Here is a 53,228-nt window from a genome sequence, read left to right on the forward strand (position 1 = left end):
TTGTTATGTCCTGTCTACCCATTGTACAGCGCTACGGAATTTGATGGCGCTATATAAAACAATAAATAATAATAATAATATATTCAAGGGCATGAAAACAGCTGTCTGGGGACCTTTTAACCCCCAGAACTTCAAGGCGTTCTCCACGGCTAGAGGAAAATAAATTAAAAGTAAAAGTCAGAGCAGTAAACGTGTGGAATGCACTGCCAAGTCAAGTGGTTTTGGGAGATTTAGTTAATACTCAAAAATGTTGGGTGCCTTTCTAGGTGCATTCAGGGTTATATTTATTTCTATCTCAGTATAGGTACTGTTGAGTCGGGGGAAAGTCTAATGGAGTCGAAGATTAATTTTTAAAACTTTGGGACAATATTAGATAAAAGTCATTTTATTTTGCGTTCGTTTGGATCAACAAATTTAGGGACATGGAATGTTTGAACTTGATGGACTTTATGCCTTAGTAACCATATAACTATTAGGGATCTTGAATACTAAGCGATTTACAGATACAAAAGCGACTTCAGCCAAGATGAGAACAATAATGCTTCGAGTTGGGTAGGTGGATGAGGGTCGGAGAAGCATCAACACTTCCTTCCCAAAGCTTTGTGATCCCTTCCGGAAGGGCATGAATGAGACTTGTGCCGCTCCACGGCTCCAACCTGCCCTCCTTTTATCATGCAAGGACCAGAATTTTCTTTTCTTATGGTTCATAATATTTTCTATTATTTATTTATATTCTTGTTTCTAGAGTTTCGTTCACGTTCATTCAAACACCTATAGATATAGACGCGTCTCTCTCTGACGTTGAAATCCAAATGGGTGCCCACTGGAAGATTTATATCATTATATATATAGTAACGTAATGTCCAGGAATTGTTTTGTGTAGCGTCATTTATAATAAAGAGGAATTCCTAAGACGTAGGAAACCCTGCTAGGGGTCAAATTAAAAGTAGAACGCGCGTTCCTTATTAAAACACGTTTCTGGATACATGACTTTTGTCTATGGATTTAAAGTGACTCGGATATCCCAAAACGAAGCTATAATACAGGCTTTTACAAAGTTTCATGGGTACCAAAGGTCTCCCTAATAACACTAACTTTCCATAGTTATTATATAAACATAATTACAGATTCCCGTGCTAGAGCACCCATTAAATACGCTAAAGGTTCTATATTCAAAAGGAAAGGTTTCTATTGGTATCGTTAGTGCATTAACTATTTAAAGGCTGGAGAAGAACAGAACTGAATGCATTCCTGGACCCGCTCACCTTCGCATGAAAGATCAAAGAAAAAGAAAAAAAACATATTTTGTATGTATTTCCTGCATTACAAAAATAATCTTAATGAAGTTTACCCATAACAAAGTTTTGCCCAGCGGGCAATCAGAGTCTCTGCCAGTTTGAATCAGGGGTCCAAGATAAGTAGGAAAGACGCTTCCAGGCTTTACGGAGTTAGTGCAAACTGGTCCTGCTCTGGGGGCTTCTTCACCCATGTGCCCAAGCCCGATTTCTGGATGGCTTTGAAAAGCTGCTGCTTGGCAGACTGATACGATGAATCCAATAGCTTCGCCTCACAGTACCCGGCGGGCATTGCCCCCTGACCCGAGATCCTTGCGCTAAGCTGTAGGAAAGAAGAGAAAAGTAAGTGACGGTCGTTTTTAAGAATTGGATACCAAAACCGACATCATGAGGATTTATGTATAAACCATAGCAACCAAAATGATAAAAAAAAAAAAAAGTAGCACCTTCCACCCAATGGAAATTCACATTAGCGCATGTACCTAATAAGAAGCCTACTGCCAGGCATGTACAGGAATATAAACTTTTAATTTTGACTTATATATACGTAAATATGTTTTTTAAACGAAATCTTGAAAACCTGGATTTAGAATATCTAGGTTTGCAAATTACTTTGCCAGCAAAAAAAAAAAAATGGACCTTTCAGCCATTTATAGTTCTTTCGCCTACTTATCACTTATAAAATACTTTGTATCCACTCTATCCGTCAGCAACCGTCATAATTAGAAGATTAAGTGACATAAAGAAGAAAGGGATGTTTGCCCACAAAACATCTCTTTATTGCGCAATGTGCTTATTTGCAGATAAAACTTACTGTTACGTCTAATTTTCTGCCAACAGTTTAGAATTCTGCATATATTTCATAGCATTTGGTAATATAATCACTTAAGCGCTGATTTCATGATTTAGGACCATGGTTTACATATTTTGCGTTAAGCATAACCGAGATCTAAGTTTAAAGGGACAGTAAAGAAGACCTCAGAATTTCTATAACTTGGAAAACATTTTTTAAATGACGTAATCTGTTTGTTTTAAGTGTAAATATAACCGAACACCTCTGTCTATTTAGAAAGCTGGGAGCCTGAAAGATTAGTTTCCATGATTTTGGTACAAGCTTTTCAGAATGATTCTGCAACTTGGACTTAACAATTGTTTCCTTTATTTTACATTCTTAAGAATATTCAGTTGAATGAACGTTTGGATGCATATGATAGCTGAGTGGTCTCTTTACATTTTCATGGTGTTTTTTCATTCTGTAGACCCTCCCCCCCAATATACGTTTGCCCCTTTCCCTGCCTTTCAATTATTTGCCATGCAGGAGATATGTTCTCCTGCCACGTGATCAGCATACCTGGGAACTTCTGAGCTCCGGCCCTTCCCTTGCGGTGCCACTAACGTCGGGGGGGCAGGCTCGCTGACTAGGGGGGGCGTTCTCGCTGATGTACGGGGGAGCTCCCGCTGACATCACAGGAAACACCCTCATTTAAAGGGGAAATTGGCGGAGAGTGGGTGTCAAGACCCTGCGACTCGGAGGATCCCAGGTATGGTTACAGAGCTGGCTTGGCACTGGTTGGCTCTAATGAGACCCCCTTGAGATGATGAAATCTGTCCGATTTCCATGAGAGCACTTTCCTGCCACTGAGTGGCTGCTTCGAGCACCCAATTATTGGCACAAAACCTCAGACCATGGGGTAAACATTATGTTGCAGCTCTGGAGCTGCAGCTTCCCCCTCCCCTCCAAGGTAAGTTATTTATCTTGTATTCAATTTTTCAGCTTTAATGAACGTATGTTCAGGAGCCTGTCTAGGACCCTTGCCTCCTCTCTTTCTAAGGCTAACACAGTACAACTCTATACCTATAAGGCAAAAATACACCAGAAGCTCACCGACTCCTTGAAAAGAGGTTATCTATGTCTTTTATTAATATTAAATGGTATTGGCCGCTCTCTATTGTTAGATGACTGTATGACCTTCAACTATATTTTTGGGCTAAAACTTCCACGTTCGGTGCTTTTAGCCGAATGCAGCGTTTCTCCACCCCGCGACTCTAGTATTCGAATTCTCTCTGCACTAGAATTTCATTAACCAGCCCTGGAAATGATATATTATTCCTTGTAACAAGCGGCAGAATCACGAGTGTCAATAAATCCTTTTTAGCCGAAACAAAATGATTTTGTCAATATTGATAGAAATAACTCAACGCCGCTGTAAGGAGCGGAGAAAGAGCTTTTATTTCGAAAATTCAATTAGTGCTTTCAGTGAGTAGTATCTAATTGTCAAGCTTACAATCATCATAAATATTGTAATAAAGGGCCCGTTAAAGATTCTTGCAGCTAATAGACTGTGTAAAATGAGTGTGCCGGTATAGAACATTACTATTTATTTATTAGTCTCTGCAATAAGGACCTGCAGGACTGGGATGGAAAAATATTTTATTATTATTATCAGCTACAATAAATAAAAAAGGCAATTCCTTGGGATGGAAATGTATTTTATTATCAAAGTAAAATTAATAAACCAAGCCGGTTCCTGAACCCCACAGAAGCTTTAATATTTGTATACACCATGTACATCTAGAACAGACCTGGGCAAAGCACGGCCCGCGGGCCACATCCGGCCCGCTGAATAGCTCGGACCGGCCCGCAAAGAGTGTCCTGGTGACTCACCAATGAGTCCGGTGTCCCCCCCCGCCCCGGTCACTTACCTTAAACTCCTGTGTTGGAAGCGTTTGTCTCGGGTGCCGGCGCTTTACGCTGGGCGCCGGCATATGACGTCAGACGCCGGCGATCAGCAGTGAAGCGCCGGCACCCGAGACAAACGCCTCACGCTTCCAACACAGGAGTTTAAGGTAAGTGACCGGGGCGGGGGGGGAGATCCTGAGAAGGGGGGTTAGGGAGTTAGAGGGGAGATACTGAGAAGGGGGGGTTAGGGAGTTAGAGGGGAGATACTGAGAAGGGGGGTTAGGGAGGGAGGTCTTACTGTGTGTGTGTGTCTTACTGTGTTTGTGTGTGTGTGTCTTACTGTGTGTGTGTGTATCTTACTGTGTCTGTGTGTGTCTCACTGTGTCTGTGTGTGTCTTACTGTGTCTGTGTGTGTCTTACTGTGTCTGTGTGTGTCTCACTGTGTCTGTGTGTGTCTTACTGTGTCTGTGTGTGTCTTACTGTGTCTGTGTGTGTCTCACTGTGTCTGTGTGTGTCTTACTGTGTCTGTGTGTGTCTCACTGTGTCTGTGTGTGTCTTACTGTGTCTGTGTGTGTCTTACTGTGTCTGTGTGTGTCTTACTGCGTGTGTCTTACTGTGTTCATAGCTTATTCAGTTATTGTAATAAATATTTTAGCCCATTTTTTAGCTCAAAATATTTTTTCCTTTTTTTTCTCCTCTAAAATCTAGGTGCGTCTTATCAGCAGGTGCGTCTTATAGAGCGAAAAATACGGTATGCACTCCGAAGCCTTGTTCATTTTGTTCACTTCTGTGCTGTGCTAATAGTTATTCAGGCCTTACTTATTCAAGCACCTCTACCAATGACGTAGGCTTGAATAACTTTATTAAACAGCACATAAGTTAACAAAATGGACAAGGCTTCGGAGTTTGTAGTTTGTAGAGGTCTGGCCCTCTAAAACCATTCCAATTTCTCATGTGGCCCCATGGGAAAATTAATTGCCCACCCCTGATCTAGAAGAACAAGGAGCAATATACTGAGTCTAGGGGTGTGGAAGGCGTGTGGAAGGCGTGTGGAAGGCGTGTGGAAGGCGTATGGAAGGCAGCAAGATTTGTGCTATTTTTCTCCAGTTTAGCACCATTAACCCTTGTGTGGCTTCACCGCGCATCTAAATCATGGCGCTCCACAAAAAGTGCGACCACAGAGGGTCAGGGATCGCTTCTGCCTTCAACTCATTACCAGGGGTTAACTCATACCTCCCATAGGCTGAAATGGGGCAGTGGCTCTTTGGCCCCATGCTTAACAGTACCCCACAATAGCAAACTGGAAAAATAGCGCGTTTTAGTGTTTCCTAGAACCGAACCGCGTCCATGCACCCTGCTAAGGATGTCTCTGCCTCCCAAGATGTCCCTCTTTAGAAGGTTCAGTCTCGGTGTCCTGCTTTTCCACCAGCTCAGAATAATTAAGTGCACAGCCACGGGTGCCAATTAACTCCTAATTATGACAACTGGCCCATCAGAAGATTATACTGTACCTTTCCGTAAAGCTTCGCCCACCGCGTATAAAGCATGTACTTGCAGAGCCTCGAGGAGGAACCGTTGCTCTTCTTTCCCGTCGTAGCGTCAACGACCTCGAGTTCCGGGCTGCCTAGAATCCAGTTCGCGCTAAAGTTTGGAGATTTCCCCGGCTTGCGGGCTTCAGCGTTACTAACCCCTGCCAACGACAAAGAGAGAAGCCAGAATATGGCATTTATCGTAAAAAAAAGCCAAGATTCAAGCATTTAGACATTTAGTATTTTATCAGTAACGGATGGGGAAGTTTGGTTCCGGTTTGGCTAGTAAACGGTTTCTTCTGGCTTCCAGATCTCTCGTATACTTTTGGTATTGATTCATCACAAACACTGCAAACGGGCATTGGAAAGTTTTCATCACTTGGTAATACCATAACTTATTATTAACGCCATCAGATAATGTACTTATTACATTAAACAATCTGTAAAAATATTTATCCGAGATCGATTTGCACAGGCTAAAGGAATTTAACCCTTGGATTCCCAGAAGTACCATAAACAATACTTTTCAGGAGCCTTTAGCTCCCACATGGGTTTATTATTAAAATCTGTGACTCTCCTATTCATTACGAGAAACCAACCCCAGGGAGCTTTTGTATCAAGAAGGTTCGAGTTGGCCCTGAGTTATGGATAACTAACATCATGTTCCTGAAAGTAATGTCACCAATATAACTATGCCGAAGTCAGGACCACCATAAAGTATTTAAAGGGGACTTCCACAATTTTCTTATAACTAGTATCAGAATAGAAAAGAATAAAAAACATAGTGCCGTTTTCTTTCTAGTTTTTGCATAAAATAATGTTTTCAGACAGCTGCCTATTGGACATTTGTTCTATCTCTGACTTCTTTTAATACTGCCTATGGTAAACACTAGAATAACTCAGTCTTAATCACTCAGCCAGACATGCTGGCTAATGAATAGTCAATGGAGGAACGGACTTCATTAGCATTGCCATAAAGCATCAGCTCAGTGTGGTGATCGCGCATCAAAAGCAATCCAAATATCACATGACTGACAACAATGGCCGCCTCCAGGTCTGCAGATAAAGGGCGTTGATGTTTCTGATAGAGATAACAAACATGGGCATTTTAACCCTATTGGCTCCAGAGAGTTGGTCGAAGCTTCTGGGAGTTTTAATTAAAACTCAGCGTCTTTTAACTTGTCTTCTTCTCTATGAAAAGTCTTCCAAGTGCCGAAGACATCCGCTGTAGACGTTGCTGTGGACTCTGAGCTCCGTGAAGATGCGTTCAGACTGAATTCCAGCACAGAATATCAATTATCATGTTAAAACAAATGATTTTTTTTCTGAGGTGGGCAGTTTAATTGAAGATACAAACTTATCTTGCGGGAAGTTAAACAATTGCTGTCAGATGTTACATTTTGAAACAGATAAGATCTGAGCTTCATCATAAATGGCGTCTGGAAGTTCTTCTTTGCTTAGCGGTTCCGTGACATTTCTGATCACTTCATTACTTAATGAACAGCAATGTCCGACACTCACTGCCTGCTTTGTTGGCATTTTGCAGAAACGTAAAAAAAAAATCCTGTTTAATGATCGCGGTACAAATGTTCCCAGCTCCGTCTTCCAGCGAGGCTTATGGAAGCATCGCGTGTGCAGTTTCCATGGCACTCTATTTGCCGCAGGGTTTAATACAATTCAGAAAATCATTAATTTCCAGAAACTAAAGGTTTGAACACGGCTTATTCTAAGCATTCTAGGAGGACTCTGAGTACCGGGATTTATGAAAGAAATAACTAGAATGCTTATTTTCTTATAGACGGCCTAATTTATTGTAAAGCCTTCGCATTGATTGTATTCATAATGTATCAGGAACTCACAAGAACGTTGCAAATGCCGTCCAACCAGCCCCAGGAGTAACACGGACGCCGAGCTTCATAGGAAAGACATGAGGAATATGCGGAAGAATGAGGTTCATTCTATACCCCGGAAGCCTTTTGGGTTGTTTTAGGAAATTGATGGAAACTATCGGTACGGCAGGAAATTAAATGAGTATTTCAAAGAAATGAGGGCAGTTAAAGGACCTTATCATACGAATCGCTTCTCCTGTTGTGTTCTTACCGAGGTTGAAAGCTCCGACTTTGTGAAATTGTTACAGGAATCCCATGTGAATTAACCACTTTTTGATTTGCGTTCCAGAAATGAATAAACACCAGGCCTTTTAATATTAAAGAATACAGAAACTTCCAAAGGAGTTTCCGGAGCTGTTGTGGGAGGACAGCCATCATTTCCCCAGGTCGGCTGAGGATGCCATCTACAGGGCTACTCTTATTATAGGATCGGGGGTAGGCAGCAGGAGATATGGTGGTCCAATGCTGAGATATGCCGAGATATGGTGGTCCAATGCTGTATGTAGAACATTAAATACTTTGATTCCAATATCCTACCTTTTACACAATTTAAGACATAATGGCGTGGATCATGTAGCTATTATGGGGGTGTTCCCTTGAGTGCCAAAGTAGGGGTATATCCAACATTTTTTTTTAATAAAAAGTAATACATATAAACATCAATATATGGCAGTTTGCAGAAACTGGGCTTACACACAAATCAGGAGTTGGCAATAGCTTGCTCGCTGTAAAAGTGCAATTCCATTGGCACATTTCGGGTGGTGGCTGAGCGTCATATGAGTGGTATACCCACAACAGCTACACAGTTACCCTGCTGCTAACACCTGACCAGCCATTTTCCACAAATGAAGAACCAATATTTCAGGTGGCGGCTCCTTAAAAGTCCTTTAACCGATGTGCAACGGCTATGAATAAAGTACGGACCCTCCAGCGTTCTGATCCAGACCTAGTACCGGAGGACACAAAGCTGGCATAACAGCTGCTATTTTGTGACTCCCGGTAATTTATGCAGCAAACATCTTACAGGGGATTTATCAGAGCTTTCCTCGTGTTCTGCAAAATTAATCTGGTTTTGCAATGACATTTTTAAGATGGAAATACTTCCGCGGATAAATCCCTTGGCCACGCGGCAGTATTTTTCAGCTGTCGAAAGGCAGGTGCACATCAGTAAAAGGCTCTCCAAACCCTAATTGTTCGTATGATTTGTGAATATTCCGAATTATCTCTAAGAAAGTATCCTGAGCCTCGTTACGAAGTTATGGAGTCTGCCGTGTGCACCAGCAGGTAAACATACACAGAACAGTTTTTCTTCCTATGGAACTCTTGCGTCAATCAAAGCTACCCGTACGTTTTGTTAATATTCAACGTTTAGTATTTTTTGAGCCTTTCATTATTAGGGCGCTGGAAGACACACAAGCTCACGCTCGCCTTCAGATGGAGAGTTCGGCAAACTCGGTATGAGTTTTTCGAAGGTTTTTGTGAATTGAGTTACAGTTGGAGAAATGTTCTCTCTAATCTAAAACTAGAGGGTCAGAGATTTATATGTAATGTAAGGAAATGTTACCTTAGCGAGAGGAGGGTAGATAAGAGGAACAGCCTTCCATCATAAATGGTAGAGGGTAATACAGTGAGGGTATTAAACATGCATGGGACGGACATATGGCTCCTGAATCTAAGATGAGACCGAAGGCTGATTGAGTCTCTACATTAGGAAAAGACTAGTTGTGTCGGTTTGTATCTGCCGTTAAATTCTATGTCTGACTTCAGGCACTCAAGAATACTCGCAGACCTTAGGTTAGGGATCATGTCTCTAGTCAACTAGTATGGAAGATCTAGTTATATCCAACCAACTTCACCAAGCCCAGCAGATGCCCACAAGGGGTTTGAAACTTGTCTCTAGATGGTTTCACATCATATATCCCTAGGAGTCAAGTTCAATGCGGGGCTCATTGACGGCCAGAGGTCTAGATGTAATGTTAGAAAGGATTTTTTTCATCAAAGTAGATAACTGGGCATAGTTTTCTGGGCAGAAACGGTACATGTTACTTAAACACGTCTCACATAGGCATGAATGCATAGGATGGACCTAAAGCTATCCAGACCATAAGAAAATGCCAAGGACTAAGTACGAGTTAAGATCTTTCAGCATGAAGAAGAAACTATTTTGGCCAATTTGCTCTCGTCTGACTTCAGAGGGTTATACTTGCTGATATTTTTATTTTTATTTTCTTTTTGTCACCCAAATATTTCGTGGCCGCAGAAGATCCTCTGTGCTTTATTTCAAACCCGGCTAAAAGCTGCAAACGGTCTTGAAACGAGCTGATGATAAATAATATCTACGGGGAAATAGGGATTCCTAGACACTATTATGCAGATGACTGGAATGAAGTGTTTATGCGGATTTTAATCTCCCCTCCGGAGCGGGCTAATTATGAGGAAGAGACAGCGAGTGACACGTTATTAAGCCTGTTATGATAGCAGCCAAATCTAGAAACACTGCTCACCAGAATCAAATGAAGCAATCGAGACAGGGCCACCGTTGCTAAACAAGGATCCTAACTCCATTTAGCAATGGTCTTGCCTTATATTCAGGAGCCGTACGCCTATCCCATGCATGTTTAAATCCCTACCTCTACCACTTCTGCTGGGAGGCCATTCTACTTATCTACCACCCTCTCAGTAAAGTAAAACTGGCTTGCATTAGATTTAATGCATCTATTTTCTCTTTTAACTCTTTCCTGCGGGTTAGTAGCTCTAGGAGATCAGGGTTTACGTGAGGTGACCAGCTTTAAGGGACCAAAAATGTATTAAACCAAAAATACCCCCCATTCTTTTGCTGTTAAATGCACCGTAAACACTTTGAATTTAATGATCACAAGTAATTTTGTCGCATTGTGGGTTGGCGGACTGCGATAATAGGTGGGGAATTTTCGGCCACATTTTGTGTCAGTTTCCTCGCATAGAAATAGGAAGATAAATAGTGATTTTTGAGAATGGCTCCTTTTTTGTATTTGCTTTTATTATTTTAAATGTCGTTACCATTGTGAATTGTGTTAAGCCCTTCGTGACTAGGGGTATTTCATACTGCTCTCATTAAAGAAAAGCATATGGAAGGTACATCACATATATATATATATATATAATGTTTTTTGACTAGGGAGATGGGAGGCAAAACCTGCAAAGGTAATTACTGCCCCTGCTCTTAGCTGTGAACCTGCCCCATCGGCAGCCACCGTGCTATAGGCTGCTCCATAAAACTGCCACCTCTACCCCGAAATGCCCATTAAACATTTCACTACAAGCCCATTTATTTATCCAAAGTTTGGGAAATGGCCATGTCTATGTTTAATGACATGATAGTAAAATGTTACAGCGATCAATAAGTGTTCCCTAAAAAGGCTGGAATCATTCAATGGGCGAACACTTTCTCCTCTCCCACGGGCAGTTGTCGGATGATCTTATGAGCTGAAAGTTTTCTTTACATCCAGTTTTGCTGAATGAATCCTATGTGGGGTGACTTTATACTATCTCCGCAGGGATATCTTCACATATGAAACACCTGGGCCAAGTGGCATGGCCGTGTCTGCAGCTGGCTTCGCAGGAACGACTCTGGGGTGAGATTTTTTGATGTAAGGGAGCCTCTTGAGGTGTTCCAGCTCATTTAAGAGGTCTCCATTGTCATGCCATTGTTGAGTGCACTTGGAATGGTAGCCACGTATGCAGAGTATGGATTTAGGTGCAAACCATGACGGTACAATCCCTTTGCCTGCAGTAAAATACCCTTTCTTATATAATACAGTTTTATATTTTTGAGCACATATTTCAGCCTCTCTAAATGTGCCTTTACATAAACCAAATGGGTGCTACGGCATCGCTATACTGTAACTGTATAGCCAACAACATCATGTAATTTGCGCTGTTAGCTTGGAGGTAAAGTGTGGATTCCATAATAAAATAAATTAAAAGCTATAATAAATAAAGAAGAGCTATAATAAATAAAAGCTATAAAAAGCTGGAATGGGAAAAGTCAAAATGTTTTATTTCACTCATAGCTCGAAGCATAAAGCCCTGTGAATTCTAAGCATAAAATCAACAGGAAGAAGCTAAATATAAAAACACCCCATTATGTTAAAATATGAAGCCTCCACCACAACAGGGATCGTCTTAGTGCCAAAAGAGATCGGTGCAATGGATGCCACCACTATACAACTGGTCAATACTATACTGGCGTTCTAAATGTTTAGACAAAGACATGGCGCGTGGGGGTGACAAAAGGACATCTTGTCTGGGGTACTAGGTGGTCAAGGACTGCCTTTGCTCAATAGCTGCAGTTTTGCTTCACCACGTAATGTCCTAAGAGCTTTTAATGGGGTCTATAACCATTGCCTATCGGACCTACATTGATTGCTTGGATTGCGCAACATGTTATCCAGCTTTTTGATGCCCAAAGTTATACATTTGCTTTTAGCGCGTTCTCAGGGTAGAGAATGTGCCGAGTTCCACGCAGATTAATTGCTACGTCCATCCTGCCGAGACCCTGCTTCAAAGACCCTGGCGCTGAGACGCCCTGACGGCCTGTATTAGTTCTCATTATTTACCGTCTCTGCAGCCGGCCTGACATTTCGCATTTAAGTGCGGATAGTCCGTTACACGAGTCTATCCTGTATTATTTCTACAGGATTTTTTATAACCGAGAGAATAAAGGTGACTCGGCGAGTAAATCTATCGTTATTGCTCTAAATTACTCTACAAACCTCCTGCTAACAAGCCTGGAAGCAGCCATACAAAACAGCGCACAATGCTAACAGATTGAAGCTGAAAGTGTATTATTGTGTCTTAAATTGCCTTGGACACCTTCCTAGTTAATCTAAGAGGTAGGGGGCACCGAAGAGTTAATGACGCATTCAACTCTATTCAAGAAAACAGAATTCCTTTAAAGAAAATCTGCCATATTCAAGATAATCCCCACTCCTAATTCTTAATCCTGTATACAACATACTTCTCTTATCTTAATTCTTTTCATTCAAGTTATCCAATAAAGTCTACAGCTGTTTTTCCAGTAGGGCTGCATGTGAGAGCTGCCATCTTGCCGCTGTTATCACATGGTTTCAATTCCTGCTTTACCCTTAGATAGTCCGATGGACAGATCTACAGAATCGTAAGGCTGTAAGAAATCTAAAGCCTATGGGCACAGCTGCCAACGCTCCCAAATTTGTCAGGTGAGTCTTCACAGCCGGGGTTATGGCTTGTTGTGCATGCACAATGACCAGCGACGTATTTTGGCCAAAGCCAGCAGGTCCAGGACACAACAACCAATCTGTCCCATAATTGGCCATTTGCCTTAATGATGGGCTGGATCCCTTCTATGCTTCTTTTATTAATTCCCCTGCAATCTCAAATGTGTATCGGGCTTTAATAGTTCATTGGCATGGTGCGTGTTGTTTTTAAGATGCTATAATTACCGGGCCATTGGGTTAGGCTTGACCCTGGACTTCCAAGTTGCCACCCTGGCAGCACAGAGGCAAGTTACTGGAACATGCCCCAGCCTAAACACCATATAGTGTTTACGGACAGCAGAACACCCTGCGATATATATACTTTGTGTGTTTTCGGCTTTTGTGACCTGCAAGTCTGCGTTCAACGACCCATGAAAAGAATCAGCCGTACACAAAATGGACCAGCGTATTCTGCGATTAGGCACCCGCTGCTGGAGAAAGTTCATACTAGGATAAGTGTTACAATGTGACAGCCTGTATCGTCAAAGTTCCTCTATTTAAAAAAAAATGGAACTTTAGCCAAAGGACAGAGATCACATAGAGATGCGGAGAAACCCATCAGTTATTGGGAACGCAGATCTGAAGTGAATTAACAGACACGTTGCACGCACGCACACACAAATACATGAAACAAAGCAGATTACAGAACATCTTCTCCCTGTAGACTTCTGTCACGGGGAATTCACACTGTATAAAGTGATGAATATACCCCACAGTTATGAAGTCACATGCATTAAAGAAGTTCATGGAAACACCAGAAAATATATTATCAGGATTTACAAATTCTTATAGGCTGAATGTATTAAGCAGATTAGCATCAGTTTAGATTTCATTAATATGTTAATACTCTCCTGCAACGACTCAGGTGGAATTTATCACTGTGCACCATGTTACAAAATATTCCCGATATTTTAATAGTTAAATTGGTTTTTATGGAGCTGCGGGACTCATCAGAAATATAGAGCGATGATAAAATGAAATGTTTTTATGTTTAAAAGTCACAGAGGAACATTGTACCCATTAATAGTTATTAATATTATAAATATTATTTATTAATATGTGAGAAACAAACAAACATGTCATTTTCTCCTGCTCTACAAACCTCAACCTTCACTCTGTCCTGGTTCTCATCATAGATTCAAGATATCCGTATACCTATCCCATCCCTCACTGTATTAATATCTTGAGTTGGAAGGCTGCCTATACCCGGGGCAGGTTTTCCGCAAGGATAATGCCACCTCAACAACCCCCGTTCCTTTTACACCCAACCTTGTTCCTACCAGGGGTAACCTAGCAACGGTGTTTGGCCATGCCTAGTCCCTGTCCACTTCCCTTCTTATTCCATGCCCACTCAAGACTATTTGGGGGCTTACCTCACCAACACATAGCTAGCCTGGCCCCCTTGAAACACGACTCTCAAAGGAGAGGGAAAACTCCAGGTAGCTCACCCCTGGGAAGCTCCAAGCTATCCGCAGCGGCCTAGCGGAGACCTAAACCTTCCCAATTCTGCGTTACATTGTATTCGGCCCTTCTAATACCTGCCTTCATACAAAGAGCTCTTTGCGACATTCTCAAGAACAATTAGTCCAGAGAAGGACAATTACTTAAAAAGAGGACATTTTAAATATTTTGGCACTTATACATTTAATAGCATTAGTGTACGAGAGGCGTCAGGAGACAATAAATTAACAGTCATAGGAAGCCTCCGACTCATTGTACGTTAAACTAGATTCTATATTTAGTAAACATCTCCCTGCTATGATTAAATCTGCCTGTTCTCAGACAGTACGCTGGCTCCGGTAATATATTCTGACATTACAGACATACTAATTCTCCACATTAATTGGAAGAGCATGCTTGGAATTAAGCACAGATAGGGAATACAAAAGGGCAATAACATTACAAGAAAGGGAGGGAAAAAAAAAAGCTGAGAGGAGCTTTTCTGTAAATAAAGCATAATGTACGACGTGATCGTGAAGTGGTTTTAAGCTGCTTGACCTTGATTAACTTTCATGCAGGCGTACGGTCCAATTACTTGGTTTCAAAGGCCTGATAGAAAGATGATAATTTGTCTGGGAGGAAGGTATTTGCTTACCACTGAGCAGCGGATGATTATGCCGATACGGAGACGGCAAACTACCAATATCTTCTATTCTTTGGCTCATTACCCTGGAAAGGTGACCAGTGTGGTGTAGGCTTCCCACTATAATGCTGTTCAAGTAGACAGGTTCGATGAAGTGGCTGAGAAGAGCTCCTTGTAACCCGAGAACGTTCCATCTATGCGAAAAACAAGAGGAACATTGTGCAGGTCAGAAGAATGTGATACTCGCTGATCGCAAGACATTCCTGTATTCAGATTCAAAACGTATCATATTTTCATTTAATAAATTCTACATTTAAAATGACACGCACCTACCGATCACTTTCATCAAAATATTTGCTCCTGGTCATAAAGGACAAACAAGCAAACCAAAAAGTGTAACAAAACAAGGAAATGCACCCAAAAACACCTGTATTGCATTGGGGAGTAAAGGGGACACACAATGGATCGGATCACTATAATGCTGTGTATAGGCGCAGGGACCTGTTGGGGCTACTGGTGGATCTCTAAGGTGGTAGTACCAGTACGATATACATACCTGGGAACTTTCCTAACGAGCTGACCCTGAGACTCATATATTATTAACCATTTACTAGCTCATAGTGGTGATTCTATGTAGTGACTCTCCAAAAGTGTAAACCAAATGGAAACCTTGACTTTTACCATAACATACGGGTAGCAACATCATCAATTGGGATATACATTATCACAGTAGGGTAGAATAGGAAGGTGTCAGTTCCAGATCCTGATAATCTGCCTCTTCACCCAGAGATTGGGGGCAAAAACCCTGAGACTAAGGGTCAAAGCCTGAGAGTCTCAGAGACAATATAGGGTTGACTTGCTCGCTAGTAATTAGAAACACAACATTTAATGGCAGATAAGAACCGTTCGGCCCGTCTGGTCTTCCTATTTTTCCTGGATGTAGGATAGCTAAACGCCTATCCCATGGATGTTAAAATTCCCACACTGTATTAACCCTACCAGGCTGTTCCACCTATCTGCCACCATCTCAGTCAGTCATCGTGAACAGAACATGAGTAGCAACGTGAATGGCGTTGTCCTCTCATTTAGTATATTCTAGAACTCTAGCGTCCTGGTTCACCTTATCCATCCCGCTCTTTCGAAACTTCCATTAATTCCATTTTAAGGGTACAGAAATATTTCCATAAAAAAAATATATTTTAACTGATCCGCCTACGAAGCCGAAAAACCCATCTGTGCTGTGCCGGCTTTACTTTGGGGGAACGCTTTCCAATTTCTATTCTACATATAGATACGCAATCACTACATTCAAATGAGTGGTTTTCAAATAAATAAATAAAACCTACAATCTACAAAGCACAAGGAATTGTACCCAAAACTCCGGTAAATACATCTGGACCGAACCATTTTATGGGGGGGGGGGTGCCTAGCCATTTTATTCCTAAAATATTATTGAAGCCCATAATAAATTCTAGCTTTATTTGAACTTTACTACCAACGCTCTAACCTTGGGTCATGTAAACCTTGACAAACGTCAACATTTCACCTGTTCAAAGCCTTCTGGAGACTTCCAATAATGAAACGTGACATTGGGTTATTAAAAATGTCGGGTGTTTTAATAAAGAAAACCAAAAAAAACAGGGTTTCTTTGTGACCCCAAGTCTCCTATATACAGACTTGATAATATTTTTTTTATTATCTAGACTGTGTTTTAGTGGAAAACTGACAGCATTTGCCACAGCAAAGCAAAGGATAATCACCATTGGAAACCGGGCATTAGGAAGGTAATTTCTTACATCATTATCCCTTTCATTAATTAGCCATTTCCTGATTGTTCGAACAATTATTGTGGCGCCTCCACGATATCCGTTTCTCGATTAATCAGGAGTCGTTAAATTTCTTTTACCCGGAGCAGTCGGCACAGAACACTTCACTTTAATTAGTAAATGTTTTAAGCTAGCGGGGGGCCAAACCTGGGGGTCCGCACAGGGAGACCACCCAATTTAAGAAGGGTCCCCTTTAAATTTTATTCCACCACGCTAGCGATTTAACGCGCTATATTAATTTGTCCTCGGAAGCGGATCTGTGAATTAGAAACATCTTTTAATCTCATGCAAGAAAAGGCAGCCATCTGGCGTACGAGGAGTTCAGAAAGTCTCCCTCTCACTGGCTGTGCAAACGCGGGTCATTAAAGTAATGTGTTCATCTACATAAAACTCAAATGGAATATAAAAGGTAATATTTATACACAAACAATTTAGTCTCACAATTTAAACAGTCATTGATTTTATGAAACATTTACTTTAGATTTGCATATCTCCGTTTGGCAATTCCTGCAAGTAATCGGGTATTTGGGAAAAAAATAATAATAGAGAAATAGCATTAAATACTCACCTTTTCAATATGCAACGTGAACAATTATAGCATCAGTAAAATACACCATGTTATAGGATTGCCAATGTATTCATTTATTTTTTAATTCTGAATGATATGAATCCTACTCATGCTGGAGTTTTATCTTTCGGTAATATATTGGGGGGGGAATGTATGGTGGTTTAGGGTTATAATAAAAAATATCAGACGTTTTGTAATGGAACCAGCTTTAAGTCCTTAGTTTACATTCCATATATTTATAAAGCGGCAGTAGATTCTGTAGCGCTGTTAAAAAATAGGTGTCAAAATATTTAACAAATAGACAATTTCAAATGGACTTTAAGTTTAACATATGTCAAGACATTCATATAGAAGGTGAAGAAGCCCTCTTAAATCTAATAAAAGTATACAGATAATTAAATAATAATAGTAATAATAATAATAAACCTAATAATATATTGCTAAATAATTGTTATGGTAAAAACGTAAATAGGAGATGCTGAGCCTGGTCTGGAGAGCTTACGGTCTAATTAAGGTATACAGAATATACCACTAATACATTAAAATAGAAGTATTAATAAATTGATAAATGAATATTGAGGGAAAAGCTTAACAAAAGGGGACCAGGCTTTTTCACGAAAGCCTACTGCTTGGAAACAACGTACTTTATATACTTCTATATATTTCTCTCCTTCTTACGCAGCATCTCCTCTGGTAGCAACAACGAATGGGAAAGTGGGGAGAACCCCATCAATTTCTTCTGCTACTGTCCCGCCACACACAATACTTCCGGAAATACTTAATCATTTTAAAAACAGAGACAGGGTTTCCAATCTCGAGGACCTAACAGGATTCCCAAGGACTTTCCTCCCTCGGACAAGCTCTCATAATCCCACCAATGTTCCTTACGGCTACGACCTTCCTTTTTTTATGCTTAAAACAACATGGTCCAAAGAAAGTTTTTACTACATTTTCCAAAAAGTTTATCCACAGACTTGAAGAAAAAAAAAAAAAATGAGTTTTTAGGTAAGCTTTCCTGTGGCTGCTGAATCACAAATCCAAAAGCTTATTTAGAACCGGATCAATCAGAGAAAATGCGTCTTTCTGCTAAGTGCGGAGATTTGCTTGCTTGGGTCAGAGTGAAAAAAAATAGCTCTCTGTTTTGTTCAAACACTTGATATTACAGCACTGTTTACAGAGACAAAATCCCTTGTCTGGTTTTCAATATAGATAAACCTTAAATAAATATATTTCTTCCCTATTTGTCAATCACAGAAATGCCACCGATGAGATGGATGAAATCTCATAACTGACTCTAAGAACAGGGGGCGCATAAAATGATATGCGCGCGACAGATCACGTCATGAGGCAGGAACGCGTAATATTAGATCGATTTAGTAGATCGGCTTGGAAAGTAACTATTCGTATCCAAAGAGTCAATAAACTTAACAGGTCTCTAGTCCAAAAGCATTCCAATCATCGTACCAACGGTGGTCAATGTTCAGGCCACCATACTTTCATCAACCCGTTCGTCTTTCTGTTCTAAAACTAGAACCTTCAGCATACTCAGTTTGATTTAATTAAACTCTAAAGTTGAGTTTCAGCCATATTTTTATCTCCCCGTCTAATCAAAAGCTATCACCGTTTACAAGTTAACGACAGACAGCTTTGTAATATGGGCATTCAACAGATTTAGGATCCAGTGACAACATTTTGATTAGGAGAAAATTGTAATTAAGTACCATTGTTTATATTAGATGTCAATGAGATACACAGGGACAGATTAATTAAAGCACAGACCCATGGTCTGCCGGATTTCAAGAACTTTCCATTAATGGGGACTTCATCGGAGTGGGATGTCCTCTCGATGCGACAATATTTTTTTTTGGCAACGGACGAAGCCATCGAACAGTACATGTGTGCGAAATTAAACTAAATGTTTATATTTGAAAGTATAAATCCATGCCGTAAAATGCAAATCGAAATTAAACCCTGAATTTGCAGTTTCCAGCATGAAGGCAGTTTTTCTGCTCCAGTAAGAAGGCACAGCTGCTTGGAATACGATTTCTGGCGGCTGGCTCGATATTACAAACTTCTGCTGCTCTCACCTGCCAGGAAAGTTAATCATGCAAAAATATACCCATCCAGCTCACCCTTAACTCTGTATATCATAAACGCTTTTGGAGAGAGAGTAATCTGGTTTGTAAAAAAATAAATAAAAAAAAAAACCTGTGAAAAATGAATCCAGAGTTGGCCGTTTTGAGGTTCTAGTGTAGAGAACAAAACAGAATAAATACTAACATACACACAAATATGATTTATGACGTTATATACATAATCTATACAGACATAACTGTATGTGTCGTACGAGTTCCTCCTTTCTTCTTGTACTCTCCAGTCTTCCTAATCGCTTAGACTTTTTCCACCATAGAAGCAGCAACAAAGAAGTGTAACTTGGACTGAACCAGTGGGTAAGTTCAAGACAATTACAATTATATTATCAATATTAAAAATATATAATTCATTATGATTTGGTTGGCAGAACAACAATTACAATAAACTGGTTTCACTCATGGGAGATGTTACTCGTAGGGTTAGGGTTCCTTGGACTCTGACCAGTAGTGACCACAAAGAAAGAGGGTATGGTGTTCCAAACAGAAATAAGTATTAGATGAAATATACTGAATTGAGTTATTTTAAGACATTGTATGAGAACATATTGTGTGTAAAAGTGTTTTCAGCCAAATATATTAAGATGATGTATAGATCGACAGAAGGTGCCACCTACGATCTGTTGACTATTTATGCTAGTTTATGGTAGATAGGGCTCTTCATCTTTGTTAATACTAAATGGGTTTTGGTCAGGGCATGTACGGTGGAAATGCTTCTTCATTAGTAATTATTTCGGTGACACAAAGACTTGATTAACTTGCGACAGGACTCTTGGCACATCAACATGCACAACCCTCCAGTGGACTCCTTCGCCCCACTTGGCCAGGAGCCTTAACCTGCAGCCTAAATTACCTTGTGAATGGTCAGGTGGAATTAGGATAGAATATTTAATCTTTGAGTTCCATTTCTCCTCCTTACACAGAAGCTTGAACACAGTACAGCTTAAATGTAAAAGTAAATAAACGTGGGGTCTCCAGTAAAGAAAATGTAAAGAGAAATATCGTGATCGTTGATTTGGAAATTATCCAAAAGCTTAACGAAACATGAAAGAAACACGTAAAAGTAAAATAAATGTTTTGAATATAAAAAACAAGCTTCGCCGTGACATGTACTGTATTGCGGTGGAAAAGCCATAGGCAATACTCTAAACAAATACTACATAACACTGGGAGGGATATGGAAGGGCCACATGTTTTTCGGCAATGGTGGAACTGTCCAAAAGAATTAGGAGCGTCTGCGATGAACAGCCTGGAAAGATTCTGTTCTGCGGTTATGCATTTGTATTAAGTATTAAACTCTTTATTTTGTGGGTTATCAAGTTTTCTATCACTAGAGAGGCGAACCAGCTGTCTCCCAGTATAGAAACTGGTCTGGTTGGGCGTGGTGGGAATCAGTCCATTGAGGAATCAGGTCATTAAGATCTGCTTTTGTATGTTCTTGTGCAATGGGATTTTACAGAAGGAAAACATGCAGAAGGGCATTTAAAACAAAAACCAATTTAATAAACAAGGATCTTTTCACTTAGCCATGTGATGAGTAGAACACTGAGAAATATAGAAGCGTTTGTTTGCTATACCAATGGAATATCTCCTGGATTCCTACCACTCATACCGCTAAGCTAAATGTAAGTTTGCAGCATGTGCTGTGCTGTTATACTAGATGGGGTAGACAGGGAGAGAGAGGAATGGAAACGCGATGGGGAGAAAGAAGATCTCAACAAGACACAATGCTGATAGAGAGCGGGGGAGGGGATACAAATCAAAAAGGAAATACAGAAACATAACAGGGCTTAAAAAAGTAATATATAAAAAATAAACTCAACGGCTGTGTGGCTTAGACAGAATTGTGGGTAGTCAAAGTTAACATTTATCCATCCTCACAAAAAGGTGGGGCTGTCTATTGGTAAATCCATTATCCCCATTTATTGGACCAGTATGGAGCCACAATCAATGCTTTCTAGTTGTGTTTTGTACAGGGTATGCTTTGTGATGACATACGCACATGTCCTCAGGAGGGTTTTCTAAAATCGAAGGTACCAGATCACATAAATCCGTGTTGTGTGTTTATGACGACACGCTTATGGCCCACAAGCAGTGAATCTCCACCAAGAAGGTCACATCAACCGGGCGCGGCGCCCAATGCACCAGAAAAAGTCACCGTTGACCTTCAACTGTTTCCCCTGCCAACCTATTCCTGTAAGGAGGGCCATCTGCCCTGCTGAAAATTCCCAACGGCTACTCTTTTTTGGCAAAAAAAAATGTCATTCTGTACAAGCTTTCCTGAAACTCTTTCACAATTAATTATAAAATGTAACTTTTTTTTTGCGTGAAATAGAAAGTCTTGCGTTTCTTGTAAGGCGATGCCGGCACAAATAACTTTTTGTTTTCTCATATAATAACTAAAAATAGAAAACAAAAGTCGAAGAGACTAAATAAGGTTTCTTGTGACATATTTCCTTAAAAAAAATACATAATTTAACCTTTTTCTAACCATCTGGTGCACCAAAGGGTTAATAAGCCTGGACCATCTTGCAGTTAAAAAGAAAACCTTTCAAAGCGTTCTCCTTTCTATGATGGAACATTATTTGCTTTCCTTCTAAGACTTTTGTTTACTTTGACCGCAGTTTATGGTTTGGGGCTGTTTGTGAAGTTTCCTGCAACGCTGTCACACTATATAAATTGTTATTCATAGAAGTGTATAGAAAACAGGACACCCGCAGCATACGCAATATGCAGCGGCTATCTGGCACAGCGCCGAAGCTACCTTTAGCTCTAGTTGGTCTGTTTTTCCTTTTTAATATATGGATCCAGATGTATGGATGTGTTTAACCCTTGCAGAGCCAATGGCAAAACAATATATATATTTTGAAAAACCAAACATGTTTAGGAACTCTCCTCTGTTTAACAATGAATATATTCTAAATACTTTTTTTTTTTTTTTTTTTTTAAATATAATCTCGTCTCTCCATAAAAAAAAAAATATACATTTTCAAGTTGCGCGATTAAACAGTTTGACACCGCCGGCAGGTAGATGTTAACACCAGCGGTCATAAATCCCCACTACACAGTGATTTTGATCTGCTTTTAAGATATTATTGTTCCCGCATCCACAAAGAAACAGGAGAAAAGGCCATACAACTCATTTAGCAAAGACCTTGAAGTTGAATGGAATTTGGATTGAGTCTGGATCTCAAGAGGAAAAGTCTATTCCGACCGCAGAGAGAGGAATACGTTACCTTCGCTTAATAAATGTGCTTTTTATACAAATTGCATGTGGGAGCCGTTGCTACTGTAACGCAGAACAAGCCCTTTTGCAAATGTGTTGGTTAATTAGTGAAGTTAATTAATGGAAAGCATCTTGCTTGAAAGGGTTACGTGCTATATGCATTGTGTTCTAATTGTTGGCAAATGAACACGCATTGCTTGTCAACAGCCTATAAAGTAACCATTAACTAAATAATCAACTCAGCAGGTAAAATTAACTGGTAAACGTCAAATAACGGTGGAAACGGAATTACTGTTATTTTTCATGAAAATATACACACGAAGCAGCGTCTGGACTGTTTGAATGAAGACAATGCGGCCGCTTGGCTGGAGAATTATCCAAAGCCTACCATGAAACGGACTCCAGAACCATGTCAAGAGATCAGGGACACCAGAGTACATAGGTGAAATGGACAGCCTTATAAATGTGAGCTTCGCGCAGGTAGTTCTTAAGACATAGTGTGGTTTGGTTGCTATACAAATGCAAAATGTACTTTAAGTTAATGCCCAACAAGTATCAGTTGAAAGTTGGAAGGTCCACCATACTAGACCAACATGTGATCCGTCAAGAGGTCGTTCTCAATGTGAAGGATAGCGACACGTTACTGAAATTCCATTACGATTAAATGGATATCAATAAACATATATATTTCGACCACAATGAATATATAAACCATTTAATAGGAGGACAGGTGTACTATGCATATAATAATATACGATGGTTACCTGGTCATTTTGTCCGTGCATGACATTGTGACAAGCTGTTCGCCTGATAAAACACCGTCCCATGTTTGAACCGGTACCCATGACCGGACTGGAATGGTTCCTTCTCCGGACTCAATCTTTGTACGAAGATGACCTCGGAATTTTCGCACTATAGGCTTGCATCTGTTCACTATATACGTATATATAAATATAAAAAAAGGTTACTGGGTTATCCACTGAATAATTTAACTGGGAAAGCAAAGTCAGGATACCTCTGGGGTTTGCTGGGGAATTAATTGGTGAGCCTATTCATGAACTTTTAAAAAGCACAGGGTTACGCAGATTTATTTTTAAGTTACTTTGTCAGGATAATATCCACGTTGTGAGAACTATGTTACGCTGCCAGTGTAATGGGACACAAGTCAGGACATTTCTAAACGCAAGTCCCACTGTCTATGTAACAGCGCTAGGGCCTCATTATTTTATGAATATTGTTACTGCTACAGCTATTATTACAGATGTATGTGTTCTGTAGGGACAGATAAACCTCTACCAGCAGTAACATTAATCCCCCAACATTTATAATAAAGGAAGGAGGTCAAAAACCAGTCTTACAATCAGCTGTGATCTCGTAGGGTGAATTAAGGCGCGCGTCTCCACAGGGCGAGGTGCTGACGTACAAGTGAAACATGACATTTTCTTTCAGTCGGTAGCCCCCTTCTTTTAATCGTATGAAGACAGAACGCTCCCAATCCGTTCTTTGCTTACTGTAACCAAACAAAGAAACAGCGTGTTTTTTTTATAATAATACAAATATCAACATTTGGTTTCTCCTTTCTTATGTCTTCCACAAGTTAAACACTCATTACTCAGATGCTTAGATGTTCTTGTTCTGAATTTAATACAGTTTATCGGACCAGAATAGAAAAAGATGGGACGTCGGAGGTCTCCTCTTCAGATGGAATCACTGGTTATAGAGATCTTTAGATCCATATCTGCAATATTTTAGATCCACGATGCATTCTCACTTTGGCATAAATACGACAATGAATGTATCAGCAATTCTGTTCAGCTATTTCACAAACTGTCACCATAATATTACTTTCCAAAAGAGCATCTTTATTACATGTGGATAAATTCAGCGGAATAAATCGAGGTTGTGGACAGCTATAATATTTCAACGTTTCCAGTAGTCGGAGTGTGAGCTCTTCGCTGAAATACGTTCATTTGTTTGTGTTATTAAGTGATGCCCCCCAGTGTATATCCCATGTTCTCAGTTTTATATAAATTCATTATAACAATGCTATGACGGAAACACAAGGACATTTTGAATACGGAGCAAGTACAAACGCCCTGAATTACTTCGCGGCAGGAGACTGGAAATTGAGTATTCCGTCAGGCATTTAGCCGGAGTCAGTTCAGTTCTGCGTTCTACATGAATTATGTAAACAGATATCTAAAACTATTCATAGAATTGCACTAATCTAATTCTCCATGAAAGGAAATATGCTTCCATGAACGAAACATCTGAAGATGAAAGTATATTAAATTGCCTGGCCTTCCTCAGCATATTGGCCACTCGGCAGTACATAGCAAATAAACGGCTTCATAAAAAAAAAGCCACAGATCAGACATCCAGGGAAAAGATTTGTCCTGCCGCAGATTGTACACCATGTTACAGTCGTCAACAAGTTCCGATTTACCTTAGATGGAGTTCTAGCTGACTGTAAAGGTAGTGGATAAAAGCTCTCCTGACGACAATTTCAGCATGACAGTCATTAACCACCAGCCCTCGGTCACTGAGATATTCTCCGTTGATACATTTCGTTCCAGACGACAATGCGATAACTTGTGCATGCCTCAGATCCAGACCTGGAGATCAAAAAAAAGGAGCAACGTTAGACAAGCAAAGCAAGGGATGGGCCACCATTAGTGCTTCAGCATCGTCGATTATGTCTTCTTGTAGACGGGTTCACCATATTGTGGGGTGAACTACAATCAGCTTGAAGAACACCATCTTCACTAGTCCCTTATGGGTACACCTCTATCGGTATTTTCCCTCCCCGAGGGCAAATATTAAAGTGAGGTGTCCTTATATTTGTCCACGTCCTTATTCTTGTTTAAAGACATACCTCCACTCAACACTAAACATTTTTGTTTTCGGGGATGCGGTTAGAGATGTTTTTCTATCTACGTTGTGTCCTGTTAATAGCTATTTTTGTAACAGACTAAAGAATTTGGGATAGGAATAATATACTTTATGTATGCTATATAATGTAATATAATTTGAAACCCCCCTCTCTGCTGTTTCTATACACAATATTTTGACTTTTGGGGCAACAACATTCAGCAAGGAGTGATAACTCCTAATGTTTCTAATACACAGACAAAAAACATATGGTGTATAAAAAAGGTTTTTTGTGTTCTGATAACTAAAGTCCAAGAAAAATAGTAAAATAATGCATTTCCTGCACTCAAATGATGTACGCAGGCTGCACCTATTTTTTTTTATTTTGTTTGGACTAATGTTTCTACTGTAAGGAAACCCCCCAGTTCATCATTTGTGTGCCACCGATTTGTACAGTCCCCATTTATTTTCATACAGTGTCTGCTACCAAGTCTGTAATATTTTTCATAATAGACTAACAGAACGTGCAATACTTAAACTTATAATATTGGCTAATGTGTAAGTTTTTTATTAACAGGCAAGGGGAAGCAATTTCCTGTTGCTCTGCTTACTTCCTGCTACTTTAAATCAACTTCCTGTCCCAAAGATTTCCCATATTTAAACTTTTGTATCTTATACGCAAAAGAAAATACCCTTATATAACTGTAGGCGAACCACATTTTTAGGTAACTTTCCTTTTTTTATGTCCTTTAATTTCACTTCAGCAGTAATTTGTCCTTAAATCACAGAAGCTCTCAGCGGTATAGTTATGCTTATTCGTTTAGTAGAAACAAAGCGGGCTTGGGCCTGCTGGCACAATCTGAAATTGGCTGCAGACAATATCACTAATTATTAGATGAAAGGCCTGTGACAAACTTTTCGTGTTCAATCAATAACTACATCCTTGGAGCGCACATAGTATACGAGGCCATAAATATCTCCCATTGAGCTGAAAAACGACCAAGTTGTTTATAGGCTCCTAAAGCCACTGCTGATGGTTACAGAGTCCATATAAATGTACCTATCACTACATGTACTAAATAAAATGTAGGGCTCCATTTTATTCCTTTTCGACTCTAGTTGGCAAAGAGAACTCAGCTAAATCATATTTCCAGTCCCACCTGTGCTTCAAGGCTCTAATAAACCGGTCTCTCCCCAAGAAAGAGAGAGATTTAATGGCACACACTTCAGGCGCTATAGTTTCGAAACCCCATCACACAAACAGAACCACCTCATTCCATTAGCTCAGTGGAATCACAAGGGTTAACTATTCAATTATTTTCTGAAATGAAAAAAAAAAGTAACACAATTATTCCACTTAAACAAAAAGGGTTAACCTATTACATTATCCCTTTGGAGTTTGAAAGCCCAACTGCTGAATTCCTCTGGAACACAATGGTTATTTCATTTTGTTATCCCCAACATAAAAAGGGTTAACACATTTGATTCTCTAGAAATTTAAATGGTTAACTCACTATCTTTTCCCACAGGAACACAAAATGTTAACTTCCCCACAGGAACAGATGTGGTTAACTCATTCTGTTTTCCATCAGCAACAAAAATGGGGTTAACTCATTCCATAAAACTCCAGGAACGTAAACGTATAGCCCAATGTTATTTTCCCACAGGAACACAAATAGTTAACTCTTGCTGTTAGCCTTCAGAAACACAAATGAGGTTAACTCATTCCATAATACCCCAGGATCCCAAAGGGTTAACTCAATATGTTTTCCAACATGAACACAAACAGTTAACTCATGTTGTTAACCTTCAGGAACACAAATGAGGTTAACTCATTCCATAATACCCCAGGATCCCAAAGGGTTAACCCAATATGTTTTCCCACAGGAACACAAATGGTTAACTCACGCTGATATCCTTCAGAAACACAATTGAGGTTAACTGATTCCATAATACCCCAGGATCCCAAAGGGTTAACCCAATGTGTTCTCCCATAGGAACACAAATGGTTAAGTCATGTTGTTACCCCTAAGGGTAACAAAACAGGGTTAATTCATTTTATTACCAGTTCTGGAGAGGAAGCTTTGTTTGACTGGCGTGGAACATTGCTCTGGCAGGAGTGCGGCCCCTGGTATAATGTCTGCATAAATACATTTCAATAGTAATATTTAATGCAGTAATTATAGTCCTTGGCCTCCGATCAGCATCCTATGCTTTGAAGTGACACGCTAAACACTCTAAGGGCGCTCAGTCGCGCAGGAGGGGCCGTGAACGCAATGCTTCACTTACCCCATTACTGTGTGCTGAGAAATAACATATTTCACGGAGGTTGCAAGTTACAAAGAGAAAATAAAATCTAAGTGTGGCTGACATGGAAAGCGCAGCCTTTTTATACGAGGAGAAGAAGAAAACAAGCGCGCTCGCTATGGTGCAGAATTTCTGCTAAATATTAAAAAGAACAAACATGAGCGGATGCTGTCTGGAAGCTTTTAAAGTAAGCCGAGCAAACAGAATAGGGTGTACAGGGGTATGTGACTGCGCCTGGAGGCTCTGGAGTCCGGACCCTGGTGGCCCAGAAGAAGAAGGCAGGGACATCTATGCCTTTCTCCGTCTCAGAAGGAAGATCTGTTATAAGGGCTGATGCTCGTTTTGTAGGCAAACATTCAAAAAAATTGGCGGGCACGGCTTTGATCGGATACGTGTCACCCAGTCATTCACTCGCCCCTTCATGTAACCGTATCATTTATAGCCCTGTATGTTCTGCTTTTTACCCTTTTTGTAGGCCTCCATTGCATCTGAACTCCCTCTCACAGCAGTGGATTCCATACCTTTACTGCCCTCACTGTAAATAATGTTGTGTATGAATTCTTCTCGTCTCAGAGGACGGCCTCTGGTTCTTTGTACGTTTCTGGTTGCTGGAGAGCTCTTTATATCGGCCCAAAACATATTTATACAACTTTATAATATCCTCGTTAAGAGGCTGTTTTTCTAGCGTATATAGATGCAACTTTTTAGTCTCTATTCATAAATAAGATCTTCCAATCCCCTTATTTATTTTGTAGCCCTTCTTTCCAGTTTCATAATGTCCAGTGCCCAGAATTGCCAAAAGGTGCATAACACGGCGTAGGTGACTATGGTATCTGAGCAGATGCTTGCACATTTGTGGCAACACAGAGCAACGAATGTACGAACTTACAACAATTCACAGATGTGAGGGTGAGTATGCCACATCCCGATTTGCAAATCCCACACACCAGTTATATATATAATTACATAATTAATTACATATATTTATGTAACAGAATTGCAAAAGGGTTTTCTAACAAGCAATTAGCCTTTAAAACTTAAACATGGATTAGTGAACACAACATGCTATTGGAACACAGGAGTGATGGGAGTGATAAAGGGCCATTGGAACACAGGAGTGATGGGAGTGATAAAGGGCCATTGGAACACAGGAGTGATGGGAGTGATAAAGGGCCATTGGAACGCAGGAGTGATGGGAGTGATAAAAGGCCATTGGAACACAGGAGTGATGGGAGTGATCAAGGGCCACTGGAACACAGGAGTGATGGGAGTGATAAAGGGCCATTGGAACACAGGAGTGATGGGAGTGATAAAGGGCCTCTGTACCCCTATGAAGATATTTTATTTAAAATCAGCTGTTTCCAGCTACAATAGTCATTTACAACATTAACCCCGTCTGTGCTGGATTTCTGATCCATTTCATGTTATTTTAATGGACAAAATTTGCTTCTCTTTCAAAAACTAGAAAATTTCCAAGGGACAGCAGTATATTATATATATATACATAAGGGTATTAGAAATTATTATACCAAATATACCAAGTCATAAACATACACTCTTGAGGACCTTCAGAAATCTTAACCTTAGTGTTACGTCTTTGTATAAATATGAATATGATGTTAATTAACAACAGACAGAAATTATTACTACATACCAAACGCACCCGAGCTGTAGATCACGCTCAGGCCTCGGGTCACGATTTATCTGCTTTCTAAGTTCAGTCTGACTTTAAGCAATCGTCTATGTGCTTGAAATATAGAACAATGAATGATTTCTAAGGCACGCTGTTACATCTGCCAACATATTGTCCGTCTTACACTTTCCGAGTCTGATAAGCATTATTGTGCTATTACTGACGCTTCCTGCATGATTTGTGGGGAAAAAAGAATGGCTTTCAGGATTTTCTAATGTTCTAGGATTCTATCTTTTTAGAGAGTAAATAAAGTGTCTAGGTTTTAAATAGTTTGTTAGACTGCAAAGGGATCAGGAACTAATGATGGCTCTACCAGCTTACAAACACACATAACCCCCAACATTCAAGACTGGTAAAGTGGTACAACCACCCCCCCATTGTAGGGACCCCCAACTCCCCATCATAGGCATATGCCTCCCAACCTCTACCCCTGGTGCATTGGGACCCCAGGGCTGTGCATAGGAACTATTTTGCGCACGCGTAGCGCTGCCGATGGCGCTCCCCAGTGTTTCGATTAGCTTCATTTACATTCTGGGTCCCAGACACAGAAGAATCAAGCCGAGCTCTACCTTTGTTCCAGAAGGAACAACGGAAAACAAGATAGAATTCCAAAATCAGGGGGCAAATTTTAGGATAAATATTGTATTTATCCTAAAATCAACCAGCCTTAAATCCAGAATTTCAAGTGAATTGGTTCTACACATCAGCACATAGGAGAGTTATCTTCTAAGCCCGAAATGATTCAAGCTCCACTGCTTATGTAGTCTATACCGCATCTACCGCATGGTGAATAATTCAGAAACACTTTTTTTTAGTTAGTACAAGTTCATATTTGTTGTAGCCTTGACAGAAGCTATAAATGCGAGCTCCGTACCGCACCCGTCAGCGGTCAGTCTCTGGCCTTAAACTGACGTAGATTAAACGCTACGAGCATTTCATATGTCATCCTAACCTTGCTTGTAATGGCTTATCATCAACAGAGAATTCAAGATTCAGCGTAGTTCGGAACAGAAGAGAACACAGATAAATTGCAAAAGAAAAAAAGAAACTTAAGCACAAAATGACCTGAGTTTATTGTGGGACAAATCAGTAGAACGGAAGACTGGAGATCACATTTTAGACTTTAAGTGTGATTTACGGGCAAACTTTAGGTACATTTTGTATATTGTTCATTTTTTAGAATTACATATTATTTTATTTCATTGCTATATATAAAGTAAAAAAAAAAAATCCACGGAGAAAATAAAGACGTAGGGGTAGATTTTATTGAATGCAAACTGGATTTGTTTGCCAAATAAAGATGGATGAGACAGATCTCGGGCTTGGCTCATAAAGCCGCACACAAGCCGAGAAATCCCCAAGAGCGTTCCAATGGACGCTTTCAAGGGCCAACATCCTAAATGAAGGAGGTGTTGTAACCGTCTCGGCTGGGAACGGTCTCCGCCATTGTGGTAGAACGAGGCAGAGCCAACGCCAATGTCTCCTGCTATGTTCCCAAACGTATCGCTTATATTGTGACCACACGATGCAGGATGCCTGAGAGTCGTCTATTTTTTTCTATATAACGCACTTAGCCCAAGTCTCATTAATTTAATAAAATAAGACAAAAAAAATTAGAGAAAAAAAAAATCTGTTTATGCCGTAATTGAGTCTTTGATATGCAGATTATACCCATTTATCCACTGAATTACATAGACTGATTTCACTATTCTGCGAAAGAAAAATGCTCGGCCAATGTCCTTGTCTAATACAATAAGATTAATGAGTTCTGTATGCTAAATAATGCATAGTCTATAGAAAACGGTTATTGGTACTAATAGGGTGGAATACATTGTCATAGAAACACTTAAATGCACTGCTAACTAAACTGAAGGACATCAGATGTGACCTCATCACAACAAAGTCAAATACCTTTCAGAAAAAAAGAAGCTGGAGCTTATTTCCACCAAAAGGCACCAATACCCGCAGTAACAGTGTCTATGATTAAGAGCTATAAGTATAGGCTTGGCTGGGTCAGGGTTAAAACAACGTTTTAATGTTAAAATAGAATCATGTTAAAAATACTACATTTATTCTACATGAGGACCACTGAATTAAGAAACTTAATGGGAACTCCATCCAATGGTGTATTTACCTTTGGCGCTCCCATAGGCTAAATCCAGGGCAGTGCCGCCTGCCGCCATCTCCACGATAGAATATATAAATATATTCGGGGCCAATACAAACCATTGTGTGGAAATGTGTTCATAAACAGGACTATGCATAGGACACGCGATCACGCGTTCAGATTGGAAGAAAGGAGATTTAGTCTAAGGCAGAGGAAAGGGTCTTTTACAGTAAGGACAGTAAGGATGTGGAATTCTCTGCCTGCGGAGGTAGTTTTATCGGAGTCTGTACAGACGTTTAAACTGCAACTGGATGGATACTTGGAAACACATAATATTCGGGGATATAATCTTTAATTATGGGGAAACAGCTTATTGATCCAAGGAGAAATCTGACTGCCATTTTGGGGTGAGGAAGGAGTTTTTTCCCTGGTTAGTGCAAAATTGGAAAGAGCGAAACCGGGGTTTTTTTTGCCTTCTTTTGGATCAACAGCAACAAATTAACCGATATAGGAAAGGCTGAACTTGATGGACGCATGTCTTTTTTAAGCCTATATAATTATGTAACTATATGTAACTATGTGTCCTGTCTTCTGGGCATCAGGATATGACATCATATCCCAACACATAAAAACTCTCGGTAAAGCCCTGCCCTTGAAGACGTCTCCAGTCCTTGGCCGATCGAAACGTTGGGAGCTACGGGATGCTCACATTTACAACAGCAAGAGGGGGCTTTCCTTGGAATTATGGAGTTAACGCAAACAAATGGAAGTGATAGTTAACTGTGTATTTTATCACAGCGTGATGCTTTCAATTAGAATTCAAGCCATGTATTTTCCCCCCATTGATTGCATGTTACATTGCGCTAAACCGGCAAATGTGCCTTTTAAAGTAATATGATTGACAGCTACAAAAAGGAGCTTGGAAAAAAAGAAAGAAAAATCAGATGCAAATCACAAATAATATCTACCCAGATGTCTCCCCGACCCTGGAATGATTACAGCGGACATTTGAATGCGACGCAGTGAAAAGACAAGAGGGTGAGACGGAGTAGCTGGATGCATTTAAACTGTCGAGACTGATCAATGGAAGATAGGAAAGTAGTGTTTAAATGTCTGTCTCATCTTATGCAAAAAAGATAATGTGATGCTTTCCTTAGAGAGGAATCTTGGCATGCGATGCAAGCGGTAAGAGGGAATAGGATTTTCTAGCGTTCCTCGTTAGCTTGGCGCCCAGTACCCACTTGTGTAAGAAGCCGCTAATTGTGATGAACTACGATAATGAAAGGAAATTCTATTAATTATTTCCAAGGAAAGCAATTAAGGGTAAATACATCAAATTAAATGAAATGAAGGTTTCAAACACTTAAAAAGTGGGACTGGGATGCAGTTCCAGAAATACCAGGAGGAGGGTCAATGCTTTAACACTTTCGGTTAACCAACACCACTTGTTCTCTCGTTCCAGACCAGTTATGTGTTCTGATTCATTAGTTTCCTTTTTCCTAAACAGAAACATAGGATTTGATGGCAGATAAGATGGCAGATAAGAACCATTTGGCCCATCTAGTCTCCATGTTTTATCTGACGTAAAGACCTTAATCAGTCTTTGGTCTGGTCTTCGGGATTCAGCAGCCATATGCCTATCACCTTCTTCTGCAGGGAGGCTCTGCCACTTATCTTTGGCTGATAATATGTGGCATTATTATACATTTTTTGTTCAGCTAAACTAATCTCTCCTAGAAATAAAATGCAAAGAGAGCCGACGTACTCATGGCATTGTCAAGTGGAACCATTAGGGTACCTGTACTACTACCTATGTCTAAGCTCTGGACAAGATCGGTAAAGTCTGATCCCTTGAAGGCACATATCTCACTTTCTCTTCTACCCTGTGTGGTCTATTTGCTCAAAGTTCCAATGGCTCCTTAGTATCTGTAACAGATTATCACTTTCATCACAGATCCCTTCCAGTAGACCACCAGCTAGAAGGTATGGGGGATACAGAGCTGCAAGCGCCTATCGGACTGATTGCCTAATAACCGGGTACGGGGTAATGGCAGTAAATAGATGGCTGCAATCATTTTAAGAGACAGAAAGGAAATAGGAGTCAATGTTATTCTGGTGCCAGGGACTTCAAGGTGAAGGTCAAAGAGACAAGCAGATATTTAAGAAACAGAATGAAGAATTTTAGAAAAAATGTCTTATAGTTTAAAGAATATTTGGTATCACCTGACCATCAGTAGAGACCCAGATAAGCCATTACTTCAAATAATTCATTGCTGGCAAACATTTTTTGATTTCACTCGGTTCTTAATTTTACAAAACAGAGTCTTTATTTTTGACATATACATAGACAATTTTTATTTTTTTTATTTATGGATTTATTTGATTGCCCCCTCCTCCCCCATTTGCTATTTGAGGTGCAGCTGAAACTCATAAAAACGGCACCTGACATTTTGGATTAGGTCCTTCATAGAACTAATTTAATAAAACAATAATCTTTAACTGGCATTTGGTGTAGGACATTTAAATGCCATATAAATAGTAAAATAAATGGAGTTTATGGAGTTTAACAGAACTAACACTTTAAAAATCAGCATTTTAGGAGATCTGAATATCCAACACACATTAAAAAAAAAGGATCTTTTCATTTTTTTTTATTGGATCGTCTTCTCACCTTAATTATTTTATTGATATTACGGGAATGTCCTGGGAAAATATCATTCCAAATGATATGCTGATAGACAAGGATAAATTGTGGCATTTTAATAACCCCTTGGCAATATCTATTCAGTTTTCTTTTGACTCGTAAAGCTCCAGTTCTACAAAGGTCAACGCAACCCATGGTCCTCACCTTCATTTCCAATCCCAAACCAAAAAGCTAACCATAACCGTAAAACTCTGATGTCTTATTCTCTTCTATTTCTGCTAATTCTGTTAAGAAGTGTTTAATTTCATATATATATATATATATATATATATATATATATATATTATATAATGGCATATGTCCTTTCTGTTGAGTGTGTTATTTTAATGCAAATCTGCCAGTTATTATACCTAATGTGTCTTGGAGCTCTGGCGGGGGGGGGGGGGGCAGGGGCTCGAGGAATATTCCATAATGTTGCTTGAATAAGCAATTTCATAGTCCTCGGGCGATTAAATGATGTATGTCCGTAGCGAACCCATTTTCTGATAACATGCGGGTCATTGACATATACGCAGACGGGGTATATTTTTTTTAATGAAATGTTCTAAGAAGGATTTTTTTTTGCCATACTTGTGACCTGCTCTCTGTAATAAGGCATTTTTAAGGTAAATCCCAGCTTTATAAATATACGTTTGTTTTAGATGTGCTTTAATTGCTGAACATTAAGCGACTACCGCATATTTCACTTAATCGCTTGAAATAAGAAAATGAAAGGGTTTGGGGGATTATGGGGCACCAAAAAATATTTAAATATTTCCCAATTTCTCCACCAAAAACTGTTACATTCTAAATTGTTTTATTGGATCTGCCACGTCCTACACCATTAATAGGTATAAAGGCTATAAAGTGTGTAGGATATATATTTATCCAGGCAATTATCATACCCTTATTTTTGCAGAAAGAAAAACAGATTGAAATTACAGGTGGAAAAAAACTTTTTTTTGAATACAGATGAATCCTAGCCAGCACTGACAATAATAGGTTTCTGTGATATTAGTGGCCTTAAAAGTTGTAGCCATAAAAAGATGATTGTGTTTCTATAGTTGGTTCTGGGTTCTATATGGACTACAATGGAGTCTATATTTCGTTGGAGGAACTAGAGAGAGTCTTTCGACATAGAGCCATAAGAACTCGATTTCCGTGTATACTATTTTAGCACCGAGCAGCCGACAGCGCCAAAAGTGAAGGGGTTAAAGCACTCTACAGAAACACACACACACATTATATACCGTATTTGCTCGATTATAAGACGAGGTTTTTCCAGAGCAAATGCTCTGAAAAATACCCCTCGTCTTATAATCGGGGTCGTCTTCTAATCAGACCCCAAAAAAATGGCTGGGGCCATGCTGCTTACCGGTCGCGAGCAGCGTCTCTTCCGTTAGAAGCAGGCGGACAGGAAGCTTGTAGCTTCCTCACAGAACTCTATCTCCCCCTCCCTCCTCTGGGGGCGGGGCCAGAGAAGTTGCTGGTACAGCCGGTCCCCTGCAGAAGTCTTCGAGTGAGAGATCTGCAGTTCAGGTAAGGGGGTGGGGGAGGGTTTTTGGGTAAGTATGTGTGATTAATGTGTGAAGTATGTGTGATTAATGGAATGAATGAGTATTTAAATGTTTGTGAATGTGTGTTTGTGTGTGATAGCATGGATGTGTAAGGGGGGTGGGGGTTGTAGCATGGCATAGGGAGGCTGTAATCCCACTACTATCATCCCCAGGTTCCAGCATGTACTGGCTGCCTTGGCTTGATAGGAGTGTGATTGCTGTTAGCAGCAATCACACTCCTATCAAGCCAAGGCAGCCAGTACATGCTGGGTTAAAAGGCATATCATGGGGCTGAGTGGCATATAGGGGGTTAAAATGCATTTCTGGACCTCCAGAAATGCATTTTAACCCCCTATATGCCACTCAGCCCCATGATATGCATATATACCTCCAGAAATGCATTTTAACCCCCTATATGCCACTCAGCCCCATGATATGCCTTTTAACCCCCTATATGCCAGAGTGGCATATAGGGGTATAAGGCATATCATGGGGCAGAGTGGCAAATAGGGGGGGTATAAAGCATTTCTGGGGGCAGAGTGGCATAACTGGGGGGGGCAGGTTGGCAAATAAAAGGAAATTTAAAAAATATATTTACATGAATTAATATTTACTGGTAAAACTTTTTTTCCTATAGGGTCGTCTTATATTCAGGCTTTTTGTTTTTTTCCTAAATTAATATTTTGATTTTGGGGGGTCGTCTTATAATCGGGGTCGTCTTATAATCGAGCAAATACGGTATATATATATATATACACATAAAGATCTGTCTCTTTTCCCAATTACCACGCATTCTTCAGTTCAATACACCAATAAACCTAAGCAATAGTCTAGAATAATAGTAATATTATAGTAATATTCTAATAATAGTAATAATATTCTAAAAGTTATGTTTGTGATTGGTAATGTATTCATATAGGAAATCTTTTTTCAGTGATATTTCCTTATAGTTAATTTGGTTTTGGTTTGCTCTTTCCCACTTTGGTTAGATTAATGGACGCTGGTTAAGAGTAGAGATTAGGAAGGCGTCTGCCACGGTACATTAACTCGTATTGATCCCCCCTAAGGAAGTAGAAATGAATCTGGGTGTTAATAGCCTCACCACTAACTGGGTTATAGCACTGTGACCCCAGACTGATGAAAAATAGGACATTGTTGGCTTGCTTGTTACCGGTTTACTAGACACGTGTTAGATGTGATGGTGCATAGATGGGATAGATCAAGATCAGCAATGAAACCAAATGTTGGGGATATAGATTATCTTATTTGAATCAATGTCTAAGTTTTAATATTGTGCCCAACAATTATGTCTAACATTTAGCAATCAGCAGCTTTCTGCCTGTTTGCCCCACAATAACAATCCATTGTACGTTTTCTCACTGATTCCAACAATAAGAGCCACCAAAAAACAGCAGGTGACCCACCAGGGTGATGAGTATCAAAGACCCATTAATAATCTTAGATACAGAATAAGTCATCGGGTGTTGCAAATGATCCAATTAACAAGTACAATTATACAATTAAAGAAGTTATAAAAATCATTTTGGGAAATAAATACTATGTAGAGATTAGATTTATACTAACAAAAAAATACATGTATTACTATGGGCAGGCCCGGACTGGCCATCGGGCGCACCGGGCATTTGCCCGGTGGGCCGGGCCACGGCAGGGCCGCATTGACTTAGGGGCTGATGGAGCTGCAGCTCCAGGCCCCTACCCTACCTACGGCCGCATTAACGCAGGGCATAAGGGGCACCTGCCCCTTAAGCCCGCCGCAACTGCGACCGGGTCCGCCACTCTAAGGGGCCGGGAAGTCCCCACCAAGGCCGGCCTTACGGGTCTGCGGCCGCACAGGGCTTAAATTAAAACATCGGGGGTTTTTTTTTACTTTATTTAACATGGAGGATGTTAAATAAAGTTGGAAAAAAAACCCCCCGATGTTTTAATTTAAACCCTGTGCGGCCGCAGACCCCTAAGGACGACCTTTGGGGTGTGCGACCGCACAGGGCGCCACACTCCAGGGGGCGGCCGCTCATCAGGGGGTGCCAACTTGCGGCACCCGGCACCCCTCCAGAGACGGACAGTAATGTCCGCCGCTGGAGGAGCAGGCTCGCAAGGGAGCGGTATCGGAGGTCTTTAACAGACCTCCGGTTCCCTTGAGTGATTTAAAGCCGGGTTCAACCCGGCTTAAAATCACTCAAGGGAGCCGGAGGTCTGTTAAAGACCTCCGATACCGCTCCCTTGTGATCTGCGCGGCCACAGCTGCTGTGCGCCGGGGTTTGTTTTCAGATCCCGGCGCACAACACTGAAGCCGCGCCCACCGCTGTCCGTGCCCTCTGAACCGGAAGAAGACAGAGAGGACAGAAGAACTGAAGAAGAGGAAAAGAAGCTGAAAGAAGAAAGGAAAGGTAGGAAAGCATTAAGTGAGAGTGGATTGGTATGTGTGTGGATCAGTATATATGTGTGGATCAGTATATATGTGTGGATCAGTATATATGTGTGGATTGGTATATATGTGTGGATTGGTGTGTATGTGTGTGGATTGGTATATGTGTGGATTGGTATATATGTGTGGATTGGTATATGTGTGTGGATTGGTGTGTATGTGTGGATTGGTATATGTGTGTGGATTGGTATATGTGTGTGGATTGGTATATGTGTGTGTGGATTGGTATATGTGTGTGGATTGGTTTATATGTGTGGATTGGTATATATGTGTGGATTGGTATATGTGTGTGGATTGGTATATATGTGTGGATTGGTATATGTGTGTGGATTGGTATATGTGTGTGGATTGGTATATGTGTGTGGATTGGTATATGTGTGTGGATTGGTATATGTTTGTGGATTGGTATATGTGTGTGGATTGGTATATGTGTGTGGATTGGTATATGTGTGTGGATTGGTGTATGTGTGTGGATTGGTGTATGTGTGGATTGGTATATGTGTGTGGATTGGTATATGTGTGTGGATTGGTATATGTTTGTGGATTGGTGTATGTGTGTGGATTGGTGTATGTGTGGATTGGTATATGTGTGTGGATTGGTGTATGTGTGGATTGGTATATGTGTGTGGATTGGTATGCGTGTGGATTGGTATGCGTGTGGATTGGTAAGTGCGTGAGAGTGATGGGTGTTATGCTGTACCATTTCCAATGTCTTTTTCATGATCTAGTTATGCTCTAAAAGTACATCATAACTCCCATCACTCTATACTGTTCCATACAGTGGCAGAGCTGGGAGGCAGAGGCCTTGCACCCCCACCGCAGGACTCCTTAAAGGTAAGTGAACTTCAAAGAGGGAGAGGGTAGATAGTTAGGAGGGGGTAGTTGCGGCGGGCTTAAGGGGCTCTGCGTTAATGTTGCCATATAGGACCAGTCAGTCCGGTCCTGACTGGGCCTATTTTAAGGTGGGGGCCTGGAGCTGCAGCTCCATCAGCCCCTAAGTCAATCCTGCCCTGCCGCGGGCCCGGTCGCAGTTGCTGCTTGCTCCGGCAACAAGGTAAGTAGGGTGAGGGAGGGGGGTGCAGTGAGAAGGGGCAGAGGGGGGTTAGATAGTGAGAAAGGGGGAGAGGGGATAGATAGAGGCGGTACATGTTGAGAAGTGGGGAAGGGGGTTACATAGTGAGAAGGGGCAGATAAGATGAAGAGAGGGGGTAGTGTGAATGCGTATGAGAATTAATGAATAAATGTGTGGAGGAGTTGTGTGAATACGTATGACAATTAATGAATTCATGTGAGGATGAATTGCTTGATTTGTGAGACTGCATTAATGAATGTGTTAATGATTTGTCTGAATGATTAAATGCAAAGATGGTACATGAAGGGTGGGCTTTAACAATAAATAAATAAATATGGGCTGCTCAGGCTTAAATGCCCGGGCCTATTTTTTGTCCCAGTCCGGGCCTGACTATGGGCATATTAGAAAAGCTTGCTGTTGTTTATACAAGTAGCTATGGAGTAACTGACATATAGTCTATATAATATAGCAGTTTTATCACACAATACAAAATTAAGTATTCACAGTCTCCCTCTCACTCATATATTGACTCAACTTACTGTTGATACACCAGTATCATGCCACCATTTTGGATCTCAAGTCGCATCATGTCAGACTATAGACCTACATCCTACATACTGCGTTCTCATTATCATATCCTTTATGCTACCAAAATAGTTGATTAAACATTTGAGACACAGTCATTTACGTCAGAAAATCAGATATCGGTACTCAAAAAACATAACCCCATTTATATCATTTGTTTCTGTGTAAAAAAAAAATCTGATGCAATTTCATCTTCTTCTTCTGAAGCCTAGCCGGATGTAAGTTGGAGGATTGCTCTACCTGTCTCTATCTATCCCAGCGATCGTCGCTCTGAAAATCTGTTTTTCTAGCCAAGTAGTCAATGACGATGATAAATAAATCTCCTCCGAGATCATTTATTAAGGTATTTATATTACGTTTCACTGAGTGAGTAATAAAGTGTTAATGTGTGAAGACGAATACAAGATTTTTTATTCGCAGTTCTATGGAGCGTCCGCATTGTGTTTTTTTTGTGTGGATTTACTGGAACTGTAGCACTGGCTGTGGTTTTCACAAAAAAAAGACAATAAACAGGTAGGTGCATTAAATGGCTCCGAAAGATAAAGGTCGATATAAAATGTTGTATCCGCGAGCAGCTTTTTTGTCTGCTGGTTTCTAAAAAGTTCATGTTTAAGATAAAGGCTCCTCTCAAAATTGACTGAAATCATTTCTTGTGACCCTGCTCTCTTAAGTGGTTTATTTCTAGGGAGTAAGCTACATGAGAGAGCCTACGTGTGGATATTTTTCAGTGTCGTACATTTTATTAACCCTTCTACTCGCTGCTTCATTAGGGGATCATCTACATGTCCAAACCAGGTAGGGACCTCTTCCTTCTGCTGCTCTCGGCTTCCAGAGGTTCCATAGCTTAGGATCCAATCCTAACCACCAGCCCATTGATGGGATCCAGTCCTCTTTGGACCAGGTCTGGCACCACAAGAAACTCTGAAAATGTCCAGGAAGTCTAAAAGGAGAATCCTTTATCTCCTCAGAACCTTCTGGAACAAGGCCGGGCTGGTGATCACTAAGCGTCATTGGCACTTTAAGGCCAGTGGCCGCCAAACGACAGCTGCATATTACATTTTTATACTTGCCTGCGAGTATCCAGCCAATGGCCTCCCAATGGACATTTGCCCGGTTTGCCAAATGGCCAGTCTGGCCTTTGTACTGTGTATTTGGAATTAATGGGGATAGGTCAAATACAAAAATTGGTGGTTTAAATATATTTGGAATTTTTTATAAAAAATGCTACAATATATATATATATTTATTATTTTTTTTCTTGTTTTTTTTTTTTCTTGTTCTTTTTGTTTTTTCCTATATGAAGAAAATATGAAGAAAAATGCCATGGTATCTGTTTTCCGATTTTGAGAAGATAAGTATAATATTATATAAGGTTTTCAATAGCAAAAAAAATAGGTTTAGCATACATAGTATAAATAACCAGCAATTATTCGAATAAAATTCTTCATAACTACCAATATCATTTGTTATACATATTTCTTTATATGTCTTGGCGTGATGCAGCTACTGTTATAATATTTAATGACTTTTGTTTGCCAATCAGGCAGCTTATATCATAACTAATATCATAACTTTAGGTGAACTGCTATAAATCACAGGTCAGGGTGATAATCAGCATGCATTACTCTCACTTTTCCACGGAAACATTTATTAAAATACCGTATCATCATCCCGAATGGAAGTACTGAAGAGTATTTTAGTGTTGTTAAAGTGAGATACATTGTAAATCAACATTAAGTGGAAATGGATGACATTTATTATATTTTCCTGGCCCGTGAAATTCAATTCTGATATTGTCAGGGTTTGCCAGAGCGAGTGGTAAATCATACTTATGGGTTTGAAGCACGAGAAAACAGAATGGAAGAATGAATGACTTTCCTAGAGATAGGAAAATAGGGTCAAAGAATAAAGAAAAACATAAAACAAAAGAAATAAATAACGCTGGGAACGCTGATATATTACCGGCTGGACAGATACATGTATGATTTCCGAGAATAAAAAAAATATAAATAATATTTTATCTAATAATTAGCCAGTAGAGTTGTTTGATCGTTTGGTTAGATATAATTATTTTATTATTTATATGATATTATTAGTATTATATAATATATGTGGGTTTTTACGCTAATGAGAATGAGCAGAGTCTCACTTTCACAGCCTGGAGCCTTCCTATTCTACTCTGATTTCATGATGTCTAATCATTCACATTGCTGCTTTCCTCGCTGGTTTATCAACGTTGAAAACCCTGCTTGAATACAGGTGACTTAATTCAGCATTGTTATTAGAACTATTTGCACGATTAGCAGGTCCCTGCAACAGAACATTTGTGATAAGCTGTGTAACAAATCTACAAAGGTAAGGGTAATATTTAAATTTACATATATGCACACATATACACGCTGATACCAGCGATCTCATATAATGTATTATTTTTGATTATTTATATTGTGGTTTGTGAAAAAATGCCACTTGCATTATCTGAACGTTATAAAGCACTTTTCCATGTGTTCGCTCTACAACGTAAAAGGGTTGGAAAACAAACATAAAAAATATAATAAATATAATAATATTAAGTTGCATGTTTAATAAACTTGTGTTTTTATTATAATGTAATACTTTATTGTACTGTATTGTAATAGTTTAACTTGTGAAAGGCTGTCTCTACCCATCGGCTGGTGATTTCATTCCAGTACAGTATTAGAAATAAAATATCGTCCAAAACATTATTTAACATTAATATATTACATTACATTTTATAAAGAGGTAGAATCCGTAGAGCTATTACAATAAATTGGTTGGTTTATTAAAGAGCCAGGGTGAGGCTAGGAATAATGATAAAAAAACAACCCGTCGGGCCCATGACCATTAAAAAAAGTGTATTTGTGTATTTTGGTACTTTGTGTACTTTAATGCACACAACAGGTCAAGTTCTAACTAAATACTCTAGTGTGCTAAACCCGGATCAAAAATACTTGACCCCTTTAACCAATCTTATATGTTATAGAAAACAATTGAGATCTTATGTAGTATGAGAAGGAACAACACATGCTTGGGGAGCGGGCATACCTGATGACCGTCTCGGAATTTGGTCCCGTTTTTTGAGCCGTGTTCCCAGTTAACAAAGTAGGGAGATAACATATTCTCCCGGTTCCAATGTCTGACATAAATACTGAACCCAACAGAACCGTCATTAATAAAACAGGCTATGACATTGATGGAACCAAGAGGCGAAACGACACATTAGTTCCTTGTGTGAAAAAGGTCTTCTTACCTCTGGTCATTACGATTGCCGCGAGCGCCTTGTGGCGCGTGCACACCGCCGAGACCTTATCTGTCAGCTCTCGGAATTTCTGTGTCACTAGCTGATAAACGGAATCCGCAAAATCCTGAAATGCAAACGGAAACATGGCGAAATATTAGAGGTGTTCTGTTAGCTTTGGATGAGCGGTTCGCGTATATTTAATGGGTGACCTTGCCAGCGGCTGCTGTAACTTACAAATATTAAAGTTGAATTCCCGAGCGTAACCTTTCAACAACTCGAGCGACTACTCAATTTGTAACTCGTGTGACCTAGGCTGTGGCTAGCAAATTGGCAGATCAGAGGTATTTTGGCACTAAAATTCCTATGACGTCCTACAAACCGCGACTCTCGAGGTACCTGTGGGCTAGCGCTGATCTGAAACATTAATAATGAAGGTCTGCTGTCCATCGTCATAGGATTCTGATGCACATTTAAATGGCCGCTACCCATCTCCTGGCAGGTAGTAGCACCACCGCGTCCAATGCACACGCGCGGACATAAGAAGACAACTCCCAGTGCATTCTACCCTAGGGGCCTTTATGGGCAATGGTCGCTTGTCTACTAAACAGGTTGATCTGTGATAAATCGAGAAAGGGCAGACTGAGGCGGATTGAGGAAACCATAAGCCTACCACATGCATGTTTACATTCCCTCACTGCATTAACCTCTACCACTTCTGCTGGGAGGCTGTTCCACTTATCTACCCCCATCTCAGTGAAGTAAAACCCCCTTACATTACATTTAAGCCTCTGACACGCTAGGTTTAGATTATGGTCTCTAACATTTCTCCTTGTTTGAGATATACTTCCCTGTATTGAATATTTTCATGTATTTAAATGTTTCTGTCTCATCTTTCTCTTCTTTCCCCCAAGCTATACATGTCGAAGTTCTTCACATTTTGGGTCAGCAGTCTCTGGCCGCTAGATGCCATCTTTCTTTTTTTTTACTGTGATATCCCCGGATTTAGCAATTTATATAAAGGTTGGAATCAGACAAGCGGTGTTTTAAATGCCCACTGAGAACAGGGACTGAAATTCATTAAAACTGGATTAATGAAAACAATTCCTGCCATAAATCACCCTTTTTTGTGGTATTTAAGATGAGCGGCATAGATTTGCAGAAACGCGTATTATTTACGGACTTAATGCAGCCAGACAAACAAGTGGTATCGGGAACATAAAATATTTAAAATGTATAACGCTGGTACTTATATTTTCTACCACACTAGACAATTATAAAGTATTACGCATTTAAACTTACATAAAAAACAATTCCGTAAAAGATTCAATTTAAGATATATAGCCCTTTCAAAATACCTTATTACAGTATTCCGGACTCACTCGGCATTTTAACCGAAATTGTCCGCACGACTAGTTTTCCATTTAATAAATCCAGTTCAAGGCCCACAGGTATATAAATAACAATCCCAAACAGATACAAATATAGGAGTTCCGTATATAGTAACGGTGAATTACCATGAAAAACGATACGGTAATATAATAGTTTGCCGACATGATAGAAAGTGATGGCAAATTTAATTTTATGTCATCCTCACATTGGGTTTTAGAATTACAGACTCACCAGCTCCTCTCCTTACCCTAATGTTTCTCTCTCTCTCTCTCTCTCTCTCTCTCTCTCTCTCTCTCTCTCTCTCTCTCTCCATACATATATGTATGTATATATATATGTATATGTATATATATAATTATATTATATATTTATATAATATAATATATGTATATATAATTATATTATATATAAATATATAATAATATAACTATCTACCTATCTATCTATCTATCTATCTATCTATCTATATATATCTATATCTATATATCTATCTATCTATCTATCTATCTATCTATCTATCTATCTATCTATCTATCTATATATATATATCTATATATATAATATTTTATTATATATTTATATGTACTATATGCTGTCTTGCCAGCATACCCACCAGCATTTCAGGTTTCGAAACTAGCACAGCAATGGGGAATGAGGACCAGAGGATCTCCCCAACTAGACCATGGTTATTATTATTTATTGTTTATATAGCGCCATCAAATTCCGTAGCGCTGTACAATGGGTCGACAGGACATAACAAGTAGTATGTAACATAACAGTGGTGGTGTCCTGAGAAAAGCAGCACCTTTGAGAGGTCTGCTGTCAACCCAAAGTAACACACGTCAGAAACAAAGTACCCGTTGCCTCTCCCAACATGGGACCACAAAGCATTTTTGTTAGGCAGCGGTTATTGAACATTAACTTAAATATTAAACATTAATGTATAATTGTTAAAACTGTAATCTAAGCATAATTGTTTTTAAAGTCATCCTTGTTGGACTGTATTTTACAAAGAAGATCATAGAAATCAGCTTGAACTTTAAAGGATTTATCACCATTTAGTACTCGACTGACCATGCGCAGTCCCTCCTGCTGGAGACAACTGCCAGTGTTGACCCTTCATAATGGATAGTGAAGCGAGGACGTTGGAAACCACAACTCCCTTGCCGACTCTCCCATTAGTGAATAAACCCCATTGATTCTGGTCTGAAACCATAACCCAATAAAGAGTTCGTAGCAAAAAAGCTAAAAATGCAATTAACTCAAAAATCTATATAATTTCATCTTGTATAAGTGAAAAGGAAACGTGGGCCCTTAGGCAGGATTTATTTCAAAAAAAAAATATCGAGCTACAGAAGTACTTGTACTGCAGCCCATAAAAGCTGAAAATACAGTTTTTGCTTTATTCTAAATAAAAAAAAAAAATACATTTAACAAAAGTTTGAAGAAACACAAAAATGCATGTTTACCATAATATAATCATTAAATTAAAGGAGGTACGGAAAATTCTTAGAATTACCACATATTACAAAAAACTTTATTAGCTTAACTATGATTAAATATATATATATATATATATATATAATTTTTTTATTTTTTATTTATTTCCCCCCCAGGAATAAATGACACATTTCACTTCTCGAGTATTCAGGCATCCTCTTTTCCAATGCATAGTATGTAAATGCTAAAAATGAAGAAAAGTCAGCGAAAATCCAGAATACAAAACTTGATCAATTTGGTTTATTGTGCACAATGTATAATTTATACACAAAATGAATGTATATTGAGGTTTGCCAGGGGTAGTCTTCCGCGTACAACTAGCATTCAACTCTTGTCGGAAAGATATTAAATCAATACATTATATGAAAGGAAGACTTTTAGTAAACATTTTTTTGTTCGAATTCTGCTTCTGGGTATATTGGATAAAATATCCGAAAGGTTAGATTTGCATGAAAGTTGAATGCATTCTACAAAAAAGAGATAAAGAAAACACAGATTTGCTACTTTGTGTTGTTTGAAGTGCTTGATGTCTCGGTAAGCTAGTGGTATTAACAGCGAGATCATTTGTTTGTATTTCCGCCCAAGAGAATTTAAGTTTATTCAAAATATAAGAGAAATAATACAGAATGGGAAGGAGATTAAGAACATGTAGATAGTTAAGAATAGTTAGGAATATTCTACCATGTAAAAACAGGTTGGAGTTAGGGCACATTGTGTGTCAGGTCATGGGTTTGGCTTGCTGCCTACATGTGAGCCAAGATGGACTGGTTCTCTGTCCATATGGACTTGGTTTCTTTGGTTGCAAGAACCAAAACTATTAAGTGGTGGAGTTGTTTGAAGAGTCGTAAGATTGAGGTGTTGGGTTCCAGACCACACTGGCTCACCCAGCGAAATCACATCAGGTCTGATCTGGTCATTTGCTCCTTAAAACAAATGCCAGCCAGGCTGGTGTACATTCAGTGATGTTGCGCAAGCTTTCGAAAGGAGTCATTGTATAGTGGAAATGTCTAAGCCAGCTTTGGACAACGCTGTAAAGGCCCTGTTAACCCTGAGTCATGTGGTGGGACCCCAGCTCCTGGTATGATTCTATTGGGATACTAAAATTGGGCATAATTTACAGGAAAAATGATCTTGCAAGGATCTCAGCTTTAAGGAAAAATGAGAGACAGGATACGCCACAGAAATGTAAGCAAAGCTGTGGCCAAACCAAAACCTGACCCTGTTATAGAAGTATGAGGATCCAGGAGAGGGAGAAAACTTTTAAGTAGATTATGTAGATGGGTTAGCATGCCTTGGATCTTGTAAAGGAGTTCTTCTTGGCTAGTGGCCAAGTGGTCAGAAGAGGTTGGGACGGCCATTCATAGTGGGCAGGGAGTGGGCATGGATAAACATTGACCTCGAAACTCCAAGTCAGATCCAGACTTCTCAAGTACATGCGTCAGCTCCGGCGCTCATTCGTTCCTGGTGTTGAGCACGCTTGTGTCAGGCATCAGCTGGAACCCACGTGTGCTCAACAAAAGTTACATTTAAATACATAAACATTGTGCAGGATGGAAGTATATTTCAAAGAAAGGAAAAATGTTAGCATGAGCGTCTAAAGCTAGAGGGTCAGAGGCTCGCCAAGATGGTGGTGGATAAGTGGAAGATGCTTCCAGCAGAGGTCATAAAGGGTTAATGGCTAGGTAAGACTTCAGGTTTCCCAGCAGATAGAAAAAACAATAGACTTCCGGAGCAGAATGGCTCTTTTCTGTTGCATAATTCCACATTTGGATGTAATGTGCACAGCATGCACATCCATGGTGGATGGTTGGTTTTATCATACATCTTTTCACTGGGTTTCCTCCTGGCTGATCGGATAAAGGCACCGCGGGAACATGCCCCACATGCATTATAAATGTAATTATCGGTGATAAAAGTGGAATCACCATTTTTGCTCTGAAATAGAAGTACTGAATACGAACCTCTATTCTACATTCTCAACATCTCTTCCTTACATTTAGATTCTGCTGATATATATATATATAATGGAAATTGTTCTATCGCGTTAAATGGTTCCCACGGGGAACTATTCTGCGATGTTTGCATATTTTTGCTTGGGTACATATAGTCAATATCAGTATTGCTGGATTTGTAGAATTCTGCTGACGATATTCCAAGCGAAGTTTCCGCGCTGAACCCTAACCCGTAAACCCCTCTCCCCGCAGAGACGCGCTTTGCTTGGCTGTAGTGCTGAATAATTCAAACCGGCGACGTTACATGCTTGGCGCGTAGCGTCGTATCGGCTTTAGGACAAGCCTCGGGTGTCAAGCTGTTGTATTAGAGCAGATATTAAATTAACACAAATGGGTTTTCTTTAACTACATAAAAGCTCAATAAAGCGACTTTCCACCAGGGAACGGTTGATGCTAAAAAATATTGCTTTGTCTATAATACTAAAAATTAAATTTTAAATTCATGTTACAGATCTCCCTTAACAATATATTCAGTCCGTTTAAGGCAGGAAAAAAACGTCTTATTATTTTCCGGCGTTCTTGCAAAATGAAATGAAACGGTCGGAATTTGTATTCTGCGGAATCATTTTAGACTTGTCGGAAACAATGCAGGTGAAAAGGTCTATGAATGAAAGTGAAGCTAGCGGTCCGGGCAATAATCTACGGATCATTATTCACAGCGGTCACGTAGATTTGCATTATTGTATATATATAAATAATCACGCGGGCAGCTATGTAGTCTGGCTTAGGCTGACTAGGCCTGGGCCTAGGGTGGACAGCAGACCACCATGGGCGATCAGACCCCTTAGTGTGCCGCTGCTCATTGGGCCGGTTACAGAGGAGATCTCTGATCTCTCCAACTGACCCATTTACAATATGGAGGCCAGGCCTCTACAGACTCAGATCAAAGGCGCCGTATGCCTTTAAGACACACAGCAGCAGGATATGACATCATATCCTGGCGTCCCATTAGCGGACGGGGAGTGGGCAGCTGAGGGCGCTGCCCTTAACCCATACGCAATGGCGTAGAGTGGTTCCCAACTTCCCACAGTGCTTTATATATATTTTATAAAAATCTATAAAAATAAAATATATATATAATGTGATGGTAAAGTTTTGCTTTTACAATAGTTTCATTTTCCAGATATACATTATGATTTATAGAGAATGCTATACAGCGAAATAATTGTAAATGTCTTCCCCGTCCGATGATTACCGAATGTCTTATTCATGAGTCATTTTCCAGGACACAGTTCTATTTTGTATGGTAAGGGCACGATTTAAGCAAAAAAAAGCAGCTATTCCAATGATATTGGATTTCTCTCTCTCTCTTTTTTTTTTTTTTATTTCTGTCAAGGTTCATGCTGTCTTTTAGCCTAATAGTTGCGGATATCCTGCTGTACCAATGCTAATGGCCTGATACGTGATTTGTAGGGCATATGGCAATCTGCTTTTCATACCACTAGAGTGTCGGGGTCTCTCCTCAGGTTCCAAATTATCTGGCAAGACTTTGTAAAGTTTGATAAGAGCTAAACTTCTTAACAACCTTGCGTTACCCGAGGATGAATCGCTGAATTCCGAACAGAAGCGTTACTTTTGCAGTAACTTCGAGAAGAAAATATATATATATATATATATATTTTCTGCCTTGACCGGTTGTAAATTTATAAATTTTTGTCAATAAATAAGCACTGGTTAAAAAAACAGAGGTTCTCACAAAATTCTAGGTTTAGATCTGGCGTTAATGTCAGATTTGCTATACATGCTATACAAAAAATTATTGTAACGAAAGTACGTTTTACTATTAAATTGAACCCAAAAAACTGCTGGCCAGCGCTCTTTGAACTCAATCTGGGAGACATATTCATTTTAGATTATTAACGTTATTTTATTGTTTTATATAGCGCCATCATCTTCCGTAGCGATGTACAACGGGTAAACAGGACATAACAAGTGACAATTTGACTCCAAGGTAATAGTCATGTGTTTTTCTATCATGTCGTTAATTGGACATGTAAAAGAAGTCTGTTATCTATAAAACACATAGCCTATGCTATAAACTTAAACAGGGAAACCACTAAAAAAAATACAATAAAGTTATTCTTTTATGTTTTTTTTTTAAACATAGAAATATAAGAACGATCAATGATATTTTGAGTTTTCTATAAAAAGACATTTGTATTTCTTTTTTTCAATTTCCTAATTTAAAAAGAATATTTTTTGTTGTTTGTTTTTTTTTTTTAAATATAGAACAGAAAACGAACACTCTAAATGATAATGCAATAATAAAAGAGATACAATCTCAGATCTGTCTTAAAAGTTGTAGAAAAAAGGTAAAGCAGCCATTGGAAAGAAAAAAAAAGAATATAAGAATCTAAAATTGTCATTCACAACATAAGTAATAATGTTATAAATAACCCAAAACACTATGAAATGCAAAACGTCATATCTTCATTTAATGTCTTTTTTTTTGTATTTTTTTTACTACTGACTTTTTCTTTTTTTTTTTCTTTTTTTTTTTTAGACAATTTACCGGATTAACATTAACAAAACATTGTTCCGAAACTGCGCGAAAACCAATGTAATAATGTAAAGCTGCCCGGCACTTTCTGATAAAAACTAAAACTCATTTATTTTTTGTTTGTCCTCTGCTATTATTGACTGAGCTTTCACCAAAGATAAATATCTCAATTTCTTACTGCTTTTCCATCACACAGTCATGGGTTTTTTTTTTTTTTTTGCAAAGGCAAAATCTAAAATAAGTACGAAATATACTAATCCTAACATCAACCTTGGAAGATGTAAGCCGTGCACAATAATTTTTTCCCCCTTCTTCTCTCCAATGCGATAAAATCTTGCCTATAACCATGTCCAACCTTTTCAGCGGTAAGTCCAGATGGCTTTGCTTTCTGCAGGACAAATTTTACTCAGTGAAGCTTTTCTTAAGTGCCGGAATATCTTTCGCTCTCAGTTGTGGTAAACGCACAAAGAAAACCGCGACGAAAATGGCTCACATTAAAGGTCTTTGGGAGCAAACACTCAAGAAAAGCAAATTATACCTGTTAGACTGATGTTTTTCATGGCGTCAAGGGGGAAAAAAAAGCCTTAAGTGACATTCTAGCAAACACACAACTTTTTTAGAGTTTGTTCCTTCTACGGAACAGTCTTGGCATTAAAGTCAATTTTAGGAAGTTTTCCAAATTATTTTAAGAAGGTCGCTTGGAAAATGGATGTTCTTTGTAAAATTGTGAGGAACGCAATTTCTGCATGTTTTTAGAACATTTCTTTTTGGGTTTTCGTACATGTGGAGTCTCAAGAAAAAAAAAAAAAGGGGTGAGATTCCCCCCCCCCAAAAAAAAGAACTCCAAAAATCACAAAAAACATTTACGCAATAAATAAATTGCAATGGGTAAGAAGAGCGTGATGGTTTACAGCATGATCATTTAATAAAAAAGTAAAACATACCCCCAACTTCGACCTCCGGGATCAGAGGTAGAGCTCGGCAGGACAGCGAGGTGGTGGCGGAATCGGGACTGACTCACGCAAAGGGGATAGTTGGGAGGGACGGTAAAGTAAATTTGTGCCAAGTTATGTTAAAAGTATATACATCAGCAAAACAATACCGTATCTTTCATCGTGTTACCTCCCTTCTGTACTTGTATTTACAAAGCCTGCCTGGACCAGGAAAGGTCATGGGGAGAAATAATCATATAGATTATCATATTCATCCAGGCGGGTTTCTAATACATGTATAAATACGCATATATAGACTATATAAGAACTCTAATTCTTGAAAATCGCAGATCTGTTGTAAGTGGAGTTGAAACAGGCTGCAAATGCGCAAGTCCTTATTACATCACACGCCATGGTTTGGGTGATAAATGTCTGTTCTCACTCCGCACAGTCACACTAACACACATTAACAGATGCTAAACTATTTATTTATCCATTTCGGTGATAATGAAAAATATCAGTCTACGAAAACGTAGAGGGAAATGCCGTGTAATTCAGTTAACAGAATCTTACAGGTTTCATGCAAATAGGGGCTAATACGGACCCCCCTAAATGAGCGAGCTGGGAAGAACGCTTTATGGCTGCTGCAAAAGATGATTAATTTGGTCCTTGAAGGGGCAAAGGTCAGAGCAAAATCAGCTGTCTACAAACATTGAAAAGTCTTTTTTTAATAATTACATTTTTTATATATATATATTATAAGAATCATACCACCAATGCCTATAAGGAGCTTTTTAAGTTTCTTGTCATGCAATTCAAATCTGTGTATAGTATTCATATATATATATAATATATATATATAATATAATATATATATATATATATATAGTATGCATGGATTTTAGAAATGAAATCATTTAAATCATTCATAAATTTATGAAACAATATTTTTGCACGACGACCCTTTAATTAGCGGTTATGATTCAACTGTTTTATAAGTCTCTTCTCCCTCTGCACTCTCATAAGACATTCAGACGCACATAATTCAGATTAACAAGCGTGCCGGCTTAATAGACAGCATCACAATGCCGCCTTGTAATAACATCTCACCAAATACACACGCTTATCTATTCCCCCGACGCTCCAGGCTGACAACATGGTTGAGTAAGTGCAAAGCATACATGGTGTCATTTTTGGCACGGTCACCGTTTCTAAAGCCTTCAAGCCAGCCATACATCATCAAATATTGATATGGTTCCACTAGACTGCTGCACATGACATTTGAGTTATGGCTGTAGGTGATTCTTTTTTTTTTTTTTTTTGTGTGTTTTTAATTCTAAACAGGCAGTGACGGATCCGTATCAAAATGTCATGTTTGCAATATGTAGAGTTCTGACACTACCCAAAAAAAAATATCAGCGATGTACCGGCAAACGAGAGCGTCGCGGAATTTTACCGAACCCCCGACAGCCTCTGTAATTAGTCATCTCATAATGATCCCTACCAACTCTCCAAATATTTATTGCATTAAATATCAGCTTTCGGAATTCTGCCTCAATTTAGACTTTTCACGTTCCAATGATTTTGTATTATTCCCATCGACTGAAATAAATGAAGAAAATGTTTTAGACTACACATGAAAGCATGTAAAAATCAATAACTGGGTTCTAAAAGGATTTAATATGCCTTGAATACATTCATTTCAAACAGTTACTTTAAATAGATTTTTTTTTTCCCCCCAAGCATTACATTTTTTTTTTTTTTAAGTCAAATATACAGCATTAAGGCTAT

The 53,228-nt window shown here is 39.4% G+C and overlaps 1 protein-coding gene across 1 annotated transcript; it reads right to left on the reverse strand.

Moving 5' to 3' along the window:
• Positions 1-1,440: 1,440 nt before the first annotated feature.
• LOC128496929 (double-stranded RNA-specific editase B2-like) lies at positions 1,441-31,576 on the reverse strand. Its single transcript, XM_053466764.1, has 7 exons — positions 31,528-31,576; positions 24,969-25,137; positions 23,881-24,032; positions 23,287-23,455; positions 14,765-14,946; positions 5,487-5,665; positions 1,441-1,617 (listed from the first exon to the last, which is right to left on the reverse strand). The coding sequence occupies exons 1-7, from the start codon at positions 31,574-31,576 to the stop codon at positions 1,441-1,443; spliced, it is 1,077 nt and encodes a 358-aa protein (XP_053322739.1).
• Between the last annotated feature and the right edge of the window lie 21,652 nt (positions 31,577-53,228).

The sequence above is a fragment of the Spea bombifrons genome, chromosome 5 (genome assembly GCF_027358695.1).
Source record: "Spea bombifrons isolate aSpeBom1 chromosome 5, aSpeBom1.2.pri, whole genome shotgun sequence".
Lineage (NCBI taxonomy): Eukaryota > Metazoa > Chordata > Amphibia > Anura > Pelobatidae > Spea > Spea bombifrons.

Coding starts and splice junctions, on each gene's coding strand:
- LOC128496929 (XM_053466764.1), bottom strand. CDS start 31,576: ATGGCGGCAGGCGGCACTGCCCTGGATTTAGCCTATGGGAGCGCCAAA. Junction 25,138..31,527: donor AGCCTATGGGAGCGCCAAAG/GTAAATACACCA, acceptor TTTGATCTCCAG/GTCTGGATCTGAGGCATGCA. Junction 1,618..5,486: donor GGGCGAAGCTTTACGGAAAG/GTACAGTATAAT, acceptor TCTTTCCTACAG/CTTAGCGCAAGGATCTCGGG.